The sequence below is a fragment of the Microtus pennsylvanicus genome, chromosome X, assembly GCF_037038515.1.
Source record: "Microtus pennsylvanicus isolate mMicPen1 chromosome X, mMicPen1.hap1, whole genome shotgun sequence".
Classification (NCBI taxonomy): Eukaryota; Metazoa; Chordata; class Mammalia; order Rodentia; family Cricetidae; genus Microtus; species Microtus pennsylvanicus.
The window spans coordinates 29814065-29886153 of record NC_134601.1 but is presented as its reverse complement, the minus strand read 5'-3'; the positions used below and the strand labels follow the sequence as shown (position 1 = coordinate 29886153).

At 39.8% G+C, this 72089-nt stretch overlaps 1 protein-coding gene across 1 annotated transcript; it reads right to left on the bottom strand.

The window, feature by feature from the left end:
* Positions 1 to 34074: 34074 nt before the first annotated feature.
* Positions 34075 to 36015, bottom strand: Tceal3 (transcription elongation factor A like 3). The gene is made up of 3 exons (XM_075958161.1): positions 35886 to 36015; positions 35257 to 35329; positions 34075 to 34945 (listed from the first exon to the last, which is right to left on the bottom strand). Exon 3 carries the CDS (start codon positions 34917 to 34919, stop codon positions 34314 to 34316), a length of 606 nt encoding a protein of 201 aa, XP_075814276.1. The 5' UTR covers positions 34920 to 34945; positions 35257 to 35329; positions 35886 to 36015; the 3' UTR covers positions 34075 to 34313.
* Between the last annotated feature and the right edge of the window lie 36074 nt (positions 36016 to 72089).

The window sequence follows — 72089 nt, the reverse complement described above, 5'->3', positions numbered from 1 at the left end:
AGGAAAATTTAGTTCTTTCCAATGGAGTCTTACTGGGTATATAAACCACACTTAAGGACAGGGTTCATGCCATATGTTGAATGACCAACACAAAATTAACTCAATGGACCAGGTGGTGGTACGTTAAATCCCAGCAGAGGCAGAGGCAGAGACAGAGGCAGGTGGATCTCCAAGTGGCAGATCTATGGGTTCCAGGAGAGCCTAATCTAATCCAGGACAGCTAGCTAGGACTGCTCAGAGAAACTCTGTCTCACAAAAACAAAAAACCCAAAAAACCAAAAAGCTCAACAACTACAACAATAACAACAACAACAACAAAAACCTAAAAAAAAAAAAGCTAATTCAATAGCATTTTTGAAGATTTTTTTTTTGGTCTCATGTTGCTTTATTTGGGCATTTAATAAAATAAATCCTGCTGGTATTTTGCTTGTAGACTATGGTTACCAATATAGTGATTTTATGGTTTTGTGGGGGAGTCTTTTTTAAAATTCTGGCTTGATTTTGTTTATTATCTGATGAGAAAGAGAAAGGAAGCCTGGAGTTGGTTGGGTGGGGAGGTGGGGAGGATCTGGGAAGAGTTGTAGGATGAAAAAAAGAAGATAGAATTGTCTTTGAAAGTTTCTGAAGTTGTATAAAATTTATTCTTGATTAGAACATGGTAAGTTGGAGGGTAAGATAGAGGAATTTTGAGGAAATAAAAGAGGGATTTATTTCTGAACATTTGGGGTCTGAGTGTGGAAGTGAAAAGATCCGACTTAATACTTGTAACTTATAACCTGTGATGAAGATATTGCTGGGTCCTACTTTCAAAGGAAGGTGTAAATCTACAGAACACACCTTAGGGCCCAGCTTTGCCTAGCGTGCATGAGGTACTGGGTTCAATTCTCACTATACAAAAAAGGAAAACATTTTAACAGTAAGTTCTAGAAAGGTACAAATTGTTCTCATAAAAATATTGGTGACAATAAATACACAAGGTGGAATATAACTGCTCTTAATGTTCTCTCTGCAGAACTGATTACATTAAATGTGAATTTGACTATGCCTTCTTTCTTTCATATTATTGAACTTTAACCATATTTCCAGGATCATGATCTGTGATTAAACAGCAGAAAATGGAAACTCTTTGATGGATCAAGAGATGAAGAATGGCTTTCTTCTAACAATAATTTTAGAAAGATTTTTCTCAGGGCTATGTCAGTGGTATTAAAGATATTTCTATTCTCCACTACTATGGAGATTGTGACTCTTTGGTTCTTCTAATGTTTGTTTCTCTTACTATTAAAATCTAAAAGCATTGGTAAAAGCAGGCAATGTAATCTTCAAAAATCTATGAAGGCAAGATGCATAGTTCATGTCTTCAGGAAATGATGGCTGTTAAGCAAATCATTGATAAACTCCTGCCTCAAATTGATATCACTATGATGCCTTGTGTAGACATACACTAGCATTATTGTAGTAGCGTATAAACCTTTCCCCATGCTTACTATGAAAATTTGTAAAGTTTACAGTGTTAAAATGTTTTGCAAATGCATACCAATGATACAGACTAAACGATGTCTATACATAGATTTGTATAATAGAATCCAGAATATACTAGTATCAAAGTAGGTGAAGCAGATAACTTCTTTCTTTCAAATGTAGTTCAGCAAAATAAAACACTGCAAACAGAATTTTTATAATGTGATTTGAAAATGAGAGTGTTTATTTAAAAAAATCATTTAGTGCTAAACAAGCAGTTATAATAAGTGACTTGTTACTTATGTGGTTTAGACTATGAATTTATTCCATCATTGCTTAGTCATCATTCAGTATCTATATTTTTAAAAAATGTATTCATGGTGGTTGTGATACATTAGATGATATACGAGGGCAAATGCTTTTAAATGCCAAAGGAGTATTGCTGCCTTAAATTAAAGATCTTTTTATTTGATCATGTTTTTCTTTCCTTTGACACTTCTATTTAATATTTTTCCCCTTTCAAGGAAAAAAATGTTCTTTCTTGATTTTTGCATAGCTTACCCAATATTGTCTCTCTGTTATAGAAATCTATCATCATACATTGTGATTTCCCATTGTGCGTCACAGGCATATAGCATTTCAAGTCAGGTAACTTCAAAAGAAGGAAGCATACTGCTTTAATACACTACATATTTCTAATAACTAGCCCTATTTCAAATAAATTAGCCCAGATTTTACCTGTATAGTTTTCAGAATCTTCGGTCCAGGTAGTATTTATTTCTCTGTAAAAACCTCAAAGTTTAATTCATTTTTTTTGTGTGTTCAGACATGTTGGCAACCGGTTTTAGAAACAAATTCCTAAAATTATTAGATCTTTTAACAGAATAGTTCTTGTCTACACATGTGTTATGTTTGAAAACCAGCTAATGTAAAAGATGGGCAATCAGAAACTTTTGTTTTATTTTTTATCTGACAGTGAACTAATTGGAATTTTTATTTTAGTCAAGTTATATTTTGAAATTTAGCCACCTTCATAAATATTAAAATAGCAATCATTTAATTTTAAATTGTCAAAATATCCAGAATAGAGGGAAAATATTAAAATGAAGTTAAGGGTACTAAATGTTAATTAGAATGTTTCTTTTATATATGATATATTTGCCACACAGTTGAAAATGGAGTAAAAACCAGAGTGATTTATGAATTGTTTACCTTTTGTGCTATATTCCAAATGACCAGATAATATTAAGACAGCATGACCACTGAATGAAAAATGGGTTAAAACAGAAATTAAGAAAGAAATTAGAAACTTTTTAGAACTGAATGTAAATGAAAACACAACACATACAAACTTAAGGAATACAATGAAAGCTGCTCTAAGAAGCAAGTTCATAGACTAAATGTGTACATAAAAGAGGAGAGATATTAGTAATTCAACAGCACACCTGAAAGCTCAGGAACAAAAAGAAGAAATAACATGCAAGAGGAGTAGATGGCAAGAACGCAGACTGTAATCAATAAAATAGAAATGAACACACAAAAATAAAAAAGATCAATGAGATGAGCTATTTCATTGAGAAAAATCAATAAGATTGACAAAACCTTAGCAAAATTAACTAAATGGTGGAGAGCAAAGATCCAAATTAACAAAATTAGGGATTAAAAGGGGGACATAACAATAGACACCAAGGAAATCCAGAGAATCGTAAGAATATAGCTTAAAAACCTAGACTACAGAAAATTGGGAAATTTAAATGAAAGGTATAGTTTTCTGAATGTATGCGATCTAGCAAAGTTAAATCAACATCAGATAAGCAATTTAAACAGTCCTATAATCCCTAGCGAATTAGAAGCCAACAATAAAAGTCTCCCAACCCAAAAAATCCAGGGCCAGAAAGTTTTAGTGCAGAATTCTACCAGACTTTCAAAGACGGGGATGTCAATATTCCTTAAATTGTTTTACAAAACAGGAACAAGAGGAACAATGCTCAAATGCTCACTTATTTTTACAAGGTCACAGTTACCCTGATACCTAAACTACATAAAGACCCAACAAAGAGAAAGAAGTACAGACCAATTTCCCTTATGTACATTGATACAAAAGTTCTCTATAAAATGCTTGGAAACTGAATCTGAGAATACATCAAAAAGACCAGCCACCATGATAAAGTAGGTCTCATCACAGACAGGCAAGGTTGTTTCAACATCCTTAAACTGATAAATATAACCCACCATATAAACAGACTGAAAAACAAGACCACACGATCATCTTATTAGCTACAGAAAGGCCTTTGACAAAATCTAACCCTTCATGATAAAAGTCCCAGAAAGATTAGGGATACAATGGATGTAGCTCAACATAATAAAGGAAATTTGTAGCAAGCCCATAACCAACATTAACCCATATGGAGATAAACTCAAAGCAATTCTACTTAAATCAGAAACAAGACAAAGTTGTTCACTGTCTCCATACATATTCAATGTAGTACTTAAAGTCTTAGCTAGAACAATAAGACAACTGAAGGAGATCAAAGGGATGCGAATAGGAAGAAAAGAAGTGAAAGTATCTTTATTTGTAGATGATATGCTTGTATGCATCAACAACTTAAAAAAATTCCACCAGGAAACTCCTAGAGCTGATAAACACTTTCAGCAAAGTAGCAGGATACAAAATTAATACACAAAAATCAGTAGTCTTCTTATATACAAATATATAACAAATATACCAAATAGACTGAGAAAGAAATCAGGAAAACACCTTTCACAGTAACCTCAAATAATGTAAAATATATTGGAGTTATTCTAACCTAGCAAATGAAAGACTTGTTGTAGGATAAAATGTGCAGCCAAAGAAACCCACTGGGACTCTGCATCCAGAGTTCGTGAAGAAACACACACAGGATCTAAAACCAGAGCCAACTCTGCCCCTGACCGACAGAAACACAAAACCAACCAATCCCTGAGCAGGAAATCAACCAATCCCTGACCTTGAACTCAGGGCTGAGCTATCCTATTGAGGCTCCAGTCTTCAGAACAGTCCTATTGCGACTCTACCCCTCCAGAGCTGTCCTACTGTGGCTCTAGTTATCCCCTGGCTTCCCCATAAGTCAGGACAGCTTTGCAGCTCCAGAGCTGTAACACTCACACTCACTTACACTTGTATGATAAAAACTTGAAGACTTTGAAGAAAGAAACTGAAGAAGATATAACTACCAAAGGAGAAAGGTAAACACCAATACCTTTGATCTACAGTGATGATCTACCTGAAAGATGTGCTAGTGCAATAGTGGCACAAAGCTTATACGGAAACCAACCAATATCTGAGATGATATAAGGAACACTCTATAAGATGGAAGCCATCCCCATGGCTTTGGTGGCCAAGAACCGGAGACCAGATAGGCCATCAATCTAGGGGAAAACAAAATACTACTGTTCTGCTAAACAATCATAGCAATAAAATGAATCATAACAACATTCTGCTATAGTCATAGATCAGCCATCATTGGAGAGGTTGCCTCCTGCATTAGATGGGAACAAACGCAGAGACCCACAGATTGACAATGTGCACAGAGAAAGTGGTAAATGGAGAGGAGAGAGAGGGAGGGAGGGAGGGAGAGAGAGAGAGAGAGAGAGAGAGAGAGAGAGAGAGAGAGAGAGAGAGAGAGAGAGATCTTGGAACATTCAGTCCTAAACTGGAAATCTCTAATCAGATCCTCGGGGCTCATGGAATTCTGCAGGAGAGGATGCAGAAAGATTGCAACAGAGGATATGGAGAACACCAAAGAAACAAAACCTAAACACCACAGGACTGGCTCACATATGAACTCACAGAAATTGTGGTGGCATGCTCAGGGCCTGCACAGTTCTGTGACAGATGAGGTCCCAGTACTGAGAGGAAGAGTGGACACAAGCTCCTGTCCCTAATTCAGAAGCTGTTTTTAATTGATAACCACTTGCAAATAAAAAATTAGTTTTCTTCAACAGAATCTCACGGGGGACAAAACCACATTTAAAGGCAGACCCATTCCCAGCAGTAGATGACCAACACAAAACAAACTCAATTACATTCTTAAAGAGATTATTTGTGATGGTTTTTTGTCTCATACTGTAAAGTCAGGACATTTTTTAAGTCCTTACAGGCCCTTTGTGTGTATATAAACATAATGGCTTCTGGATATGTGTTTATGTGGGTTTTCTGTGGGTGTGAACTGAGTATATGCGCCTTTATGTATTTCTTATGCTTTTTCTTTTCTTTGCTTCTTTTGTCCTATTCTGATTTGTTTACTTTGTTTTTATCTTATTTTATTTTTTATTACTCTTCAGATGCTTGCTTCTTTTTTCTAATAGGAGACAGAAAGGGTGTGGATCAAGATGGGAGGGGAGGTGGGGAGGATATTGGAAAAGTTGGGGGAGAGGCAACCATAATCATAATATATTGTCTGAAACAAATCTATTTTCAGTAATAGAAAAAGAATGCATCTATTATAAATGGGTGCTAACTAATAATGCAAGTGCAGTAATGGAGCAAATAGGATACTAATAATGCAGTCATATGTTTATGTCTGGATTTAAAAATTTAAAGCAGTCATTTACTATTTTGCTTTACCTTGAAAAGCATAAACTTATTTCAGTTATATACATCAGTAAGGTCTTATTTAGGCCAAGAAATAGTTCAGTAAATTGTGTTTTGATGTGGGAGAATGCAATATTGTTCACAATTTCTATAAATTTGAAATAAAATTTAATATTATCCCCCCAAATGGGTTATTAAACCTGAGTATGGGGGTTTGGGGGAGCTGGTCCAGCAGATAAAATGCTTGCTATTGCTATAGCTCTACACATACACGGGAGAGTACACTTATACAGACATGTGTACAACACACACACACATACGCGCGCACGCGCGCACACAGTGGACAGAGGCTGGGAGCATATCTGAACGGTCGAGCACATACCTAACATCGGTGAAGGGTTAGATACATAGCACTGAAATAAAACTATGCAAAACACAACACCTAAGCATTGCGTAGGAATAGTCTTGCATGTAAATACTTTTAAAAGCTGCTCCTGAATGTTTCCAGCCATGTTTACACACAGCCGAGGCAGGATAAAAAGCCTTTTTCTGGAAGCAGAAACTGAAGGTTTCAGAAGACAGACAGGGCATCCATGCAGAGAAAGGAGAAGCTGTTAACCCTGGATAACTGCTGCCATGGCAACAGTCACCAGGCCCCTGCTTTCTCTGGTGGAATCTGATGGAGTCCAGGGAGAATTTCTAGTCCGCAGCTTCCTTCTCCAATAGCAGGAACAGAGCCTGCCTTCCCTCTAATTGCCTCTATTTTCACACAGCAGGACTTGTCTGCCTGGGTTCCCTCAGCCCAGGGCGCTCTGTTGCTGCCTCCTCTGTATTCTTTCCCCAAAGCACATGATGGCAGTTCTTGCTATCAGGCAAGCATCTGTTCACTGCAGTGGGCCCTGCCCAGCCTTTAGCTCTCCTGTTCTCTTTCTGTTATGTAAAAAGGCCAGCCAAAGAAACACACCTTGATCCTGAAACCAGAACCAAAGAAACACACATTGGCCCTGAAATAGAGTCAGTGAAAGAAACACATCCTGGTCCTGCAAACAGTCAGAAAGTTAATAGGGCCAGTGAGAAACAGACTCTGGTCCTGAAACTAGAGCCAAAGAATGCACTCTGCCCTTGACCAACTCAGCACAAAACCCAACCAATCCCTGAGCACCAAATCCAGTCAGTCTCTGAGTTTGTCTAAATTCAGGGATTGAGATCCGAATAATTTCCACCCTGAAAATCTTCGCTCTGGAGAAAACACCCCTAAGAAGCCCTTATAGAAGCCCTGTGCCTGGTCATTGGGTTGCTGCCTTTTCCCACCCTGGCAGAGGCAACCATGGTCTTCCCTCCCAACAAATCTCCAGAATGAGGTTTGGGTGAGACTTTCTTTCGCCTGAGTAGAGATGGAACCTTGGCGGAGCAGAGCAGGACCGTAACACTTTCATTAGGAAGCCTTCCCCTAATGGAGCAGAGGTGTTACACCCCTGGGGACCTGAGCAAAACTGTAGCAACTTCTCTTAGAAACCCCTCCCCCCTGCTGGAGCAGAGCTGTTGCTTTGGGGAAACCTTTCCCTGGAGCAGGGCTGTAAACTGCTATGTTTACGATGACTTTGTGATATCCTTGGCTCAGGACTGCCAGGATCCCTTTTCATTCAAGCTGCAATGCTTACACCTTTGTATCTCAGCATTCCTGATCCCCTGACCCAGGCGTTAGGGGAGTGTCAAAATGGGAATGCATTGACATGAGCCTTTCCTTTTCTGCTTCTGGTCTCATCTTAACCAGAGCCTATATGTACACAAACACACACACACACTATGTAAGTGCCCTGCATGTTTCCAGAGAAAGAAAGGACTGTAAAGAACAGCAGGGCTGGGGGGGGGGAGGAGGGATAGACACCTTGAGCTTTTGAAAACATGGCAACAGAGAAGGTGGTCTACACACGGGCCGAAGGAAGCCAGCAGCAGGCTTGGGGCTGGGCAGAATTCATGGTATTATTCACTAATAATGGAAGTTCTGGAGATCTGTCTAGGATCCTCCAAACCCTCTCTTTGCTTCTATTTATGCTCTCCTCCCTGGAAGTCAGGTCAGCCTGTAGTAAAAGTAGTTCCAGACTGCTGTTACTTCACATTCCACCACACTAAACCAGGCTTCCCAGGAATAAAGTTTGGCCTACTGGAGACATTCCCAGACTGAAGCAGTTGAAGCACTATGTGGAATCCAGATAAATCGGGAATACAGCGCTTAAGCTTTTCTATCTTTCTGGGCAGGACAACAGCTAGTCTTCAACTTGGGGATTCCTAACCCCCCCAAAATATCCCTAACCATTATTGGAGATGGCATGAGAAGGACTGGACACACAATTTGTATCAATTTGAACTGACAGTGGAAAGCCTTTTATTTAGAAAAGAGTGAGAACTATTAATTGTAACACGACATAAAGTTTGTGCTGTGGCGTTTCTCTTTTGCCATGGCCTTTTCTTTCCTTTTAAAATAGACTTGGTTTTTGAGAATTGTTACAGATATGTAGAAAAATTGAAAAGAGAGTACAGAGAGTTCCCACCCATTGCAAACCACATTTCTCTCATTATTAATGCCTTGCTATTTTAACGAGTTTGTTCCAATGTCCTTTGTTTCATGAATATTCTTTTTCTGTTGTAAGTTTCCCTTTTATAACAATGTCTTACTCTTAGTTGGTCAGTTTAGGTTTTTCTTTGCTTTTGATGACCTTCACCATGGTACTGGTCTGATGTCTTGTAGACTGCTCCAGTACAGAAAATGTTCCGTTTTGCCCATTGTGAAACTAGATTTATGGGCTTTGAGAAATAGGTTACAGAGGAACAATGTTGTTTCAACACAACGTATAAAGGCTTTATATTATTAGTATGATTTATAAACCTTTTTGAGGCAGAGTTTTAATATGTATCTCTGGTTGGCCTGGAACTTACTATATAGACTGTCTGGTCCCAAAGAAACTCCCTTTCCCCAGATTTTGGTGGTTGCACAGAAGCCATCTTTCCTCAGGGACTTGTGAAGCTGGTTCTCTTCTACCAGAAGAAGCCATTTCCCTTATCACTGATGGAAGAGACAAGTGACTCTCTGTGGTGCCTATTAGCACACCACATCTCATGCTGGCCATAGGCTCCTTCAGTATCACAAACAAGTACCTGTCGCGCATTTCAGAGTCCATGCTGGCATCCTAACTTTTTTTCAGCTCTTCTAGACTGTTCCCCTACCCTAAGCTTCTCCAGCTCGTGGCCTTGCCTCGCCCTCACTCATTTTCTACATAACCTTCCTACTACAGCTAAGCCCACCTTTTTGCCCACTCTGTCTTTGTTTTCCTCTCAGGTCTCCCTCACTCCCTTCTGTTGTTCCTTTGCGAAACTACAGCTTCCAGCGTTCCGCTGATGCCAGCACACGCAAGCGCAGGCACATTTCCCAGAAGCCTTTGCATTCCTCGTTAAAAGGCGAGGGTCGCTACGACCCTCCCCCTTCCTTCTCTCTCTCCCCGCCTTTCCCATCGTGTTTGCACACCTTTTACCTGCCTGTTACCCCTCCCCCATTAAAAGTGCACCCACGTGGGACCGCCGCGTGTCTATGTCTTCTTCCTCGCTTAATGTCTTTACCCTCTAACCCGCAGACAAGAAAGCCAGGCAGAAATTAAGAACAATACCTTCCATCTCCCCTCAAGATGCTCCCTCATCTCTTTGCTCTGCTGTTGTTTCTTTTATGGTCAGGTCCAGTCTGCTGGCCATATTCAGTCTACTACTGTAGGCATAGTTAAGGAAGTCCATGAGAGCCTAGAACAAAGGAGAACAAATATTTATTTGTGGAAAAACTCACAACAAGGGTAGAGAGCTGCAGTTCTCTGCTCGGTGGGTGCTGGAAGCTACAAACAGAACTCTGGACCTCCTCCCAAGACAGCAGACACGCTTTCTGTCTACGCTTATCAGTCCACACATGTTGCTGGGTCCTAATGTTTTCCTTGGGGGAAGGAGTGAAAAGGCACAACGTCAAAGAACACTTGGAATCAGGCAGAAGGCTTATAGCAGACTTATGTATTTAACAACAGGAAAAAACTTATATACCTTCCTAGCACCCAGACTGGGTAATAGTTGACAGTTGACATCTCATGCTTGTCTCTTATTGACTAGGCTTGATCAGGACCTCTGACGACACCTGCTGCTAGGCACTTAGAAAACACCACTTGGTGGCTCCTTATTGGCTAGGCACAGACAGGACCTTTGACAGTTGCAAGCAGACTCCAGGTTGACTCCTTTTAGCCTGGTAGGTCTTAACTTCCTACATACCCACCCTTTTTTATTTATTACTTAGGGTGCTCAGTGGGAGCCAGAGTTCTTTGCTCAGGCCTTATTGACCCCACCTCAGGAGAGCTCAGCAACTGGACTGTGTTTGTCTTAGGTTGGCCTGCTGAACAAGCTCTTAGTCTTGACCACTCGCCCTTGAGGAGCATTCATTCCTGGAGAGCAGAGCCAGGGCTGGGGGGTACTAAGCAGTAGTCTTTTGAATTACAAATAACCAGGCACGCATAGCCTCCTGTGGAGGATGGCAAGAAGGATGCCCGGGAGCCATTAACACCTGAAGAGTCGCCTTAGTTGCTGTTTGCTGATGTTGGACTGCTGCAGGAGACATTTAAGGAGAAAAGGGGTAAACAATACCACTCCGTCAATTAATGCATATGTGAACATCCAGGAGGGATCTGGCAGCCTTTTTATATTATGCCAAACTTTTTTTTTTAAATGATGAGTCAAAGGCCATAACCTCTGCCCTTAATAAATCAATTTGTTAGGGGGCAATGAGAGCAAGGAAGGCGAGTATATACATGACCCTTCCTGGGTTATTCCCTCCTTGGTGGAAGCAGGCTGATCCGTGGCTGGACATATGTCTCTTACTGGGTCCCACACTGGTGTTGTGGCAGTCTGAGGAAAAAACAAGCATAGCCTCTCCCATAGGTTAGCAGGGTGGCTGGTGGCTGCCACTGGAAGGAGATAGGATCTCTCCATATCACCAGGGGCAGGGGTGTGTTTCTTGGAAGGGATTCCCAGTGCTTGTAAGCTGGGCTGAGTCCCTTGTCATCAAAACTGAGAAAGTTCTTATGAAAAAGGACCTTTGTCAAGGCCAGATGAAGATCTCTCCTAGCCTCTAGTGAGATAGTCCTGGCCAACACAGCTACTTAAGAGCTCTGTTGGTCCTCTCCATAATGGCTGGTCCCTGTGGGTTGTAGGGTATGCCAGTGGTATGGGAAATCTTTCAGGACCCCAGAAAGTCATTGAATTTAGTCTAGCTCATAAGTAATGGTTGAAAGGAAGTGGCTGATAAATATAAAGAAGTAGGCATGATATAATTAGGTCTTAGGGCCATTTGTTTATACTTTTTAAAGATTTGAAATTATGTTTTAACTTATACATATGTGTGTGCATGTATGTGTGCATGATGTATGCATGTGTGTATGTACCTCTGTGTGTGTGTGTGTACTATGCACACATGTGTCTGAGATGACCAGAAGGCATACCAACTGAAGCTGGAGTTATAGGCAGTTGTGAGCCCACCCGGCATCTATGTTGGAAGCAGTTCAGGTCCTCTGCAAAAAGCATTATGTGTTTGTAATGGCTAAGCCATCTCTCCAGCCTTGGTCATTTGTCTTTAGAATGTAATTCTGTGTTGGAAGTAGGTTACGAATGGAACTGAAAGAATGGCCTCATTTGATGATCAGAATCCAGTGCTGACCCCATGTATTTATGCACATTACTTGCTTACATTTTACATGAATCTTGCAGAGCTTTCGTAAATGAGAGGACCATTTCAGTCATATGCTTGAGACATCAGGAATAATATATTCAAAAATGGCAAACTGGAATGGTAGATACAATATTTGCAGTTCTATACATAAAGCTTAACATCACTTTGTTGAATTAGACACCTGAGGGACTCGTCGCTGAAATGAACCTGAATATGGCAGATCAACTGAGAAGAAATGACACTTAATACTATTGAATCTCCTGATTCATGAGAATGGTATGCCAATCCATTCATTTGGGTGTTTCATAGCTAATCTTGATCTACTATAGTTTCCCAGTGCAAATGTTCATACATTTCATAAAATCTAACCCTAACTACTATATATTCTTATGCAATTGCAAATGGCATTTAATTTTTTCAACTTTAAGCTGTTTATTTCTAGGATAAAATGTGTACTTGATTTTTGTGACCCTTTATCTTGACATCATGCTAAGTTCACTTAATAGTTTTAAAATCTTTCATTGTTTCTTGGACGATTTTCTGCAAATATATATAATTTTACTTCTTTTCCCTATCCACATACATACTGATTTTTCTTTGCCTGATTGTTAACGAGGATTCCTAGTACATTGTTGAATAGCAGCGGTAAGAGCATTATTCTGGAATGATGTCTGACCGTAGTCGGAAAGCACCAGTCGTACTGGTAAGTACTGGTACTGGTAAGTACCACGACAGCTGTAGTTTTCATAGATGTATTACTTTGACTAAAGAAGTTCCCTCTCTAGCCGTAGTTTCCTGACATAGGTTTTTAAAGCTTTTCCTGGTGAGGATCAAACCCAGGTCCTCATGTAAACAATTGATCTACTATTGAGCTATAGTGCAGGTGTTTTGAGACATTTGAACCCAAAATGAGTGTTGAATTTTATAAAATGTATCTGTTATCTTTTGAGAAGTTTACATTTTCTTTTTTTCTTCTGTTAATGTTTAGCTATATTGACTTTTAAATATTAAATCCTTTTTACAGTATTATACTCAAATTCAGCTGGTTAGGATAATTTGATGCATTTTTAAGGTATTGCAGGATATAATTCCCTAAATTTTTATTAAGACATTTGCATATGAACCAAGTAAGGTTGTAATCCCAGCAATAAGAAAGGAGGTTGGTGAATTTGCAGACAACCTGGGCTGCCTAGTAAGACACTATTTTAAACCAAAGCAAACAAACAAAAAACAGCAGCAAAAAGAATTCTTCCATCTTTACTTATGAAGTTGGTGCTTTTCTTGTAGAACTTTTATATTTGTATCAAGAGAATTCTCATTCCATTATAAACTAAGGCAGCTTCTCCCTCTTCTTTATGAAATGATTGTTTAAAATTTGTATTATTTCATACTTAAGTGTTTGCTATAATTTACCAGCGAGGATATTTGGACTTAGAATTTCCTTGGGGCTTCTTCTGGACGGAGAGATTAGTGAGACAGTCTATGTAGGAGTTGTCCTGAAACTCGCTACATTCACCGGGATGACGTTGAACTCACAGATATCTGCTTATTTCTGCCTCCTTAGTGCTGAGATTAAAGATGTACACTATCATGCCCCAGCTTGGAAGATTTTAAAATCATTTCATTTTAAAGATATAGAAGTGATGGCAGGGGCTGGTTTATACCAATGAGTGAGAATTAACGGCCATCATCTCTTACTAAATTCTTATTCAGTGATGCCACATTGGTAGCTTGGAATTGTCTGTAGTTTGCACAGTGGGAATCAGATACTGTATGACTCAGGAGTTTTATGTTTTTTATTTAGACCTGGTAGATAACAACACTCTTTAGCTTTTCTTTTCTTTTTTTTTGTTTTATTTTTTGTTTGTTTGTTTGTGAGCTTGACAGTTTGTGTCTTTCAATAAATTTTATAATGTTATCAACTTTTTTTGTTTTGTTTTGAGGCAGAGTCTTATATCATCTAAACTGACTTCAGACTCACTATGTAGTCAAGGGTGTTCTAAAATTACTGCTAGTCCTTTGCTTCACCTCTCAAGTGTGGGAATTATAGGTTTGTGGCACAATGGTTGGCCTTTTTCATCAAGTTTATTAGTACAAATCATTTTGTTATAGATCTACACTATCCTTTATATGTCACATAGTAGGGGATCAGAAATAATTTACCATTTTCATTCTTTTTATTTTTTTCTTAAATTTGTTTGCTGATAGGGATCATGGCTGCTAGGTAAACACATTAACAATAGGTTATACTCCCAGCCCGATCTATTTTTTTTTTTGTAAAAACCTCCTTTTTCATAGTGTCTATTAATTGGCATCAGTTTTCATTATGACATTTCCATATGTACATAGATGTACTATGGCATATTCACCTGCTTATTACTCTTTCTTATCCTTATTCTCTCTCTCCCTCTCTGCGCTGCTTTCTCTTCTATATTCCTAATAGTCCTGGTTTTATTTTCATGTTTTTCTATTCAGCTGGGAAACAGAATTTCTTCATCTAATCCAGGCTGATTTCAAACTCATGATTTGTCTCTGTCTCCTGAGCACTGAGATTAATGTGGTTGCACAACCACATCTATAGACAAGAGCATTCTTACTTTTTAAAATAGTTTTATTAAGACTATGAATGTAACACATTGTTCATAACTGAAGATACATAGTTCATGTTGTATATTCACAGATATCTGTAATTATCACCAATGCCAATTAAAAAAAATTTCCATCAACTCAAGAAATCTAATACCTTTCAGCCATGGCTTTACATCCACTATATTCTTCAACTATAACCAACCACTAACTTGCTTTGCAATTTGATGGAGTTGCCTATTCTTTCCATTTCATATGAATATAACCATATTATTTATGGTCTTTTGTGAATGGCTTCTTTCACTTAGCACAATATTTGCAAGACTCATTTGTCTTGTAGCCTATAAAATACTTCATATTTATGGCAGGTAATATTCCAATCATGTGGATACATCATATTTTGATTGTCCAGTCATCAGTTAACATGTGAATTATTTTCAGGTTTCAATTGTTATGAGTATTGGTGTTCTAAATTTTCATGTAAAGTTTTTAGGTGAATAGAATTTATTTCAAATACACACAAATATAAAATTAGAAGTACAATTGCTGGACCATTGATAAGGTTGTATTTAACATTTGGTGGAATTATCATTTTGCATTCTCACCAGAAGTATGAATGTTTTTATTTCTTTTAATCCTTATCAACATTATTATTTGAGCTGATAATTTTAAATATATGGAAATACTTGATTTTTTATATTAATATTATACATTACCAGATCACTGAGTATATATGGTAGTTTTAATATCTTTTGTAGTGGATTCCTTATGATTTTCTGTATAAAAGCATACCATCTGTGAATAAGGAACGCTTTATCTGAATGTTTATGTCCCATCAAAATTTATATATTGGAGCTTACCATTTGATAAATGTAAAAGCAATGTTCTGGGAGTTAATTATGCTTGAGAAAAGAACATTATTTATTATTAATATTATTAATTATTTTAGCATTAGGAATAAAATCTGGAAGCCTTGCACATGCTAAGCACATACAATGGCAGCCCCTAAGAAAGAGCAATGGAAAAGAACAGTCATGTTAGAAAGGCCTGAAAGGTCTTGTTTGTCCCTTCTACCATGAGAGTGCAGTTAGTAGGCATTACAAACCACAGATTGAACTATCACCAGATACAGAATCTGCCAGCACTTTCGCTTTTCTTTCCCCAGCCTCAGGAACTGTGAGAAAAACAAGCTGTTCATAAAGTGCCCACTATACAGTATTTGAGTATAGCAGTCTGAACAAACATGGGGTTATTTTATTTTCTTTTTCCAAAACAGGTGCTTTGTATTTCCTTTCATGGCTGTCATTGGGGTTGATCAAAGGGAACCATCTCTCCCAGGGGCATCGGGACAGAAGTAAGGCTTTTCAAAAATCAATCAAAGCCTTGCTAATGTTGATGACAGCCTTTGCTGTAACTGTCCCTTTTAATGGTTATCTTTCTTGAAATAAGCTGAAACGTTGGGTCCTAGGACGGTTTGACTCCTTAATTGCAATAGCGAGGCCCTCCCGTGGTGCTGACTCCTTCGAGTGGAGGAATGTTAGCTTACAATCCCCTCTTGAGCAGCTGGCTGGACTGGCCCCATGGAAGCTTAGCTGCTTTGAATGCTTCACAGATATTTTAAGAAAGCTATACTGTAACCGCAGCTGTTTGCTCAACTCAGGTTCCAGAAGGCATTCGTCTGACAACAACTCTTTTAAATAGCTAGTACAAGATTTTTTTTTTTGCCATCATAAATCACAGTGAACTCTCCCAACTGTTTTGACTTGGGTCTGATGAGGAACACCTCACCTAATACCCCAATAGAATGCCCGTAACTGTTGTAAACAGTCTTTGTATGAAGGACTTTGCTCTAAGCAATTCCAGCAATCTTTTCTTTTCATGAAAGGCTGTGACATGGTCAGTGCGAACACCCTTGCTGCAGCCTGGCATCACCACTTCTGACTATATAAGCAGACTGTTGGCGCATTTCATAAGCCAGCTGGGAGACAACCACCCAAGTTGCAGCGCTATACTCAATAAGGGCTTCTTCTGTAGTCTTTTGATCCTTGGTAGCATACCAGGCAGTGCTGGTAACATGAAGAGCACATTCTGGAAGCAGTGGTGAAGCCGCAGTAGCTGTGAAAGTAGTGGTGGAAGAGGGGCTGATGAAGAGTTCCACTGAGCGATCAGAAGTGGGGTAGGAGGGAGCCAAGATGAGGAAGGCTGTAAAGAATTGAAGATAAGATGGCATGGGCTTCTCTTGCCAGCAGAATTCTAGGGTGCTACCAAGTCTTAAATACCAAGGATCCTGAAAGCCTAGGTCTAAGAGATGTAGCATTAGTCTCCATCGGAGCTGAAGGTTTCAATGCCCAAGACTGTTAAGGAGCTATGTCTCTCTGAGATTCTGCACTTGACTGTATGTTGGATAAATGTGTTACTTCGACTCGTAACCACTTAAGTAAATCTAACTAAAGATAACATAGCTTTAGGTTCTCTCAATGGGAAAAGGTTGCTACTTATAAATTAGTTTCTTTTGCATACTTAGCTAGAAGTCCCAGGCAATAAAAAAATACATGACTAGGCAACTTGGTTGCTGTGGCTCACTACTACTACTGGAATCTGAGGCCTGAAATGAAGCTACAGGGTTGCTAATACTTAAAACCTACACACTGAACCTTCTACTTGAGTACTTAGAACCATAAACTCCTTGCTTCTGAAGCCCGGAGCAAAAGGTCATTAGCTCTAAGGCATGGAAGGATATGCCTACAAGACTGCCAATCCAATCTGTAAGATTTGGACTTCAAAGGCCCCGGGCTTGCCAGTGTTAGACTAGACTTTTCTCCCTTACCCACTGTTTCTATCCTGACTAAGTAGAAGAAGTATAGCCATTTAACTGGTAACAGAACTGAGAGTCATTTTTTTAGCCACTGTAGTGTCGAAGCTTCGCATGTTTTTCCTGAGTAGTTTTTGTTACCAATATTTTGAATAGCATAATCTCCACGAATTTATTTTCACTCATATTTGACTCAGAATAAACCATTTTATTTTTTTCCTTTAAAGAGAGGTGCTAGTCTATGTTGACAATATTTATAATCTATACCTTTCGGTTTTTGTTCAGTTTGTCATCTGGTACCTGTTGTTTTCATACCTTTCCATTTACTAACAAATTTCATAACTTATTGGAGTTGATGCTTTTTTCAGACAGAGTTTTGTTACGTAGCCCACACTGGCCTCAAACACTCAATTCTCCTGCCTCAGCTTCAGAGTATTGGGATTACAAGCCTGTGACACAATCCCTAGCTGGCAAATAAGACATTTTAAATATTTCACATCCATTGTGTCTCTCCTTCCACATGTATATCTTATTGTTATTTGTATATGACTAACTGGATTAATTCAGCCAAAAGCTGTGCCCAAACACACTGTAAAACCAGATATATAATCCCCCAGAAAGCAAAGCGTTGACTCAGCTCATAGCTACACTGAGATAAGGGTAGTTTTGCAGAGATCTGTTCGACCGTCTCTTTCCTTGACCAAGTTCAAGTATTAAACTGCACTAATTGCCTGCTAATTGTTTTATTGTTTCCTACAATACCCTGGAGCATAAAGTGCTCAGATTTGTTCTGATCTCAGGAGATATCCACCTAACCTTGTCTTTTGGTTGTCTCTGAGAAACTAAAAGGCATATGGTTTAGTCTGAATCTCCAGTGACTATCAGGGTTCTCCTAATTGTTTTTCCACGTAACTGGTGCTATGCTGACATCCAATATGCCATGTCACACCAACTGATTCTCCAACACAAACTAGATGACTGCTGAAATCACTCTGTGCCCTGCTTCAAATCAAGCGCCTTCTTGGCACTGTGGCATAACAGAAGCCCTTACAAAAAGGGTCTTCTTACCTGAGCATGGTGGGCTCTCCTTTAATCCCAGCACATAGGAGGCAGAGCACATGGATCTCTGTTTGAGGCCAGTTTAGCCTACAGAGTGAGTTCTAGGGTTCTAAAACTATGTATAGAGACCCTGTCTCGAAATAAATAGACTCTGTCTCAAAAGAAATGAATAAAGGGCCAACAGGCAGAGAACTCCAAATTGCCCCTGGTGCTTCAGCTTAACTTGGTTCCCTTGTTGATGAAGACTATTTAACTCTCATCAACTGGTCTTCCGTTCACTTATGCAGATCTGCCATTCATTCATCCGCCAGTTCCTTCAACTGAACCCTCCTGGATCTTCCCTGCTGCTTTTGCAATGGAGTGAACTCCGAAGCATTGCTTTCAAACCTGTGATACCCACAGTGGCCTGCTTCTCCACCTTTTCCCCTGCGTCTGGTTTGGGTTCCTTATCAAGACAGACTATACATTTCTACCAGCCTTCTTTCAGACTACTCTGAAAATCTCTGGCCTCCCTAACCCCTTGTAGTCAATTTGTAACAAAACCCTGGTATCAAAAAGTTGCTTGTTAGTAAGGACAGACCCTACAAGTTAAAAGCTTTATCTCAGAAGACTTACCTCGCTCTTCATAGACACACTGCAAATGAGGTTCTCAGGCTACTCCCCTTTCTTCCTGGGTTACTATCAGTTTGAATGGTCCCCTGACCTCTACTTCAAGATAATTTTTTCAAGTAACTCAGAACTCATTAAAGCACAAGGCGGGGAGAGGGAGGAAGGGAAAAAGAGAGAGAAAATGAGGGAAATACAGGATGGAAGAGGAGGCCATGGAGAGGGGGGCAGAAATATCAAACACGAGATGTGTTTGAAAAAGTCATATGGAAACATACTATTTTCTGTTTCATATATTTGACATGGAAGTGTTTAATTGAAGTCATGCTACATAGGAGATAGGAGATAATGCTCCTCTCAGAAGCCACAGGTTGCCAAAAAAAAAAAAAAAAGCCCAGTGCCAGGTGTGGTATACCTCCCCTCAAGTTGTTGGTAGGGCGTCTCCAATACACTTCCCCTAAAATATACAAGGTAGTTTGCCCTTGCTCTTGGTTGCCATTAGAACTTGATGGTAAGATCTGTTACTGAAGACAGCTACAGGATATGGAGAAATAAAATCGGTACTGAAGAGGAAGCTTCCTCTCTGTTGGCTAGCTTTTCATACAGTGAACGCTGCTGTGCGAGCTACCGTGGAGTGGGGTCATCAAATCTTACTCAGCTGTGAACCCAGTGAGTAACAGTCATTAAAGAATTTTAGCAGCCATTATCTGTTCATTAAAAAAATAGATTCTACAATAACCAAATGAAAGACATTGACATTCAGGGTAGACAGTGTGTTAGTGTTCAGGCACCTGTACTGACTTTCCCTTGGGGTCCTGACAGGACACATCCTCAGCTGCAGCCACTAAGAGCCCTTGTGCATACTCGCTACTTTCCTCTATAAAAGGTGGGCCTTGCCTGCCTCCTGTCTCTTTCTCTCTCTCCTTTTTTTCTCTCTTTCTCTTCCACCACTCTTGTCCCCAGGAACTGGTCTCTTCCCCCCTCTCTGACCCCTTCTATGTCCCTTTCAATGTCCTTTCTCTCCCCTCTTCCAATAAACCTCTTATGTAAGCCCTGTTATATGGCCTGATTCTTTCCATTTCTAAATTATAACACAAGGTACTAAAATGGAGCACAGAAGTTCTGTGCCAAAGATACTACATACCTTGTCCTATGTGTGATTTCACGTGTAATGGACAAACCTATAACTGTGTAATGCTCTCCTTTTTCTATCACTGTGCATTTTATTTCTATGTGTATTGTAAACAATACACTGTAATCTTATTATTTTGCCATATGTAATTATTTCTGTTTAGCAGCATCCTTGAGATATAACTTGTGTGCCATCTAATCCATCCACGTAAATTTCATAATTATATAGTTATGGTACATTCATAATAAAGTAGTCCAGGGATTTCTTCTCTACTGAACATGGTGGTGCATACCTTTGATCCCAGGACTCAAGACACAGAGTAAGTGTTCCAGGCCAGCCACAGCTTCATAGTCAAAACCTGTCTCAAATAACAAAAAATACAAAATAAAAATTAAAATATTGGGCATCTCCATTCGCTATTTTGCAGATTGCTAGAGAACAGCAAATAAATGGTAGAAGAAGCTCTATTCTGATACCTCCTTATATGCATAAGTATAGCCTTCCAAAGAGGAAGAAAACAAAAAACAATAAACCTTCTATTTGCTTTTCTGAGTTCTCACAAATAAACTCACATCATAGTAAAAGAACTTAAATTTGGTCAGTATACCCAGACAGAACTTCATTATATTCCAGTGACTTCTATTTGGTGCCAAAGGTCATTTACAAGTAACTGTCTAATAAGTAGGCAAGGCGGACTTTATCCTAGGTAACTTTATCTTTCCTAAACCCATCAAAGTTTCTCTTTGTCAGTTTAGTTCAATAAACTTGAAAGGATGGAGAGGAATTTTTCCTTCTTTCTACAACTCAGATGGGCAACCATAACCATTATCTAATTTTGGTGCATTTTCATCTAAAAGAAACCCCAACCCGATTATCTTCCATTTCTATACTTCTAGCTCCAAGCAATCACTAACATTTTCTGTCTCTATGGACTTGTGATCACTATTTGTTATGAACTGAACAATATGTGGTATTTTGTAGTTGTCCACTTTCACTAAGTATGATGGTTTTAAAGTTTGTCAACATAGAAGTATATATTTGTTTCGTCAAACAAATATATTATTTGTCTATTCATGAGTTGATGGACATCTCCCCTATTTTTGGCTATCAGCAATAATGTTTTTTATGGACATTTCTTTATACTTTTATATGTTTGTATATTTTCGATTCTTTTGTGTTTATACCTAGGAGTATAATTGTTTGGCAGTGTGATAACTCCATGCTTAACATTATGACAAGCTGTCAATATATTTTCCAAAGTGAATACAACATTTTAAATTTGTGACAGCAAGATATGAGGGACGCAGTTTTTCTCCATCCTTGTCAAAGTTTATTTTCCATCGCTTTCATTTTAGTTACGTTCTTTTGTATGATATTGTGCTATGTTTATGGTTCTGATTTGAATTTCCATAACTGCTAATAGTATTGAACTTCTTTTTGTGTGCTTATATTGCCAATAAGGACAAAGTACTACCATTTTAATGATGGTAGAAGAAAAGGGATCCTTTATAAGGATAAAATTATGATGATTGGATTGAGTAAGCAGGAGTTAATAACTATTCTGGACATGTTGGGAAGCGTGCACATATCAGAGGACAAGAAATAAAGCCAAACAAATTTCAAGGAACCTTCTACTTCAATAAAATTTCTAGGAGTCCAGGCTTTTTTCCTTCAAATAAATTTGGATTTTCCCAAGATGCAGCTTCTGATGGAAGGGATTTTGCCCTCAGGACACCTTTTGATGAGCATTTACTTGGAAAACAAGTATGTTTGCATCCTTTGTCCATTGGGAGAGACCTATCCACATTTCCATAAGAATGGGACATATTGAGATATCTCTTCTAAATTGAAAGGTAAGTTGTACCTGGTCCCTTCCATGACCAAAAAAGAATGATACTTAGTGGGCTGTATTAGTTACTTTTCCTGTCGCTGCGACAAAACAATACAATGAAAGCAATTCAAGGGAGAAATTGTTTATTTTGGCTCACAATTCGAGGGCTTGGTCCATTGTGGTGAAGAAGTTACAGAAGCAGGAGCCTGAGGAGGCCCATCCCATTGTGTTTGCAGTCGTCATATGTAAAGAGTGATGAAAGCTAGTACTCAGCTCCCTTTCTCCCTTGTAAATGATAGATGATCCCGGCCTATGCGATTGTGCTGCTCATATTCAGGGTGCTCCTCCTAACCCTGATTTACCAATCCAGATGATCATTATCAGACATACTTAGAGGGTGTAGAATCTAAGAAGTTCCTCACAGGCATGCTTAGAGGCTTGGGTTCTAGCTTATTCTAGATTCTGGTCAGCTAACAATATTACTCAACACATGGGCCTATTTGGTTCCCAAAGCAACAAACACATTCCATACTTGGATGTGTTACCCTATGCTGCTGTTATTCTTATGCTGCCCAGAAAGCTGTTAGTTTTGAGTGAGGTCTGGAACAGAAGAACACTCTTCAACAGGTCCAGGCTGCTGAGCAGAATGTTCTGCAACTTGGGTCATATGACGCAGTAAACCTAATGTTATTTGAGATGTCATTGGCAGATATGGGGCCTATTTGGAACCTTTGGCGGGTTCCCATCGGTGAATGACAGAGGAGGCCACTGTGATTTTGGAACAAGGCCTTGCTGCTATCTACAGATAACGGCTCTCCCTTTGAGAAGCATCTCTTGGCCTGGTATTGGACCTAAGTGTATACTAAATGTTTGGCAATGAGTAATCACCTTACCGTGTAAACTGAGCTGCCCATAGTGTGCTGGATATTTTCTCACCCACCAAGCTATAAAGCTGGACAAGTACAACAGTAGTCTATCATTAAATGGAAGTGGTATATATGTGAACAGGCCCAAGTACATCCTGAAGGCACAAACAAATTGCATAAAGATGTTGTCAAAACACTTTTTTTGAGCTCATGATTCTTATTTTTGTAGTAATGCTTTCTATCCTGAAGCATATACTTATGACTTCATGGGGTGTGCTCTATGATTAGTTGACTGAAAAAGAGAAAAAACTTAGGCCTTGTTTATATATAGTTCTGCCTAATATGAATGAACTGCCCAGAAATGAACAGGTGTGACATTAAAATCCATTTCTGGGAAGATCCTGAAAGATCCTGGTGAAGGAAAATCTTCACAATAGGCAGAATTTCAGATCATTCACTTGGTTATGCATTTTTTCTTGGAAGGAGAAATAAATGGTCAAATGTGTGATTGATATTGATTTATAAGGTTTAAGTGGATGGTAGTATGATATAGAATAATTGTAAAGTTGCTGAGAATGACATTTGGGGAAGAAGTATGAGGACAGAGCTCTCCAAAAGATGTGATGAAACTCATGTTCTTTATAAATGTTCATCAAAAAGTGTCCTAAGGGCAAAAGCTACATCTTGTGAAGATCTAAATTCATTGAAGGAAGACAGCCTAATTGTTCTTCAGAGGCAATTGTTTAGGGAACTGCTTTTGTGGGGTCAGCATACCGAAGACACCAAAACTGCGATGCAAGGAGACCAGGGTATACCTCAAGTTGTCATCAGAAGTTGGTAACATTGTCCATATGGTACTGGCTTCATAGGCATGACAGATACAAGTATCATAGGATCCTGCTCCACCATTTCAGAGAACAAGTGAGACCAAAGGATGGATGGCAGAGTCTGAGTCCTTATAGTGAGGGCTTTGAGCCATCACTGTCTGACACAGTGAGGGTGAAATCTAAATTGTACTAGAAATCCAGGACTGGAGATGTAATCATGGGCTATGCAATAAACTGCAGATGTGGAGAGGAACATGCCCAAGAGAGAGGCTTTACTTAAACCCTTTGGACTGGAGCTTTCAGATATGGTATTTTCCCTAATGGATTATGAACTTGATTTGCTTTGATAATTCTTTGTTATGCTTCAATTTTATATTTTGGAAAGGAAATTATTTATTCTGTACCATTATACATTAGTATGTAGCTGTGTGGTTTTTTAAAATTTTATAGAAGCTCACAGTAAAGAGATTGTCCTGAGTCTAAAATGTGGATTTTGGACTTTCTAACTGTTGTTAAAGACTACATGGACTTTTGAAGTTAGATATATGCTACATTATAACATGAACATAAGAAGTATAATTTTATGATATAAAGATAAGTCTTTGGGTGTCAAGCTGACAAGAGGTTGGTTTAATTACCAATAATGAAATTTTCAGCTTGATAAGACTTAGAAACATCAAAAGATGGGTCTTTGGGAACACCTATGGAGGATTATTTAGATTAGATTAATTGAGATGGAAGGTCTGCTCACATTCCCTGGACTAAAATCCTTGACTGTATAAAAAGGTGAAAATGAGCCGAGCATAGACATACATTGTTATCTGCTCCTTACACTATGATTTCCCTGTCAAAATGGACTGCACTCTGGAAGTGGGAGCCTCGAAAGCCCCTGTCTCCTTAAATTATTTTGCCAGGGAAATTTATCACTGCAACAGGAAAACCAACTAAAACTCTACATAACTAGAATTTTTGAGAGCAAGCCCAGGAGTCCTAACAGGCTAGGTGTGCCGAACTGCCTTGTTATAATAATTAAACAGACAAGAAAGGGTTAAAATATGTAGCATGAAGTTTCTGACCTGCCCAGTCCCACAGCTGTTCAGTCCCCAAAAGGCTTATGTATTTTTTGTTTGTTTTTTTGAGACAGGGTTTCTCTGTAGCTTTGGAGCCTGTCCTAGAACTAGTTCTGTAGACAGGCTGACCTTGAACTCACAGAGATCTGCCTGCCTCTGCCTCCCGAGTGCTGGGATTAAAGGCGTGTGCCACCATTGCCCAGTGAGGCTTATGTATTTTTAAATTCATTTTATTGAGCTATACATTTTTCTCTGCTCCCTTTCTTTCCTTTTACCTCTCCTTCAACCCTCTCCCATGGTCCCCATGCTCCCAATTTACCCAGGAGACGTTGTCTTTTTCTACTTCTCATGTAGATTAGATCCATGTGTAAAGAGGCTTATATTAATTATAAACTGTTTGGTCTATTAGGTTTATTATTAACTAGCTCTTAAAACTTAAATTAACCCATAGTTCTTATCTATATTTAGCTGTGTGGCTTGGTACCTTTTCTCAGTAAGGCATTCTCATCTTGCTTCCTCTACATCTGTGTGGTGATTGCATCTCTGTCTTTCCTCTTCCCAGAATTCGCTTAGTCTGATCACCCTGTCTATATTTCCTGCCTGGCTATTGGTCAATCATTGTTTTAATAAGCTAATATGAGTGACAAATCTTTACAGTGTACAAGTGCATTGTCCCACAGCAAAAGTAAGAAAGTAGATTTAGGACCAGATTTAGGACAGATAAAAAGACTCTAGTAACTTCAAGGTCACTTTCAAAGTACTGACATGAGATTTAGGATTTAAACAGAGAAGGAGACGGAAAAAGAGCTAAGTAGACTTCAATAATCTTGGTCAATGTATGGTACAGTTGATCATGGTCTCCATTCTGGACTAATAATCATATTAGTATCTCCATTAAAGGACTAATAATCATATTAATCCTGACATTGCTTGAGGAAACCAATCATGCCTATACAAAGATTATTTGGGGCTGTGGCCTCCCCAACATGCATGAATGTCTTCATATGAGGTTGGTCTGTCCTCCAGTGTTTTCTCATCCTGGAATCTAAAGTGATTTCAGGGCTAAAACAATGACATCTTTGTCCCTTTAGTCTTAAATGGGAGTGAGACAGAATTAGGTAGAAAGACATTCTTGAAGATTGTGTTTATGCAGTCAAGCAGATGTTTGAACCAAAGTAAAGGAGACAGATACAAAGTGAAGACAGAGATGTCAGACATTCTATTTGGAGTCATTTTCTGGGTCCAAGTAATGAGTCAATGTTTTTGTTGTTGTTTGCAAAAGCAGTCTCTTGGTGCCTGTAATACCTATACGTTATTTCTGTATCTTTGGGAGTAAAATATCTACTTACACATCTGCACATTTTCTTCTTGTTGTTACTGTTCTATTACTGTGAAAAGACACCATGACCAAGGCACTTTTTTTTTAAAAAAAAAAGTGTAACTGGGGCTTCTTTACAGTTTTAGAGGGTTGGTTCATTATCATCCTGGCATGGAGCATGATAACATGTAGGAAGGCGTGGTGCTGGAAAAGTAGCTGGGAGCCGACATCTGATTTGTAGGCAGAAGACAGGTACTGATGTGTGTTTTTGAAACCGCAAAGCCCACTCCCAGTGACACACTTACTCCATCAACTGGGGAGCAAGCATTCAAACATATGAGCCTGTTGGGGCCATTCTCATTCAAAACACCACACTCCCCAATACACATACTTTTTAAAACTTGGTGGTGCTTGGATTGAACCCAGGCCTTTGCATATATTAAGCAGGGACTCCTTGACTGAGCTACATACATAGAAATTCCCTGTCCATCTTTAAAGTTGAGTTATTTGTATTTTTATGATTCATCAGAGTTCTTCATGTGTTCTGGAAATTGGTTTTAAATTTGGCAGCATTCTATTCCGTATTGCAGCTTGTCTTCTCACTTTTTGAAAATTTTGTTTTGAAGCAGTCTTGTTATGAAGCTCGGGCTGTCCTCAAATCTGCTATTTTCCTGTCCCAGTTTCTGAGTGCTGATATTACAGGCATGTGCAACCACACCCAGATTATTTTCACTCTCCTGTTTCATTTTGATGAGGTAGAGTATATTTTGTTTTGTCATATATGTTTTATTTGTCATGGCAAAGGAAATTTGTATGAATTAATGTCATATATATTTATACCTATGTCAAGGTTTTAGCTGTTACCTTTGTATTTCACATTCATGCTGAGTTCTCTCTCTCTCTCTCTCTCTCTCTCTCTCTCTCTCTCTCTCTCTCTCTCTCTTGGATTTTCGAGACAGGGTTTCTCCGTAGCTTTTGGTTGCTGTCCTGGAACTAGCTCTTGTAGACCAGGCTGGCCTCAAACTCACAGAGATCCTTCTGCCTCTGCCTCCCGAGTGCTGGGATTAAAGGCATGTGCCACCACCGCCCGGCTGAGTTCTCTTTGATGGATAATGTGATTTAGTGAGTAATGTCTTTCTATGGTTTTCTGAAACCTATAGAAGAGATAAAACCTGTCTACCTCATGCGTCCAACACTGTATTTGAAAACTGCCTTGATTAATGACTATCTTTTGTTCTGTAACTATAAAAGCTCATCTAGCCATTGAAACATGTTATTCAGGCCTAACTGAATCTGTGTTCTGAGGACATGGTAATTCATATTTGCTTTGGAATAAATTCCCTTGTTCATTTTGAGTTAAGAGTTGTGTTTTTTTTAACCAACAGTTTTAGAACCTGAACATGTGACTCTAAGGACAATCTACTTGCACTGTAGAAGTTACCTGAATTGGTGTCAAGTACCAGCATGGTCCTTTTGTGCCCCACTGTCCATATTGTCTGATTGGGTGTGTATGGATGAGTTCTTTCAGGACCTGACACTCCGTTTAATTTGGTTGATATGTTATTGATTTATTCTGAGTTTGTTGTTGAATATTTGAATATTATTTCACTTGTGTCAGAGCATTCAGTTAGGACAATTGTTTATTTTTGTTTTCATGGCATTTGTCTCCTAGTATTGTCTGGTCAGTTTTTAATATATAATACTGTGTTTTTCCTGGTCCCCTTCTGCAGATTACAGCCTTGCCTATTTAGTTTAGAAAATCTATAAGCACCTGATAAACAAGGGCATTAAAGAGGCATTTGTTCCTCTCAGCCCAACAGAATGAATATCTCAGGGGGAATCTACTAGGACATGAAGCAATCTTGCAGGTAAACCCAAGCAATTTACTCCACTCCTAGATCAGAAGGAACCTTGTTATTTCAACCAGGAAAACACACATGAGGCATTATTGCTCAGTGTCTTCAATCCCCTCAAGTTCCCATATGCACGAGGTGGGAAGAATCAATATTGGGAGGACTGGGATTTTCCTGATCTAAAACATTGTTTGATAATTACGGTAGTTCAATTTTCAAGTCTTTGGAAAAATGTGAATATCTAACACAAAATAACATTGCTTTGTGTTTCTCTAATTAGGGAACATTGAATATTCTCATTTTTCCCCATGCTAAAGTAAAAGTTCTAGACAGTAGAAAAAGATGTATGTGTGTATATATGTATGTATATATAATATAAGCAACTTATTTAGATAGAATTTGATATTATCTAAAAAGATGGTGAAATTGTTAATTTATATAAAAACTAAAATATTTTTGAAAATATCAAAAGATGTGTTAAAGAATAATTAAATTAAAAAATCTTATAAGCTGTGTCAGAACTCAAGATGAATTCTGAAGAATTGAATTTTCCAACTCCCTGTTGTCTCTTAGCCTTCTCTGATCTTTCTCTTTCCTTATCAACCTCCCTTCTATTCTCTTCTCTATTTATTCCCAAGCAGAACGAAATTCTGTATCAAATGTAAAGATAATGCTATGGCTTTTTACAAGAAAGAGCCTACAGGGAGGAGAGATCCTGATACTATCTATGCTCTCTGGACTGGTCTGAAAACTGTGATTGTGGGGTTTCTGGAGTCATATCAGGGCACACAGGAATTTGCTAAGGAATATCAGATGACTGTAATGAGTTACAAACCAGAATTCCTGAATGTTTGTTTGTGAATTTGAAATTTTCTTTTCTAAGAATGCCCCACTCTCTACAGCTTAGCTTTTAAAAAATAAGGAAGGTTTGCTTCCCTGGATATCCTATATAATAAGCTTCTTCTCATATTTTGTTTTTATTTACATGTAAAAGATGTAGTTTTCTAACCTTATTTCTCTTAAGAGGAGTTTTACCTTTGAAAATGCAGATTTAGGATTAACAATTATTTAGTACTATGGAGGAAAAAATGATCAATAACCTGACTTTTTAAAACTGTAAAACGTTAATCTACATAAAAGCTACAAAAGTCTTCATTGTTTTAATTTTTGTATATCACTACCTGTACATATCATCTACATATGTGCTTATTATATAAATTGCTTATGTGATACAAAACTGCCTGTAACTAACTGCATGTCCACACAATTGAAATCACTAAATCAGTGCAATTTCCTTTTAGTTCATAATGTAAGAGGTTAGGCTTGGCCACCAGACCAATATACCAAGTAAAGGGATGAATACTGGCGAGGGGTACTAGAGGAAATTTGATCATTGTGACAGCACTAAGGGAACAGATAGAGAGGTCCAGTAACCCCAAGTGTGTCTTCAGAGTAATAACATGAGCTTTGAAGTTAAAGAAAAGAAATGTCACAGGGCACAGTGATTTCCATAATTAAACAATCCAAGTGAAAATACAGTCTCCTTAATTGTTCTTAGAATTTCTTTCAGAGATGATTACTTTGTTGTTCTTGAAATACAACGTGACTGCAGGTTTAGGATACCTGAATTCACTTTTTTGCGGCTTTGAGGGATGAAAGAAGTTAAACAGTCACCTCAATGGTCAGCGTGCCCAAACAGAGGACTAAGCAGGAAACCCCAAAGACAGGAAGCAAACACAAATGAAGGCAGAGACACAAGACTTTTATCCTACTTTTGCTTGTCTTTCAGCTGTGTAGTGGCATTTCATTTATATTTTAATAAATAATGCTTGCCCAGGGATCAGAAAAGTATAACAGCCCCACTGGTCAGTCTCCCAGACCAGGCAGCAATAAAACACGCCTTTAATCCCAGTAGCAACACTAGCTTGCCATAGAAACCAGGTGGTAGTGGTGCACGGCTTTAATCCCAAAACTAGAGAGGAGTATAAAATGGGAGGAGATAGCTCTCAGTCTCAGTCTCATTCTGAGGTTTCCTGGAGGGAGGCAGAATCACCATTTTCGGACTGAGCTCGAGGTAAGAGCTAGTAGCTGGCTGTTTTGCTTTTCTGTTTTTCAGAGTAAACCCCAATATCTGTCTCTGAGTTTTTATTAGTTGTGCTTCAAGGCTGGAAGGAGAAGTTGATGTTTTTGTAGCGAGGTTGATCTCTAAGTCCCTGTTATAAAATGATTTAAATCCTAGACAAATGGTTAATTTAAATTAATTAACAAAAGAGACATATCTCTAAGACTGTTAAACATATTTTGTCTGTGTTTCATATATAGTTTTTCTTTTTACTAAAACATGGTCACTTTGTCAAGAAAATTTTTTTTTCTAAACGTCACAAAAAATAAGACTAATGAACCATTAGGGGTACAAAATAAACAAAGTTATAGATATTAAACACATTTTTGGGTAAAGACGGTTAAAGGAAAAAGGAGATGCTTTTAGATGAGAAAGGGTTCCCCATGGTAGCATCAAATTTTGTGTTAAAATGGCAAAGAAATTGGGAGTGTAAGAATGTGTGTCAGGATCGAGCCGGTGCCATGCGGCAGCTGTCAGCTCATCACAGACACTGACAGGCACCCTACCCAGACATCGTCCTGGAAAGGGAGTTTGTACTAAAAAGGGGCCACGTCCGCTTCCCCACCCCCTTCTCTGGATTCAACCTAGGGATAAGAGAGTCTGCCTGCAGGCTTTTGCTGTGAGCCTTCCCACTTTCAGAGAATAAGAACAGACTTCTACATCTGTCGCTTGGGCTCTGAGTCTCTTTAGAGATCCGTCCTCCATGCTGTCTGCCTCATGAATATTCAGAATAGCACCATTCATAGGAGCTAACTGTGAAAAGAATATAGATATACATAAAATGATTAATGGATTTATCAAATGTATCCATTGTAATGAATGCACAAATGTAATGTTCTTAGACAGTGAAAAAGGAATGAAAGACCATACATGTTACTAGCACAGACGAACCTTTAAAATATTATGAGTAAAATAAGCTAATTACAAAAACTCCACATGCTTATGATTTCGTCAACAACAATATTCAAGTCCACAGAGACAGAGGGTAAATTAGTGGTTGCCATTAGCTAGCGGTGAGGGTTATCAGGAGTGGAGGATGGGGATGCTAGCGACTGTGAATGGGTAGAGTTTCTTTTTTTGGGCGCTGATGATGTTCTAAAATAAGCTGTTGGGGGAACAACTTTGTGAAAGTGTTACACACTAGTGAACTATGCACTTCCTCTGTTTGCAGTGCTGAGGGATTTAACCTCCTTTCGTAGGCAAGTTTTAAAGAATATAGATAAAACTTGTATTTAAATGTACAATAAATTATTTCCATTTAAGAATAAAATATTGCCTTTCTATGGTGGGAAAGTTGAACTGTGTCAAAGCAAAAAAAATCACTGCTCATATCTTAAAGGGAATAAGTGGTAGTTTATTTTGGAGCCATTAAAAGTAACTGTGGTATGGCAAATTTAGGTTACCAGAAATTCCATGTTCCAATGTGGAAGCAGCTTCATGAAGTTTTCTAGATTAACAGAACAAAGAAAGTCATAAATCAAGGCAAGTTAAAAATACACTAGGGAGTACATCAGAGAGGTAGTTACAGTAGTTACAGCAAAATGGGGAAAGCATTTCTTTGTTTTTTCTCTTTTGCACTTTTTTTAATTGATTTTTATTGAACTCTACATTTTTCTCTGCTCCCCTCCGTGCCTCTCCCCTCTCTTTCAACCCTCTTCCATGGTCCCCATGCTCCCAGTTTACTCAGGAGACCTTGTCTTTTTCAGCTTGGGGGAAGCATTTCTACAGGCCCAAGATGCTATCTGATGACAGTCTTAGCTTTTCGGTTGTTGGAAGTTAGTGGTCTGTCAATATATTTCAAAATACTTTTTATCTTTTTTTTTTGGTCATGGGATATTATTTCTGATAAGGAATGAGTCTTGAGCAGTGGTGGAGGCTAAAGCTAGCCCAAGATAAGGTATTTAGGCTCTGGAGTTGCAGCATTCCAACCTGTCCATATCGCTGCACTTCTAATCAGCCAATCGGTCTCTGCAGACACAGCTTCTTTCCAGGAGGTCTCAGTCACAACTGTAATCAGTTTTCCCTTTAGAAATGGTACCGTATTTGGGACCCATCATTGACCCCAGCGTTTGGCATAATCCAGACTCAATTATAACAGTAGTCTGATCAGGCTGGCAAAGGATGTTAATATTTTTTATCTTGTTTTAATACTATTCATGTCTCCACAGACACTTTATGCTTGGGCCTATTGAGCAAAGGCTCACACTGAAGGCTAAGAAGAGGATCTGAATAATACCTGCAGAAGGAAATAATTTCTTCCTGCCAACTACTGAGTTTTGTGGATGTGCCTAGTGGCTTTCATTAACTGAGTACAGACCTGGATTGTCTAGATGGGAATGTGCCCCGTGTGTACATTTCAATCTCAAGACCCACTGAAGCCGGGTGGTGGTGGCACACGTCTTTAATCCCAGCACTCAGGAGGCAGAGGCAGGCGGATCTCTGTGAGTTCGAGGGTGGCCTGGTCTACAAGAGCTAGTTCCAGGACAGGCTCCAAAGCTACAGAGAAATCCTGTCTCAAAACAACAACAAAAACAAAAAAAAAACATCCAAATGAGTAAAACCTGACAGAACTTTAGTCAGGATATCCACCATGAGAGAGCCCCGTGGCTGTTTCTTTGCTGCTATTCCTGCTTTCTTTGAGCTGCTGCTTTAGAGCAGAGGCAATGAATCTGGTCTCCTCAACACTGCCTCTCCAGAAAAGCTTTCACTGATAAAGACTGCTTTCTGGAAAGTTGCTTAGCACAGGGCTCTCTCCTGAAATGTGAACTCGAAAACTTGGCTAAGGTTATAGACACAAGTCCTTACTTGAAAAAGTAATAGAGGTATTCTTTAAAAGATTACAGCCCATGTTTTGGCTTTTTGGAACCCTAGTCTATCTGGATGCACAGCTCCCTAGGCCTGGATGTAGGGGGGAGGGCCTTGGACTTCCCACCGGGCAGGGTTCCCTGCCCTCTCTCAAGCAGGGTGGGAGAGGGAGGAGGGGGTGTGGGGGAGCGGGAGGGGATTGGGAGGAGGGAAGGAAGTGTAAATAGTTGAATGGAAAAAGAAAAAAAAAGATTACATCCCAAAGCTGGCTCAGCTATTTTGTGAGTAGAGCACAGAAAATAACTTCCAATTTATATATAATGTTTAGTAACATGTAACAAAAATGACACAAGGCATTATTGCATGGTATTCTATGAAGGAAAACACACCACTGCAGGTTAACTATTCCTTGCCCGAAATGCCTGGGCCCAGAAAGGCTTTAGGCTGCAGAGGGCTTTGTTCATTTGCCTTGTGTTTGGAACCCTTGCCTAGGGTTCCTTTTGAGAATCCCTAATCTGAAATCCAAGTTACCTAAAAATGTACCGCTGTAAGGTTTTATGCATACCCTTTCAGAGGTCAGATGGGAGTTAGACAGAGCCCTCTAGGGAAAAAAGGGAACCATAAGAGCCTTAGGCACCATATGTACAGCATTAAAAATGGGCTATTTAGAGGGAGTAAATATATTTAGGGCACCATGGTACGGCAAGGTTGATAGAATAGTATTCAAAGATTCACACCCCATCCCAGCTGCCTGGAGTTGCTCCTGGGGAACAGGTGGCAGCTATTCTCAGCCCTACTCTCGGGTGACAAGGTTCAGGGGTCCTGCTATTCCACACACCCATACTTAGCACGCCGTCTAATGTACTGTGCCATCCTATGAGGCACGTACCATCCCCATTTCATAGATGACAAGACTGACTCTCACAGAAAAGGATACATGATAAATGCTAAGTTCATTCCTTTAGCCCCAAGGTCCAGAGGTAGTACGAGCTTTGCTTATTTTACTTTCATTCTAGGCATGTTAAATGTATTCATTGCCATTCCAAACTTGTTTAATACTTCACTTGCTTGCTTTTGCTTTTTTAAAAAAATATTATTATGGCAATCGTAATCCATATTCTTTAACATAAAAAGAGCAATAGGATATGACAGGGCCCAGGAAAAGAAACCACAATTTGAACTGATCTGGTTACAACCAGGAAAGTTTGGAAGTGGGAAATCAGCAGGGGAAGGTTAGGAAGTCTCCAACCACCTGATGGTTGAGTGCAGGTGGGATCTATTCAGGTTTGTCCTGTAGTGATTAACATTGTTAGCATTTTAATGTACATTTTCATAGTTTTCTTTGTACTCAGAAGCATTCTGCAAACATATTTACTTTTCATATAAACAGGCTGATACAGTATATATAGTTCTGGAAACTCTTTATTGTTATTTTACAATGTACATGCACATGGGTGGAAATCCTGTACTAAAAGACAGAAAGCACTGTAGTTGGGTCAAAAGGCTGCTGGTAAGGACATTGATACCTAAAGCAGAGTTTCGGCTGAAGGTTGAAGCACAGAGCCTGGCGAGGATCTACCAGGGAAAGCAGAGCCAGCTGTGGTCTTTTTTATCTGAGCAATCAGAATCAAAGGCCAAAGGCATTAAAGGTACGGGATGTCATGTAGGCCCCTCTGGCCCCTGCCTCCTCCGCCCCTCACTCCCCTGACTCCCCGTTGTCCCCGGGGGACTAGAGCATCCTGCGCAGCATCTCTTGGCAACCAGGGAAAACCTCCCATTTTCTGCCTCTTCCTCAGCTCTTCCTGCGCCCTTGCCACATCTGCACACTCTCTCATCATCTCCTCACTGCTGACATGCCTGCCCTGGAAGTCCTCCTGGGAGTTCTTGGGAGAATCCTCTGTGCTCCTATCTGTTTTTCGCTTGGCTTTCCGCGGCACGTAATCTTCAGCAGGGCGCTTTTCTGCGGCCCGCGCCTCGCTGGCTGGCTTTGCCTGGGAATCATGCTTGCCCTCCCCTTGGCGCTTGTCCTCCCCTTCAGACTTCCCCTGCTTTTCTGACTTCCCCTCATCCTGTGCTTGTCCCTGCTCATCTGGCTTTGCCTCCTCTAGCTTGCCCTCGCGTGCTGGCTTTGCTTTCTTGTCGGGCTTCTCTTCCCCATCCGACTTTTCTTCATCGTCAGACTCTACTTCAACTTCTGGCTTTCCCTCCTTTTCCAGCTTCCCTTCGTTTTCATCGCGGAGTTTTTCCATGTCAAGATTTCCCTCCTTTTCTTGTCCTGAGGGTAAAGGTGGGGAAACAGGAAGAAAGGAGAGATGTGTGTGTGTGAGAGACGGAGATATCGGCAGAATACAGGCTCATTAACATCTGTCTTTGCATCTGGCCCTTTCATGGGGTCCCCATGTCCTAGCCCTCCAACGGTTTCTGCCTGCACCCCTCCTCCACCCTTGAGACAGCCATGCCATGACAGGTCCTGCCACCTTCTCGGTGTTCCTTCAGTGACAGCTCTGTGTGTGTTACATGGGACAGCTTGAGAAGGCACTGGCAGTGGGGTCCCAAATGGTGCCCATGTTTCCATTATCCACTGACCTGCAGGGATCCTGGGCAGGTCGATCCTCCTTTTCAGATGTCACGTTGCGCTGGGAACAACAGAGGGTCAGACCTGCAGACACAGCACAGGGGCAGGGGTTCTGTGGTCAGTAGATGCGCAGAGACTGGGAACCTGTCCTGCAGCCCATACTCATCACATCACCCAACCTTTTCCTCCGTCACCCCCCCGCCCCCGCATACCCCAGCCGCCATTTCTTCTCAGGCCTTGGGCACCAAATCGGGATGCTATCCCAACTCCGGTTTACTCTGCGCTCCCCCCTCGGCCTCTGGAGGCAGCCTGCCCCACCCCCATCCTCCCTTTGGTCCGGGTCAGTTTGTCTTCCTAACCTGGAGTGTGAGTGGATCATTTCAGAGCACATCTGCGTCTCACCGTCGCACTGCGGGCCCCCTCATCCCCCTCCTGCTCTAAAACGGCTCAGGATAGGGTGAGGGAAGAAAGCCGGCTGCGGGGTCTTCCTTGCTCTCCGTTCCCGCCCCGCCCGCATGTCCCCTCCTCACCAATCTATCTGATTCCTTACCCCTCCCCTCCCGCTGCTGCTGGTTCTAGCTGCCACCCCCCACCACCCCCTGTCAGGCATTGCTGGCAGAGCCAGCCTTTCTGTACTGACCTGAGAAAACCCTGGACAGGCCTGGGCGCCTTCTCCGGCTTGCAGAAACCCACTCGCAGCTGGTCTGCTGCTTAGGGCAGCTCAGGGAGCTGGTTCTGCGCTGGTGCCAGGACCAGACCGCAGGGCGGGCAAGCGGACGCGGGGGCTGGTGCCCACGTCTGCGCCTGGCCGGTCACGTGAACACCGCGTCACCCAAGCTCGCCCCCCCAACATGCCTGACCCATCTCACCCTCCACCTCCCTAGGGGACTGAGATGAGGATTGTAGGAGGTGTGTATGTCAAAGCCAAGAGGTGCCTGGGAGGTTACGGGATGTTTTACCTGGTGCATCTTTGATATACATGCATCTCTCTCATATACGCAGGTTACAGGTGGGACAGCCTATCAGAAATGGTATTTGACTTTGTCTATGGTATTCAGCTCTTGAGCCACAATAGCCTGCTTTCAAACCAAGTTAGGGTACAGTAGCACGCACCTGTAATCCTAGCACTCACAAAATTGAAACAAGAGTTCAAGGCAAGCCTTGGCTACAGTGAATTCAACGGCAAGCCTTGGCTACAGTGAGTTCAACGGCAATCCAACCTACCACTAAGACTCTAAAGTAATCCACCCAGCCAGCCTGAATATAGTGGCTTGTGGAGGTGCGTGCTGGGAAAATGAGCTGCGACCTTAAGTGTTCCCTAAGGTTCTGTTTTAGGAGTCTTCTAATTGACATGCTCTCAGTTTCTGTCTGGGCTCATTCATTTGCCTCAAAATACTGATGATTCCCAAGCACACGCCTCCAGGTTGTTTCTCCCCAAGTATCAAACCCCTGTTTTGCTTTCTCTTCAGTAATAATAGGAGGCTGTTCACCTATACCCCTGGACACATAACATGTTATTTTTAATTTCACGGACACAATGGTTGCTTGATGAAATTTCATGCTGTTCCATTTCATCTCATCTCCAGCATATTCTCGCAGTATAAATTCTCTACTTAATAGCCAGCCAGTTATCATCTCAATTATCAAATCCGCTGTTGTGGTACCACAGTGCCAGTGTTCAAGTAATCATTGACTTGCATAATTGTGGTCCCAAAACATAGAGTTTGTAATGATCACAATTCACTTCTGTTAAATAAAAGCCATAACAGTGTTTATTTAAATGAAAAAAAATGAGCTTACTAACGTACTAACTAAAGAAAACCTTCCTATGCCTCGGTTTCTAAGACCATTTGACTGTGGGGGTGTGCTGAGTATGTGCGAGAATCTGAGTCTGATCTTTAACACCAAAAATAAAATAATAAAAATTCATCTTTTATTCATGAAATTGTGAGGAAACGAAGCAAGGTTCGTGATAGTTTTAGCATTGCATCTCAAACTAACAACCCCAATGGCCACAGAGCCTGGCAAGGGGGTTAGTAACTTATAAAAAAAGACATTACATTATAGTGCTTGGGACTAATCCAGTTTCAAATATCTGTTGTAGGTCTCGAATCTAATCTTCTGCGTATAAAGGGGAGCTGATGTGTTATGCGTTATTTACCAGAAAAGACTGCTCAGACATGGGTTTAAGCCAATAGAAAGTTTTTATTAGGTGGCCAGAGACTACACTATGTGTTCAGGATCCCAGTGTAGCTCTGAGCCTTTTTCAAGGTGAGCCTTTAACCACACAAAAGTTATACATTCAGGATGGATTACTTCATTTAACAAGAACACTTAACAAGAAGCAGAACTACAGAAGTCAAACCACTTGTTTGGTTAGAGTTACTCTAAGATATTTTATGTTATTTGTGGCTATTGTGAAGGGTGATATTTCTCTGACTTTCTCAGCCCATTTATCATCTGTGTACAAGAGGGCTAATGATTTTTTGAGTTTATCTTGTATCCTGCTACATTACTGAAAGTGTTTATGAGTTGTAGAAGTTCCTTGGTAGAATTTTTGGGGTTGCTTATGTAAACTATCATGTCATCTGCAAATGGTAAGAGTTTGACTTCTTTATTTCCAATTTGTATCCCCTTGATCTCCTTTTGTTGTCTTATTGATCTAACTAGGACCTCAAGAACTATATTGAATAGATATGGAGAGAGTGGAAAATCATGTCTTGTTCCTGATTTCAGTGGAATTGCTGGGAGTTTCTCTCCATTTAGTTTGATGTTGGCTGTTGACTTGCTGTACATTGCCTTTATTATGTTTAGGTATGTTCCTTGTATCCCTGCTCTCTCTAAGACCTTTATCATGAAGGGATGTTGCATCTTGTGCAAAGCATTTCAAAATGAGATGATCATGTGGTTTTTATTTTTCAGTTTGTTTATATGGTGGATTGCGTTGACAGATTTTTGTATGTTCAACCATCCCTGCATCTCTAGGATGAAGCCACCTTGATCATGGTGGATGGTGTTTCTGATGTGTTCTTGGATTTGATTTGCCAGTATTTTATTTAGTATTTTTGCATCAATGTTCATGAGTGAGATTGGTCTGTAATTCTTTTTCTTAGTAATGTCTTTATGTGGTTTGGGTATCAGGATAAGCTTCTGTAAAGCAAAGGACACAGTCAACAAGACAAAACGGCAGCCTACAGAATGGGGAAAGATCTTCACCAACCCCACATCAGACAGAAGACTAATCTCCAAAATATACAAAGAACTCAAGAAATTTGTTATCAAAGAACAAATAATACAATAAAAATCTTAGTACAGACATAAACAGAGAACTCTCAACAAAGGGATCTAAAATGGCTGAAAGACACTTAAGGAAATGCTCAACATCCTTAGTCATCAGAGAAATGCAAATCAATAGAACTCTGAGATTCCATCTTACACCTGTAAGAATGGCCAAGATCAAAAACACTGATGACAACTTGTGCTGGAGAGGTTGTGGGGTAAAGGGAACGCTTCTGCATTGCTGGTGGGAATGCAAGCTGGTACAGCATCTTTGGATAACACTATGGTAATTTCTCAGAAAATTAGGAAACAACCTTTCTCAAGACCCAGCAATACCACTTTTGGGTATATATCCAAAGGATGCTCAATCATTCCTCAAGGACATGTGCTCCCCTATGTTCATAGCAGCATTGTTTGTCATAGCCAGAACCTGAAAATAACCTAAATCTCCCTCAACTGAAGAATAGATAAGAAAAATGTGGTACATTTTTACAATGGAGTACTACACAGCATAAAAAATGACATCTTGAAATTTGCAGGCAAGTGGATGGATCTAGAAAACATTTTTATTGAGTGAGGCAACCCAGACACAGAAAGACAATTATTATATGCACTGACTTATAAGTGGCTTTTAAACATGAAGCAAAGAAAACCAGCCTACAAATCACAATCCCAGAGAACCTAGACAACAATGAGGACCCTAAGAGAGGCATACCTGGATTTAATCTACATGGGAAGTAGAAAAAGACAAGATCTCCTGAGTAAATTGGGAGCGTGGGGACCATTGGAGATGGTTGAAGGGGAGGGGAGAAGAGGGGAGAGGAGCAGAGAAAAATGTATAGGTCAGTAAAATTTTAAAAAACGAATCAATGTAACCAAAACTAAAGTTATGTTTTCAAAGAAACAAGCTAGTTTGTTTTAGCTTCTCAGAAGCAAAAAATAGAAATATGAAAGCAATGGAATATTGTTTGTGCCTTTTTTTGTTTTTTGTTTTTTTTTTTTTGAGACAGAGTTTCTCTGTGTAGCTTTGGAACCTGTCCTGGAACTTGCTCTGTAGACCAGGTTGGCCTCAAACTCATAGAAATCTGCCCACCTCTGCCTCCTGAGTGCTGGGATTAGAGGCATGTGCCTTCACTTCCCAGCTATTGTTTTGTCTTGAGAGAAAATTTAAACTTGGACATTGGCAGCCTACAAATAAATGGACTTCAAAGCAAAGGTGCTATAGAAATAAACCAAAATGGATTCCAGACAGCAGGGATAAAATACAGAAAACGGTTCTCAGGTAACAAAATTATCTTAGATTGGAAGAGTAGAGATAGAAGGATAAACAAAAATTAAAAGGATAACTATCCATAGGGATTTAAGGCAATCTTCTTACAGTAATTTTTTCAGCTTGATAGACTCTAGGATGATCTGTGACAGAGAGCCACAGTAAGTCCTTCTCCATTCTCTTGCTTTTGTCAGTTTATTTCATCAGAACAGCAGGAAAAGAAGCTAAGATTAGCCATTATGAATTATAAACCAAAATGCATAAAATTATTTATTGATGTTAATATGAAACACAACAGAAACCATATAGAAAGAATCTTCTTGAGGACTGGAGAGATGGCTCAACTGTTAAAAGCTCTTACTGTCTTTTCAGAAGACCCAGATTCAATTTCCAACATCCACATGGCAGCTCACAACTGTTTGCAAATCCAGTTCCAGGAGATCCAACTCCCTTACACAGACATGCATAAAGGCAAAACACCCATGCACATAAAATAAATAAACTATTTTTAAAAAAGAAAGGGCTTTCTTTTATTTATTAAAATATATTTGCAGAACTTGTTTTTGAACATGAACTAAAATATCCAGGACCAAAAGCTTTGCTTTTGAAATTGGGAGTAAAACAAGAGTCATGGTTTCATTTCTCTGGCACTGATAAAAACATGCTGAGAAGAAGCAACCTACTTGAGAAAGGATTTATTGGTTTACAATTCCAGGCTACCGTCCATCACTGAGGGAAGTCAAGGCAGCAGGAATCAGAAGCAACTAGTCACATCCACAGTAAAGAACCCAGAAAGAATAACCATTCATTTCCTTTGCTCTACTCAGCTCATTTTCTCTACTCTTTATTAACACAATCAAGACAGTCCCCCACAGACATGCCCATAGACCAACTCCATCTAGACAACTTCTCATCGAGACTCTTTTCCTAGGAGCTTCTACATTGGGTCAACTTGACAAAACTAGCCATCACAGCCAGGAATACTCAGGTCATTGTAAAATTTCACCACAGGTCTTAGCCACTAGGAGGAAAGCAGAAGATGGAGAGACAAAGGAAAAGGTAAGGAAAGGTAAAGAGGGACGATTCTAAAAGGAAGAAAGCAAACTGCGGGGCATGAAATAATAGTGTTATGTAATTTAGGAAATCTAAGAGTTTATGTATAAATTTTTTCTTTTTTTAAATTTTCTTTTTATTTATTTATTTATTTTATGTATAAATTTTATAACAATGAGTAATTTTAGCTGATTTGGACATCACAATATTAAAAATTATATTTCAATTTTTTTTAAAAAAATAATCCTTATTGATATGAATTTTATCCTTTTGTGACAAGGTTTTTCTTTATAGCCAGGGCTAACTTCAAACTTGTGATCTTTCTGCCCTTATCCTCAGAAATGTGAAGACAATAGGTATGAGCCATGGTGCCTGGTTGGAATTCTTTCTTTTAAAATGTGCGATTCAATAGGGATTAGTGTACCTGCAAACTTGTGCACCCATCCCCACTATTTCATTTTAGACAATACCTTTCTCATTCCTCCCAAAACAAATGCTGCCCGTTCCACCACCGGAAAAGGGAAAACACTATTCTCCCCTCTCTCAGGCCCTGGAAACTACTAATATGGTATTTTAAGAAGCAGAAAGTATCACAAATATAAGGCCAGCCTCTACTATATATCAAAGCCTGGTCTACACAACAAGAACAACAAACGCTGAATTTGAGGCCAAAGGGATGCCTCAATAAATGTGCAAAGTTGAAAATTTTAGATACGATATTATGTTATTACATCATACATATGTCAATAATTAATAGTAAGGAAAAACTGAAAAACCTCAACTTTTTGAAAAGTTTTTGCCGTTTTCTTGCGTCATTCTTTTACTTCATCTTAGAGGAGCCAGGCTGTACCAAGAGCATGATTCTTGTGCCAATATAGCTAACAGAGGAAACTGTGATAGGAAAGTAAAGCGTCCAGCACTACACAGTGAGTAACTCCATTTGAAAGAATAAATTGGTTCCAATATTCTTTTTAAAAGCCGATGGCAAGTGGAAGGGATGGGATTGGAACTCACAATGACTCAAAGTTCATGATCTTCAATGCTCTCTTACCTCTTTTTTGTGTCTGAATCTCTATCCTGTGCACTGTACATGCAGTAGTGGTAAGCAGAGATTAGGGCAATTATTTTCGGTTTTTATTTTGAAGACAAAAAGGGAGTGTTGGTTATGAAATTCTTTTCTGTGGTCTCCAAGCTATTTTCTGGTAAACTTGACTATACAATTCAAGAAAGCTTTGTTGCCCGTATCTTTTTCTTTGCACAAAAAGAAAAAAAAAACGTACTTTCTAGGGGAATGATTTTCATCAGAGGCTTGTGTAAGAATTGTGATGGAATGGCAATTACCCAACTCCACCATCCTCTAAACTCTCTATGTTACGTAAACAGTGTAAAATGCTTTTGAAGTTCAGAGGTAGAAGATGTGGGCCCACTAAAAGATTTAGCTGGAAGATTACTGAAGTTTCCCCTTCTCCCACATCTTAGTATACACTATGAAGGCTCTCAGTATTGCAATAAATCACCATGGCAACAGCAGAAGAACACCCAGAGTCTCTGCGATGAGTGCTTAGGGAAGCCTAAAATCAGGATAGGAAGCAAGAATACTGAAACAACTGAATACTACGAGCAGCAGTAATCAGTCAAAACTCAACTATTACTCAGTGTAAATATACTAGAGACTTTTTTGCCTCATTTATTACTATCGGGTACAGCATATCTGTCTTTTAACAAAAGAAACTTACAGAACACATAAAAAGGAAAGGGAACATATCTGAAGACACAAAACATCCATCAGAACCATTCTCAGAGATGACAAAGCTCTTAAAACTGTCAGACAATGAAGAGCTGATCAGTTTTCTTTTTGTTTATTTGTTTTGTTTTTGGTTTTCCGAGACAGGGCTTCTCTGTAGCTTTGGAGCCTGTCCTGGCACTAGCTCTTGTAGACCAGGCTGGCCTTGAACTCACAGAGATCTGCCTGCCTCTGCCTCCTGAGTACTGTGATTAAAGGTGTGTACCACCACCATCCAGCCAACTGATCAGTTCTTAAGGATACTACTGGGAAAAACAGACAACATAAATGAATAGGTAATATATTTACAGTGATGGAAACTCCAGTGAGGTTTGAAAGGGAGACACTAGAAAAGAAAAAAAGCAGAAGGGCGGGAGAGATGACTAACCAGTTAAGACCACTTGCTACTCTCCTAAAAGACCTGAGTTTGGTTACCATCATTCACATCCAGAGCTCACAACTGCCTGCCACTCCAGCTCCAGGGGATATGACACTTTTTCTTCTCCAGGCACTTGCAAGTCTCTCTCTCTCTCTCTCTCTCTCTCTCTCTCTCTCTCTCTCTCTCTCTCTCTCTCTCTCTCTCTCGTAGCGCGCGCGCGCGCGCACACACACACACACACACACACACACACACACACGGGAAGGGGGAGAGAGGGAGGGAGAGAGGGAGATTAGATAAGAAATTTAAATGCTGAAACAGAATTGAATAATATCTTTGATGGTCTGGTAACAGACCGGGCACAGCTGAGACAAAAGTTCTTGAGTGTAACAATCTACAGTAGTTAAGTTTTGAACCTAAATGTCCAAAACAGAGGACTGGATAAAGAAAATGTGGTGAATATACACAAAGGACTCTGTTTCATCTTTCAAGAACAACAGTTATGTCATTTCCAGGTCATAATAATATTATATGAATCAAAGTAGTCTCAGAATGACAAATTGCATATGTTTTCTATTGTTTAGAGTTTCTCAATTTTATGGAGACACACAAAATTATATATATCTTGGGAAGCAGTTTCCAAAACATTTCAAAAGTTAGATGGTATTTGTGGGATGACACACAAGGATGACCTCTGGCTGGCACGTGCACGCATGTGTGTGCGCGCACACACACACACACACACACACACACACACACAGAGAGAGAGAGAGAGAGAGAGAGAGAGAGAGAGAGAGAGAGAGAGAGAGAGAGAGACTTGCAACCCTGTCTGGGTGTCCTTTCCTTTTACTATAATAAACCACCTTGACAAAAGAAATTGATGTGAGCAAGGGTTTATTTCGCTCACAAGTCCAGAAAAATCAGGCTTCAGGAACCTGAAGCAAGTGCTCACCTTACATCTACAGTCAAGAGCAGAGGGTAGTGAGTCCATGTATGCACACTATTGCTCCATTTGCTCTTTCCACTCTCTGGTAGCTCAAACGTCCTTTCCTAGGGAACACTGCCACCCACAATGAGTGATTCTTCCCGCTCAAACAAATATGATCAAAGTATCCCAACAGACTTGCATGAAAGCCAGCACAATCTAGACAAACATTTATTTTAGAAGAACATTTAACCTCTCTTAGGTTCAATTAGTTGGGATATCTGTGAATATGTGAGGATGGAGATCAGTCAAAAAGCTGAAAAATCACAAGATTTTTAAAATAAGGATAGTCTCTCTGTCCCTGTCTCACACACGCATACACACACACTAGGTAGAAGTCTAATTGGATATGATCACTTTGGAAAACTGTCACTATCTACTACAGCTAAAGAGCAATGCATGTCATCACTCAGCAGCTGTACTCCTGGTATACAATCAATAGAGGGGTGTCCTCATGCCCACTGATAGATATGGACAAGAATAACCATTAACACTATATAAATTTTCAGCAATAGAATAACGGTGTCATAGTTCTAGAAAGCATCACAACACAGATGTAAACACTGAATACTTTGCAGCTTTGCACAGAGATATGAGCTGAGTGCCATAGACACCATGTTCACCCTTTCATTATGAGCTCTCTACTCCGCTGCTTACAAAACCACACACTGCTGGAGTTAACGCTCTGAGGCAGAGGATTCAGGCAGAAAGAAGAACATAAGCAGCCCCTGCAATATCAGACAAAGTGGTAAAGATTTGATGCGCAATTTTGGTATCTGCACTTATAATTGTGACCATTCAGTTTTCTTTTTAGTACAATTTCTTCACTTTATTTTCTTAAATAAAAGAAGACATTTTTCTCTTCCCAATTGAAGTTCAGCACATCTCTATAGAATTTGAGGACAATGTCAAGAAACCAATTTAAACTTGTTCAGTGTTTACGTTTTAATAAGACGTTTTGGTGTGTGCTTTGTATTTGGAAACTGTGATCGTGCTATGCTTCTTTTTCTGATTCACAAAGGTTTTTTGTTTGTGATAGTTTGTTTATATAAGACTTGAAAGCAGCTTTCCAGCTAAGTTTCTTGTTTTCTGGAAGCTTATACTCCAGGTTACAGAGCTCCTGCTTGAGGCCGACTGGATTTGGACTGGATAATATTTTGCCCTGAGTTGTTGGGCCAATGGTTGTAACGTGGCCAGCAGTAGCTATCTGACCCTTTGGACCTGGACTAGGTAGGTCCAGTCTTTCAAGGAGATGACACTGAAGTATCTCCAATTTAGGTGCTATAGATGGTGTCCACAAAGTGCTCTAGACTACAGAAAGTTTTCAGTTATCCAGAATATTCCATGCCTACTAAGTCATGCCTATATAGTCCATTTCATTCAATCCAATGGATATTCAAGACTTCACTTGAATATAAAGCTTGTAAGAGGAACCACCTTGTCACAAACAAAGGCAATCACAATTGTCTTCCATTTCAAGGTATTGAATAGCTATGACTATCTGGGCTGAGCTTTCTTCTAAGTTTGTCTTTATCAAGAAGTGTTTTCAGATAACTCTTTTCAGGCTGATTGTGGTGACATGCATCTGTAATCCTAGTACAAGGCAAAGGCAGAATTGCTGCAAGTTCAAGGCCAGCCTGGTCTACATAGAGCATTCCAGGCCAGCCAAGGCAGCATAGACTCTACCTCAACTTCCTTCCAATATCCATTTCCATATCATTAAATGGCACATAAGATAGAATTTTTTTCTTCCTGACATCTTTGATTTCATTATCACTGAGGTTAGCAGTTTGACGAAGAACTTACCTACAACAGATTCAGAGAGGCCAAGAAAGTCATATGCTTCCTGCTGCCAAGGGATATCTGATTTGATATAACTTGGGATTATATAAAAAAATTTTTCAGAGACATACAGAATGGTGTGGAAAATTGTATTGCAGTAAAATGAAATTTACTTATAGTTACCAAAAGTGTGATGTCCTATTATTTTTAAAATCTTTTCTTTACCATGAGCAAGTAACAATATTATCATTCTTTATTATTAAATATTATCAGTTTGAATTTAGCTATGGTCCAGTTAAAAATAAATATACTACATTTTTCTCAACATTGATGCATTATACCACATTATTATCGAATTCGTTCTTTTTAACATTTAAACTTAAATATTTCATTGCTTATATTTTGAAATGAAATTCACACGAGCATTCTTTCATGTAGAGGAAAGTGAGTGTTCTGTAACAGGACATTTTCTTAGTCACTTGCATCTGTGGATACCTTCTCCATTCCTTAATGCTTGGGAACTAGCTCATACACAGACTTGTATATTGAGGAAATCTTACAGAGCTTATAATCAAAAGTCATTGAAATCGACGGGGAAAGAATGGCTTTGGAGTCACTCATGAGGGCTGCAGTCTGCATCCTGACATCGGATTTGCATCTGGGCATTTGTTCCTCATGATCTGTCTCAAGAGGAGTTGGTGCCCTCTTCTGACCTACTTGCTAGGGTCATAGCAGTCTTTGTGGAAATCAATCAATTCTTTTCATTATTTCCCTTTCATGGGGTCGATAAGATACGCTTTTTGCCTTTTCTGCTCATTCTCATATATGTATTCAAGAGCACTCTTTGGCATAGCAAAAGGCTAAGTGCAGAAGCAGATGGAGCAATTCATCCATGTCTATGAGAATAGATCGGGAAGAGATTTTGATATACTTATTTTATTTTTTGTTTATGCATATATTTGTGACACGTGTCTTTGTACACCTGACTGTGGGTGACTGCAGAGGCCAGAATAAGGCATGGAATCCCCTGGAACTGAAGTTATAGTTGGTTGTGAGCTACCCGAGGTGGGTGCTGGAAACTGACCTCAGGTTTTCTGAAAGATCAGTGAAGGTTATTAACCACTGAGCCATCCATCCAGCTCCAAAGAGGCAATACATGCTAATGAAAATTTAACTGAAGAAAGAGTAAACAAGAAAGAATGAAATTGATTGATCATATACTTGAAAATTGATTTTTAAACTGCCTAATTCTATCCCATTGACATATGTCTGTCTTTTTGTCAGCGCTGCCTAAAGACTTATAATGAACATTGACATAGAACAGGGAGAAACTTGAGAAAGTTTCTTTTTTTATCTATTATTTTAATTGATTGTGATTTTCTATAATGGTCTCTGTCTATTGCAAAGACAAGTTTCCTAGATGACAGGTGAAGACTCCACTCACACAGGACACATGTTTAGAGTGCAGACAGGAATTGTGCTGGTTTAGGAGAGCAGTTGTTGTGGCTTCTCTAGGATCCGTGACTTCACTAAATCTGGGTAGTTTGCTACGTTTCCAGTATCAGACATAATTTCCTGCTTGCTGAGCAATGGAGACCATTACAGAAAACCAAGACCAGTCAAAACGCAGAGTTGTGGAGCCTGGTCCCAACTCAGACAGTTATAAAACACTCATGAACCTGAGGCCCAGGGAACATTGCAAAAGAGGAGGTGGAGGGATTGTGAGAGTCAAAGGAACAGGGAGGGTTTTTTTTGTGACATAGTGTCTCCTAGTAATGTCAGAAGCAACAGCCACAGAGTCTCACCACCATGCCTGTCCAAATGTGACCTCAACAAGGACACCAATAGACATGCCATAGTGGATGAGGTGAAGCCTAAGAGACCTCAGCCAAACACAAAGAACTACTGGCAACTAAGTATTGTGTGATGTTTTACTCTTTTGACTTTTGGTGGAGGGGGGCTCGCCACCCAGCTTCCAAATAAATCACACATGGAGACTTATTCTCAGTTATGAATGCCTGACCTTAGCTTGGCTAATTTTTTGTCAGCTTCCCTTATCTTAAATTATTCCAACTCCCCTTTGCCTCTGGGCTTCTATCATTCCCTATTCTGTACACCTTTCTTTACTCCTTTCTCTGTAGCTTGCTGTGTAGCTGGTTGGCTGGCCGGATGTTCTCTCCTTGTTCTCTTGCTCCTTGCTCTCTTCCCAGAGTTCTCCTTCTATTTATACCCTCTGCCTTCTAGCCCTGCCTATCCTTGCTCCTGCCTCTCTATTGGCCATTTATCTTTTTATTAGGATCATCAGGTGTTTCATACAGGCATAGTTAAGATGACTTCACAGAGTTAGACAAGTGCAGTGGAAACAAAAGTCACACACCAGAAAATAATATTCCCCAGCAATTAATTCTTTAGGGAGGAGCACACCATTGGCTATCCAATACCAAATGGACAGCCCTAAAAACCTATACATAGAAGTAACATTATACAGACTGAACAGCTTGTAGTTACATATTTAGGAATATATATCTCTATATCTACAGATATGTATGTAACAAAAATGAGCAAGAAAGAGGTCATGAGTTGGAAAAAGGAGGGGTATATGCGAGGATTTGGAGTAAAGAAATAGAAGGGGAAACAATATAATTCTGTTGTACTCTAAGAAACTGGAATAAGTAATTTTTATAATTATTGTATTATTTTATACGTGGGTGTTTTCTCTGTACACTACATGTGTGCCTGTTTTCCACCAAAGCTGGAAGAGAGCTTTGGATGCCCTAGAACTGGAGCTACAGATGGTGGTGAGCTATCATGTAGGATCTGGGAAGCAAACCTGGCTCCTCTGCTGAGCCACCTTTTCAGCCCCTTCTTCATTTTCAATGTTATTTTGTGTTTGGAGAATCCACTGTAATTGAATATAAACTTTTAGATAGTTTTTTAGTTTTACATTTATTTATTTTATTAACTTCCTCACTTAAATATTTATTTGTGAGTGTGTGTATGTGTGTGTGTGTGTGCGCATGTGTACACATGCATGCCATGACACATGAAAATCAGAGAAAAACTTTCAAGAATAAGGTAAGTCTTGTTCTTGTACAATGTGGACTCCAGGAATTGAACTCAGGTCATCAAGTTTGGTGACAAGTGTCCATATCCACTGAGTCATCTTGATGGCCTGTAACTTTAGGATTGTTCTTTCTTGGATGAGATTGATATTGATAGATATTGCATTGAGTCTATCAAACACTTTGGTTAGTAATATTATATAAGACTTAATATCATAGTAATAGTAAGTCTTATAATCCAGAAGCATGGAATGTTTTCCATTGTATCTTTTTCAGTTTAGCAGTATTTTGTAGATATTTTGGTACATGTCAACATGTCATTGGTCTCCTTGGTTAAGTTCATTTATATTTTCTTTGTGATTCAGTGTAAATGAAATTACTTATTTTTGAGATTTATTTTTAGTATTTTAAAAAGTACACGCCTTTGTATGAGTGTCTTACAGCAGTTCCTTCTGATTTGAAAACCTTCCATCTTCCAGGGAAGCTCCTTGAGTTCAGAAATCAGAAAGTCCCTGAAACTGATTAGGTACAGTAAACGCCTTGCTGTCCAAGCCTATATAAACAATAAGGACTGCTGAGAGACGTGTTCAAACAATCTGGGCTGCCTAGAAGAGCCTCAATCCAGCAGAGTGCCCCTAGTCAGAAGAAATAGAAGCAGAACTGCTGGGAAGAGGCTCAGACCAGCTGAGTTACTTGGAAAGGAGAATCTCCAACCTGTTGAGCCATTTGAAAGTTATGTAGTGTACTCCAAGTCTAGATTGTGTGAGCTGCACCCAAGTTGGGGTGGGCTTTTGGTGATGCAGCTATCTGTTGGAGAAGGGAGCTGGTTATTCGTCCTGGCCCAAACCCAAAATAATCACACAGAAACTGTATTAATTAAATCACTGCTTGGCCCCTTAGTTCTAGCTTTTTATTGGCTAATCTCTTACATATTAATTTAACCCATCTCTTTTAATCTGTGCATCACCACAAGGCCATGGCCTGCCAGCAAAGTTTTAGCACGTCTATCTCTGGTGGTGGATCGATGGCTTCTCACTGATTGCCTTCTTCCTCCCAGCATTCAGTTCCATCTTCCCTGCCTACCTAAGGTCTGCCCTAGCAACAGGCCAAGGCAGATTTTTATTCATTAACCAATAAAAGCAACACACAGCCACACAGAAGTACCTCCCACACCAGCTGTCTTTGAATCATCTCTGCTCCTAAAGCAACCCCTCAACTGTGTATACTGTAATCCCAATAAAAACTCACTGATGGGCACAGGAGACCACTTCCTAGGTATAACCCCAGCAGCACAGACATTAAGGGCAACATTGAATAAATGGGACCCCCTGAAACTGAGAAGCTTCTGTAAAGCAAAGGACACTGTCACTAAGACAGAAAGGCAACCCACTGACTGGGAGAAGATCTTCACCAACCCCGCAACTGACAAAGGTCTGATCTCCAAAATATATAAAGAACTCAAGAAACTAGACTGTAAAAATCTAATCAACCCAATTATAAAATGGGGCACTGAGCTAAACAGAGAATTCTCGACAGAAGAAGTTCAAATGGCCAAAAGACACTTAAGGTCACGCTCAATTTCCTTAGCGATCAGGGAAATGCAAATCAAAACAACTTTAAGATACCATCTTACACCTGTCAGAATGGCTAAAATAAAAAACACCAATGATAGCCTTTGTTGGAGAGGTTGTGGAGAAAGGGACACACTCATCCATTGCTAGTGGGAATGCAAACTTGGGCAACCACTTTGGAAAACAGTGTGGCGGTTTCTCAGGAAATTCGGGATCAACCTACTCCTGGACCCAGCAATACCACTCTTGGGAATATACCCAAGAGAGGCCTTATCATACAACAAAAGTATATGCTCTACGATGTTCATAGCAGCATTGTTTGTAATAGCCAGAACCTGGAAACAACCTAGATGCCCTTCAATGGAAGAATGGATGAAGAAAGTATGGAATGTATACATATTAGAGTACTACTCAGCAGTAAAAAACAAGGACTTCTTGAATTTTGCATACAAATGGATGGAAATAGAAAACACTATCCTGAGTGAGGTAAGCCAGACCCAAAAAGAGGAACATGGGATGTACTCACTCATATTTGGTTTCTAGCCATAATCAAAGGACATTGAGCCTATAATTAGTGATCCTAGAGAAGCTAAATAAGGAGAACCCAAAGAAAAACATATAGGCATCCTCCTGAATATTAACCTTCATCAGGCGATGAAAGGAGACAGAGACAGAGACCCACATTGGAGCACCGGACTGAAATCTCAAGGTCCAAATCAGGAGCAGAAGGAGAGAGAGCACGAGCAAGGAACTCAGGACCGTGAGGGGTGCACCCATACACTGAGACAATGGGGATGTTAATGGGGACCCACTAAGACCAGCTGGCCTGGGTCTGAAAAAGCCTGGGATAAAACTGGACTCGCTGAACATAGCGGACAATGAGGACTACTGAGAACTCAAGAACAATGGCAAGGGGGTTTTGATGCTACTGCACGTACTGGCTTTGTGGGAGCCTAGGCAGTTTGGATGCTCATCTTTCTAGACTTGAATGGAGGTGGGGGTTCCTTGGACTTCCCACAGGGCAGGGAACCCTGATTGCTCTTTGGGCTGATGAGGGAGGGGGATTTGATTGGGGTAGGGGGAGGGAAATGGGAGGCGGTGGTGGGGAAGGGACAGAAATCTTTAATAAATAAATAAATTAAAATAAACAAACAAACAAACAAACCCCCCCAAAATATAAAATAAAACAAATATTATTAAAAATTAAAAAAAAAGAAATCTCAAGGTCCAAATCAGGAGCAGATGGAGAGAGAGCACGAGCATGGAACTCAGGACCGCGAGGGGTGCACCCACACACTGAGACAATGGGGATGTTCTATCGGGAACTCACCAAGGCCAGCTGGCCTGGGTCTGAAAAAACCTGGGATAAAACCAGACTCGCTGAACATAGCGAACAATGAGGACTACTGAGAACTCAAGAACAATGGCAGTGGGTTTTTGATCCTACTGCACGTACTGGCTTTGTGGGAGCCTAGGCAGTTTGGATGCTCACCTTACTAGACCTGGATGGAGGTGGGTGGTCCTTGGACTTCCCACAGGGCTGGGAACCCTGATTGCTCTTTGGGCTGACAAGGGAGGAGAACTTGATTGGGGGAGGGGTAGGGAAATGGGAGGAGGTGGCGGGGAAGAGACAGAAATCTTTAATAAATAAATAAACGGAAAAAAATAAGAAAAAAAAACTCACTGATTTACCAAGTTGAACCTTGGTGGTATTTATACTTTTTTGGTGTTTCTAGATAAGGTTTCTCTGTGTAACAGCCCTAGATGTCCTGGAACTAGCTCTTGTAGACCAGGCTGCCCTCAAATTCACAGAGATCGGCTTGCCTCTGCCTCCCAAGTGTTGGGATTAAAAGCGTGCACCACCACCGCCCGGCTGGTATTTATACTTTTGTTTGTAATTGGTACCCTATCTTGGGTATGTAGACATTTGTTCATTTCTCCCCAGAAAGAGTGTCACACAACTGTGACTTTGTGTACATGAATACAGTTTCCAAGGCGGCCAGAGGCTTCAGACTTCCCTGCAGTTGGAATTAGAGGTGGTTGTGAGCTATCCAGTACGGGTGCTGGGTATCCTCTGGTCCTCTGTGAGAGCAGGATTCTCTCTTAACTATTGAGCAATCTCCCTTGCCTAGAAATTTTGTTAAGATTTTTTGGTGCATTGTCAATGTATTGAAGTCCAATCAATATGAGTATGGAGAGATGACTCTGTTGAAGAGCACTTGTTGCTATTGCAGAAGACCTGAGTTTGATTCCCAGCATTCACACAGCAGCTCAAGCCACCTGAAAACCCAACTTCAGGGAATCTGATGCCTTCTGACCCCCGCAGGCACCAGATATGCATGTTGTATGCACATATACTTGCAGGCAAAACACATAAAATAAATCAATTTTGAAGAATGAAACATGATCCATGTTTAGTGTTGAATTTCTACTTTCATTTATTAGTGCTAATATTTCCTTTATGGAATATGGACTCTGGTTTTCGTGTGTGTGTGTGTGTGTGTGTGTGTGTGTGTGTGTGTGTGTGTATGTGTGCACTGAGTATTAAACTTGAAGCCCTGCTCAGGTTAAGAACTTGTTTTTATTTAAGGAGTCTGTGGTTTTTCTAAAGGTTAGATTAGACCATGTCACCTGAAAATTGAAATAGCTTTAATTCCTTTACTTTGTGGATGCTTTTATTTCTTATTCTTGCCAGACAATTCTAAATGCTGGTATCTTATTTCTGATTATGACACTTTGGTTGTGAGTCTAACCTTTAATGGCTGAACCATCTCTCCAGTCCTATGTCTGCTCTGGAAGAAAAATCTTTCAGACTTCCCCCAGCAATTATGGCATTAGCTGTGTATTTTTCATAGTGGTCTTTGGAAAGTTTTTTCTATTTGTTGATCCTAATAGTATGAAATAAAGCCAAGAAGCTATTCAACAAGAATTGGCCTGTAGTCTGTAAAATTTTGACCAGTCCTTTCTTCTTAGGGCTTACAAACTATCTCAGAGTTCTTGACCTGTCAGTAATGATCTTCCTTTTTCACCCACATGCTGGAGTCCTATAAGCTAGGTACTAATACTAAGCTTATAAACCATGCTAGGTTCCTAAATGTCAAACTTAATTTACTAACCATAATTGCTCATACCTGATTAAAGAAGCATCATTCTCAAATATGGTGCTTTTGGGAAACCCAATTTGCCAATAATATACTAGTGAAAAGGAAGACAACTTAAGAGAAACTGTATAGACCATCTTAGAGGCGTGAAACAACACACTATTCACATGTATACATTTTACAGAGGGTGGAAAAATATCAGTTGCAAAACTTTATTTTACAATGGTAAATCTCCTAAGTTTCTGTGCTTTCAGACATGATAAGAAAGATGGAAACGGAAGATAAACTGATCGCCACAGCTGCGACAAGCCTGGAATGAGGGCCTTAGTCATTATGCTGCTACTGGGCCTGGCTTTGGAAGAAGCAGAACAGTGGTTTAAACATATGCTCACAACAAATGAAAATAAAAACTGGGAAAATTCACGTTTAAGGTTTAGACTCAATTGAAGCCAACAAAGCAAACAAGGCTAGAGATAGTTTCCCAATCATACGGGATCTGGTTCTCTTTCACATTATGCACAGCCAATATTTCTATGGATTTCAACTGCATGCTGACCATTACATCAAACACACAATGCTAAGTTGGTAGGTCATTATAATGATATAAAACATTACTCACTTTGCTCTTACTTTTAATACTAACCCGCAGCACATGTCATTTTGGGAACAGCTGCTCTCTCGCACGTAAACAGCTCCCTGCACATCCAGACGGGCCCTAGAGGCAATCACTAAAGCACTGCTCATCCACATCTCTGGAGAATGCCTCCTGGTTCTCCCAGACTATGAGGCCACAGTGCTCTTCTGGGCAGCTGTTATCAGACCACGCCCCCTTCCTGTTCCTAAGACTCTGGAGCTGCTTCCTGGCTCCTGTTGACTTTGTGCTTTTGTCTCACTCCTTTGGGGCAGAGACGTGGGGTAGAGAACTGTTCTGCTGCGCGACAGCCTTGACCCATGGTGAAGAAATTGACCTCGTGTTTTTCCCAAAGAGAAGAGCAAAGGGAACTCTTGCGTTCTGCCTATTTACCCCCGTTAATGCCTTTGTAAGTCTTAAAATGTCAGGATGTGAGCCTCTTTCCTTCTTTCTTGACATAGTCTACCTCCCCTTCTGTCTTAGATGCTGCGATGAAACACTATGACCAGGGGAGAAAAGGATTTATTCGGCTTTTACTCCGTACTGCTGTTCATTACTGAAGGCAAACAGGACAGGAACTCAGGTAGGGCAGAATCCTGGAGGCAGGAACTGACTGATGCAGATGCCATGGAAGGGCTGTGCTTACTGACTTCTCATGGCTTACTCAGTCTGCTTTCTTATAAACAAAAGGACTGCCAGCTCAGGGCTGGCACTACACAATGGGATGGTTCCTCCCCCATCAATCACTGATTAAGAAGATGCTTTACAGGCCTGCCTACAACCTGATCTCACAGAGAAATTGTCTCAATCGAGTTCCCCTCCTGCTAGATGTCTTCAGTTTGTATCAAGTTGACATAAAATCACCCAGCATATCATATTTGTCCTGAAATACATTTCTACAGGGCTCTCAGTCTTCCCTCCTTGGAGACATACGATCCGGTCTTTGGCCAAGTGTGGAAACATCACCAAAGTTTAAGAGTAAAGCAAGAATTGCTTGCAGGAAAGAGATGTTCAAAGGAGCTGTACTTCAAGTCAGGCAGTGGTGGCACACACCTTTAATCCCAGCACTCAGAGGAAGAGACGGGCAGTTCTCTGTGACATCCAGATCAGCCTGGTCTGCAGAGCGAGTTCCAGAATAGCCAGGGCTAGGCAGAGAAACTCTGTCTCAAAAAAGGGCTGTGGGTAATTTAAATTTAACAATTGTAATTTTCTAAAGTAAAATTAGAGCGGCATCTGTAATCAAAATAGCGCAGCTGATGAGATTTGCTTGTTTTTATGGCAACAAGTGTAACAATGTCAATCCCTAAAATTATAGAATAAACATGCATATTGCTAATTTTCATACCTTCATTTGTAACAGTGAATGTTACATCTAATTCACCAAAACTGATGGATCTAATACTTGTAAAGAAAACATCTTGAGATTAAACATGTGATTATTCCCCAGGACATAACATATCACCAGTGTATAAAGCAGCAATCATATATACTAAAAGAACATCAAATTAAGAGACTCAGTATGTCTGGGGTAGGCTCCAAACATCCACATTTAGCAAAACTGTACAGAAAACTTTTGAACCGGTACAGGGTCACAGGTTTAACTGAGTGCTATTATGTAAGGAGCAGTTTTCACCATGCACTGTTTCTGAATTCCATCCACACCCTATCTACCCCAGTTCCCTCATTATTACTGTATATTGCATGGCACTCTGTGTCTGTACAATGAAGTTTAGTGCTGTTTTAAAACGTGGCCCCAACGCTTTACTTGTGTAGGACTCATGGTGGTCATTTGTTTGATATCTTGGATATTTACTTGAGGATCCATTTGACGTGGCTTCAGATAGGAACAATCTGTCAAATAAAAGCAAAATTGTCTGCACTGTTTATGTATCTGGTCACAGCCCAATCCTTTGTGTTTTAGAACTCACATTGCTCTATGATGAAGTTTTGGTCCACACACAGGCCTTTGTGTCAAGCTTGGGAAGATTATGATAGCAGCTCCTTTTTTTTTTATCATTTGAGAACTTCTCTACTAAATTAATAAAATCCAGCATCTTCTTTTTACTCTCTGTAAAACCAACATTTTCAGGAAAGTAAATGGAACTGGAAATCATATGTTTACTGCTTATAAAGTTTTCTCAGAAAGCCAGGCAGTGGTGGTGGCACATGTCTTTAATCCCAGCACTCAAGAGGCAGAGACAGGCAGATCTCTGTGAGTTCGAGGCCAGCCCGGTCAACAAGAGCTAGTTCCAGGACAGGTTCCAAAGCTACAGAGAAACCCTGTCTCAAAAAATCAAAAACCAAAACCAAAAACAAAAAACAAATTGTCTCAGAAAAAAAAATTCGGAATTTTTTCTCTCATATGGTAAACACTGGTGTAAGAAAAGAGAGAGAGAGGAGAGAGGGAGAGCATCTCACCACCATGGGAACCATAGTGCCGGAAGAGATCTCATAAGAAAAAGATTTGATGGGACCTGTGAAGACAGGCACAGGAGTAAACAGGTTATACCCTTTATTATGGAAACCTGCCATTGAGCTGGTGATAAGATAAGGGCTTGTGCGGAGGTTGCTAAGGCTGATAGGACTCTCCAGATCCTTCTACCAAGTGAGTTTATTGCCTGGGGTAAAGGGGACAAAAAGATAGATTGTCCACCTGGAATTCAGGTTAGACTGTCAAGATAGGATAAAGGCCACAGAGACACCTGGCCCCACTCTCCTTGGATGGGGCTGAAAGGAACTGAAATGGTAAGAGATTCTCTTACTGTTTCTAAAAAACTCCATATTTCCATCACCATCTTGCCTGTATGTGTTAAAAGAGGGCATCAGAGGAGCTGGAGAGATGGCTCAGAGGTTAAGAGCACTGACTGCTCTTCCAGAGGTCCTGAGTTCAATTCCCAGCAACCACATGGTGGTTTACAGCCATCTATAATGAGATCTGGTGCCCTTTTCTGGTGTGCGGGCATACATGGAAGGAATGTTGTATACATAATAAATAAATAAATCTTTAAAAAAAAAAAGAGGGCATCGGATCCCCTTGAACAGAAGTTGCCTGTGGTTATGAGCCACCTGATATGGGTGCTGGGGACTGAATCTAGGTTCTTTGTCATAGCAACCAGTGCTTTTAACTGTTGTTCAGCCCTAGACTTTTCTTTAGGAGACTGAATGAGTCAAAATATCCAAGGAACATAAATTTTATCTATTTAAATTTGTAGTTACCTACAGAAGTTAATTTTATTTATTTTTGCATTTTATATCAGAAACCAGGAGTAACTATTTTTCCTAAGTCAATTTTGATAGAGCAAAGAAAGAACAAAACAAAAAACATTAAGTGTGCGTTGACTATTATCTTTATCTTCCTCAGTATCCTGTTGCTCATCAGAATATCATCCATACACATACTGCCTTCTAATGGATTGTGAAGGCAATTTTATACATACCTAAAAATGCCCTATACATAGTTCCATCCTCATCATTGCACGCAATGATGGGGGGAGCAAACAAAACCCCTCACTGTTAAGGTGAAAGATTTTTGACTGCTATTCCGCTGTCTTGCTCCCTAAGAATGAAGTTCAGTTCAATGTTCATTTAGTCTATACTGTCATATTTTTCCCTACGGTTGTAGAAATACACGTACATGCAAACATCCATTTGACTACACATTGGTTGATTTTACATTTAGCTTTATGTTACCAAATTGGAACAACAAAATGAAACTGATCTTCTAATTAATATTCTTCACAAGAAAGTAGATTTTCAATAAAGTATTATGTAAGGAAAAATTCATTTTGGAGGATACAATTCTGCTATGCTATTCAAGGTCACATGGTCCTAGTTTTGATTCAGAAACAATCAAGAAATACAATAGCCTTGTCATAATAAGCCTTCTCTACTGTCTGTATTTATTCATAGTTATTTTGAGGCAGGGTTTTTTGCATAGTCCTGGTTGTCCTGGAGCTTACTCTGTAGACCAGGCTGACCTCAAACTCTCGGAGATCTGCTTGCCTCTCTCTCCCGAGTGCTGGGAATTAAGGCGTGCAGAGTCATGCCTGACTTATCCTCTGTCTCAAAAAGTACGTCTGTACTCTTACCACAAACATGGTTATAACTTAAATTCTGATCCTCCCAAATTTGGTACATGGGAGTTTTCCCTTTAAAACTTTTGCATGTATTCTTACTTATATTGACATATGTTCTCTAAGGTCTGTTATAGATACTTGCTTAATTTCTGTTTTGTATACTTTTATTTATAATTAGTCATTATTGCCAAATAACCCAATTTTTGTTACCTCAGCTTCTTCAACTTCTTGTATTTGTGCATGTGTGTGACCCAAGATGATTTTTAACGAATGACACACACCTGTTTGAAGAGTGGAATTCATTGTTTGTAGACAGAATGCACTGTGCACACCCAATAGATCCACTGGGCAAGGGCGTTCAGCTCATCTGAACCTTGTTACTTTTTGTTCTCCCAATTCCGTGTGTTACTGAACAAGGAATGGTGAAGACTCCAGTTTAGCTGTGGGTTTGTCTGTTTTCCCGTCAGTCTTCTTGGCTCTGCTCCACAGCTTGTGATGTGCCCTGGCTTTATGGGCATCTGTTTTCAGAACTTTTATATCTTCTTGCTTAACGAACACAAAGATTCTTCTCCTGAGTTGTCGGGTTTAACAAATCTGAATGCATGTAGGTCATGCACTTTCACTAGCATTTCAGATAAAGAAATTATATTGCACATTTGTGTAAGTATTCCCTCTGACCTGAAATTCAAATTTAGCTGGATTAAATTCAATCTGGCAACTCTGCACCTGGAATATTCTGTGGAGTTGAGCCCAAGTGCTCTGAGCAAAGTCTCAGTGAGGTTTACTCAGTATCTGCCACGCCAGGGGTCACCCATGTGAGGGAGGTTTCCTGATGTCCCAGGGGAGTGGAACCTCCGGGTGACGACAACACGAGTGACACACAATGCGGGGACACAAAACACCCAGGTGAGCCCTTTCAACACACAATTAATTGATGGCTTTTAATTTGTATGTATGTGTGCATAGTGTATTAAGAAATAGAAATGTAAGCCATGCAATTCTGATGCACCTCCCTCTTTGTAGGCTCTAATCACTGGGAAGGAATGGGACAATCTTATCCTTTAAGGGTTGAAGAAGGGGCTTTGTTGTAATTTTGACTATGATTGCTGTGGGTTTATGAGAATGTCCAGTATGTGTATGTACACTTTTTTTCACAATGCTTAGAATTTGGAGATTAGTTACAAACCCCCTCCATAAAGGGATTATCCACTGGAACAATGTTTTTAAGAGGCGCTATGAGCTACAGGGAGAATGAATAAGGTCAGATGTTTGATTGGTGAATACACTCAGAATAAGGGATGTTTGTTTTCACTGAGAAGTAGTCCTCAAAGAAGCTGTTCAGAATTACTTGCTTCTGCCACAGTGATATTCTTTGTCCAGGAAGTTGCTTTCTCTGAGCACATGCACACAGGAAGCCTTCAGCATGGCAGATCTTTGCCTCCTGTTCCTAAGCAATATTGTTGGGTGATAATTCTGTCCTCCTACCAGCTCGTCTTAGCTTGCATTCCCATATGTGTGATATTTTCCTATGTTTATGTTGAAAATGTTCTCATTTGTTTTCACTGCTAATTTTTAAAGCATTTGTTTTTATTGATTTGTTTGTTTATTTACTGGGTATGCCTGTATGGAGCTTGTGTGTCAGAATGCCTGTATGAAGGCCAGAGGTCACGTTTTCAGAAGTTAGTTTTCTTCTATCGTATGTCTTCTGGAGTTTGAACTCAGGTCATCAGACTTGGTGACAAGTGTCACTACTGCCTGAGCTGTCATGCCAGTTCCTTTATTTTCATACATAAAAGACAAAATTGAGCCAGGCAGTGGTGGCGCACGCCTTTAATCCCAGCATCTGGGAGGTAGAGGCTGGCAAATCTCTGTGAGCTTGAGACCAGCCTGGTCTACAGAGTGAGTTCCAGGACAGCCAGGTTTATAGAAACCCTGTTTCTATAAACATCAACGACAAACCCAAAAGAACAAAAAACAAAAAGAGACAAAATATAAAATTGATATATTATCCTTGAATTTTGTTGCAGTTTTTGGTTAATTTATTGTTAACTATATACAATTATATAATTTATATTTGGAGAAGGGCGTGCTTAGAGTCCTGAGGACTCTAGAATTTGAGAGGGAGACCATAGTATAGCTGTCTATTCAGGGAGACACTAAGAGAGAAAATGAGCTGTGTGCCGATTAGAACATCCCAAACCAGAGGGCACAGCAACATGCAAGTTGTCTCAGTAAAGAATATAACCAAGAATTTTGAAGGGAGAGGGCCTGGACTATGTTATTCATGTTTTCATGCCCAAAATATGTTCAGCCAAGTGATTCATACGATAGAGGATCGAGTCTGCAGAAAACTCGCATGTTCTTTCGTCATGAATGATTCTGAGAAAAATATCTGAAGTGAAGGAGCTTGCTAGCATAACCCAATATGGTTCCATTGAATTGTTAAGTTTAGGCTTACTAAATAAATGTATCAACCCTGCATCCTTGAAATGATTTTGAGATTCATTAAATGGCAACATTTTAAATTTTTCTGGGGTATTTTGTCAAGGTTTTAGAGAGAAATTTTAGTTTTCTTGCAAAGACGTAATGTACCGAGTATTGAACATGTTCCTATTAGAGGGCTAGCTCATCAACAAGACTTCCTGGAAACGTATTCAAGTCTGCAGACTAATAATACTGCGTAAAGGTCAATTTTATAGAAAAAATTTCCGACTAGAGATTCTGCAGGCTGAGAGGCACTCAGCTAATTGTCTACATCCTGTCCTAGACCCTCGAATTAGGCTTTTAAGGCAGCAGCCTGCGTACTGAAGGCTTTTTGTTTGCAGAGAAAGGTAAGTGAGGGAGCGAAGAGTGCCTCAGAGGCACTTCCTGTATTTATCAAGAGCCTGCTTATTTCGGTTTCCATGGTAACCTGACGTCATCGAGACAGCGGAGGTGGGTGAAGTGATTTTTTTTTTTTTTTTTTTTTTTTGATGGAGACTAACGTTATCTGGTTAGAACAACATCCTTCCTCCACGTGCCTGGCTCTGGAGGAGACAGACTTCAAGATCCCAGACCCAAGTTGGTTTGTTCCTGTTTCTGATTTGGGTACTGGATTAGTTCTCTAAATACCTCTGAGGGAGAAGAGTGCGACCCTCTTAGTCCCATAGATTGTGCTGTCCTGGGTTCGCTTTGCACATCACAGGTTGGCCGTTCGTGAGAGAAAGGCATGTTCTGGCTCCCTCTGAGTTTCCCTGCCTATGAAATGAGGGTCAGGATGCTCGACCATAGGAAGTCTGTCACCTTCAATAATAACACACACGCAAAACAAAGACCCTGCCTGTGCTTATTGTGGGACCACCAATCCCTGTATGATTTCAGCCCGCTTTGTTTCATTGGCTTTAAAAGCTAGCATACAAAATAATGAGCTTCTTTCTTCCTTCCTTTTTTCTTTTTGTTTTGTTTTGCACTTTCGTGATCATTTTTGATGGGCCTCCTTCCCAGTTCGCCCCCCTGGATCTTTTCCCTCCGTCATGCTGGTTCTATTCCTCCCTCCCTCCGAGTACTAGCCTTCTCTGATTTCATGTTCCATGAATTTTTATCCTCTTTTTATTCCCATATCCTACCTCAAGATCTCTTTTCCCTCTCATGACTCCTTCTCTACTTTCATCTCTCTTTCGCTCACATACACACTCTCTCTCTGTCTCTTTGTCTCTGTCTCTCCCTTTCACACACACACACACGAATCTGCATGTGAGATGAAACTCTCATTTTTATTATTTTTATTGATGATGATGATAATTATCACCTTCCCAGTGGTCTTTGTCTTCAGGAGTCTAGCTTATTTCTCTTAACCTAATGATCTTCAGTTTTATTTTTCAGCAAATTATTTTAATTTCATTTTCCTTTATTGTATATGTGGCCTACGTTTATTTTATCTATTAATCTATTGATAAACATCTAGGTGGGTATATACTCAAAGGACTCAAATCCTACTGCAGAGATATTTGCATATCCATGTTTATTACCATACTGTTTACTTCCTTTTTCTTTTCAGATTCGTTGCTAGGGGACAGATGAGCCCAGGAGAAGAAAAAGACCCTGGAGAGGAGCCCATTGTTATGATCAATACTCCATTGTGTCAGTGCCTTTGGATGCTCACTAGTGCATCCAAAGTATGCAGGGCACATCCTTATTCCTCAAAGCCCAGTGACTGCTGGATTCAGCTTCCTTCTGGGCAGCTGTTCTTCCACTGACTGACCTCCATACCAGGTGTCTTAAAGAAGCAGTGTGTAGTGATGCAGCTGTGTCCAATATACCCTGACACTTCTATCTGTGGTAGATACTGACCTCCAGTGACATCATAGAGCTGAATGTGTGCTAGAATGGCTTACATGGGGTTCAGAAAACAGCGTGAAAGTGAAAAGCCTACTTTGATCTCATCTCTGAGGAGGTGCAGCAGCCTAGTTTTCTTCTGTCTTCAGCTATGTGGTTTGTAGTATGTCTTGAAGCCTGACTTAGAGAGGACTTCTTTGTCCCAGAGCACTATTGATGCTTAAAATTTCTTTCTTTCTTTCTTTCTTTCTTTCTTTCTTTCTTTCTTTCTTTCTTTCTTTCTTTCTTTCTTTTTCGAGACAGGGTTTCTCTGTTAACTTTGGAGCCTGTCCTGGAACTAGCTCTCGTTGACCAGGCTGGCCTTGAACTCACAGAGATCCGCCTGCCTCTGCCTCCCGAGTGCTGGGATTAAAGGTGTGCACCGTCACCGCCCAGCATTTAAAATTCATTTGCAATGTTACTATATATTACTATTTACTTTATTTTCTGAAATCATATATGATAATAACAGTAATAAGGATAATAACAATAACAATTGCTTCTTGTTTTATTATGACATACAACGTACATATGTATATAGTTTTATCTGTAGTTCCTGGCTCATAATTACCTCCCTCATGCATGCTACAGATTCTACAGTTTCTCCTTCACAAGGTGAGTCATAGGATTTCTTATCATATTTTTGCTATGTACTGACATAAAGAAACTCTCTGCCCTGCCTTATCATAAGATCCCAGTTTCAGTAAGAGCTCTGCCCCACATCAGAGAGGAAGGAACATTGTATCGAATGGTCAAGAAAAATCAGATATTGTTGTTTTTTTTTTTCAACCAGTCTGTTAGCATAGATCATATTATTTGTCCAGTCATGTTTCTCCATTATTGTCTATCCTTCAATTATGTCTACATAAGTAAGCATTTGTTAAAATCCGAAAGGGATGGATTTGGAGATCCACTGTATAGCTCAATCCATGGAAATTCCTAGAATTTCCACCTAGAGGGTGGCACCTAGAGAAGGCACTGATACACTGGATCCCTTCCCCCTGGCTTGCTATATATCTCTTTGCCTGTGTCCTTCACATTCTCATTTTATATAAACTAATTAAAAATGTTTCCTTGAATTTTGGGAGCTGCCCAAGCAAGCTAGGCAAACCTGAAGAGTGGATCGTGATGGAAGCACAAACAAAATGGTCCAGGGCTCATGAGTGGAATTTAAAATGGGCACAGGCTTCTCGGAGACTGAGAGTTTATTCTGTGGTAGTGTGAACATTAAATGGAATTAGAGGGCACTCAGCCAGTGCCCTTTATTGCAAGTTTGTAATGAATCTTGAAATTTAAGAAGGTTTTTATCGCACAGGTCCTTTTTTATTTCCATATGCTCTTTGGAATAGACCTGTTAATTTCTTCTTTAAAAGTATATTCTGAGACCTGGCATCGTGGCACCTCCTTTAAACTCAGCACTCAGGAGGTAGAGGCAGATGGATCTCTTGAGTTTGAGGCCCCAGCTTTGTTTATACAGTGAGTTCCAGGACCCCAGAACGACATAGTGAGACCGTGTTTCACAAAGAAAAAAAAAAGAAAGAAATCATTTTCTGGAACTTTTTAAAAATCAAAAGTTGCTCTGACTCTATAGATCAATTTGAGAATAATAGAGAATAATATTGAATGTTCTAACTCCTGATGACAGGGTATCTTTTTCAAGTTCTCTCTGCAGTATTTTAGTGTTCAGTGTACAAACAAGCTCTGCACATATGCGGACAGCTTCTTTCCATACATTTCCTGTTCTGATGCTCTTATGAATGATAGGACTTTTGTGCATGTACAAAAAGTATTGTATATGCTATCTTACTACACTGAGAGACATGTATGACAATCATTTCTTTATAACTGCTAAAATATGCACTTGACCAAACAAAAGCCCTCTGCATCTAAGACAAGCATTTGTATATACCGCAGAACACTGAGTGCTAAGACTTTAACAGTTCTCTTCTTAATTCCTTTAAAAAAATATGGGCTGAATTGAGGAAATATGGTATGAATTGAGACACAAACGTTTTACATTTAAATTGTGATGGTAGACTGCCACCTAAGTGTATAGTGCTTTGAAAAGAACAAGCTATTCTTTTAAAAAGTACAGAGCAAATCAAACTATGAACACCTGTTGCATATTCATATCAGCACCATGAAGAGTTTGAAATGTAGGAAGCATTCTCCACGTTCATCTTCAAATTGAAATTGAATACTATTTCTATTTACTCAAAGCATCAAAAATTATTTTCTATACATATAAACAATTTAGTTCTCTATAGCACTTCAAGCACACATTACCTAGGGATTATCCAGTAAACCATGAATGCTGTATTAATTGCCCGAAATACAGCTAACATATAGTTGTGGTTCACAGCAAGCGGATTTCACTTAAAGTATACAATGGGAAGGTGCTGGCAAGATACTCTGGGCAAAAGTAGATGAATAAGCCTTCCAATATGATGTACTCCAACCACACATGAGAAAAATCAAGAACGTACTTTATTTGGAGTAAACATTAAAGGTCCCCATTATCTACCACTTCACAAATTTTGAATGTGGAATATTCAAAGCCTAGCCATATTACTTGGCTCCAAAGGCAGCAAAAGCTCCAGCTGGCTAATGACAAATGTCTGGGCATAATTTTGTTTTACGTTTAAGTTGCTGAATACCTGCGGGAAAATTTTGTTTGTTAAATGCTAAAAATAAAATATAACTTCTGTACTGAAAGAGTTTTGTTTAACAAGTGGGATTAATTTTCCAGTAAGTCAGAATAGACTGGGACAGCAAGCAGACTTAATTTCATAGGCATGCAGAACAAGTGCTCAGACTGCTAGCACAAATCACAGCCCGGAACATATGACTAAATCCCTATTAAACTTTTCATCTCCACTGGACTGTATACTTTCCCCATGTGACTAAGGCAAAGAATCAAAACTCCGAACGTAAATCTCTCTATGAGACAATAATTTAATTAGGGTCAAACTAGACAGAAGAAAAGTAAAAATACCATTAAAATAGCTGCTGGACATACCTACAAAATTTAGGACACTAACAATGCATGGCTTGAATCCCTTTAACTGCGAGCTATCGAACACCAGTGTTTCAAGATACTACTTTTATAAACGTGTATTATTTGTTTTGTTTATAGCATTAGTGCTGAAGCTATTGTCTGTCATTTTCCTAAAACAGAAAATCAATCTAAAACACATGCTGGTGTTTTTGAAAAGACAGCTATGTAAAAGGGAGGTTGCAGCAGGAATATGATATTTCTTTCTTTTAAGAAATTTCAGGCTGCAAGCAAAACATGTGACCAAAGGTATAAATGATTATCCCATTAGAGATGTGGATAGCTTCTTCCCATACATTTTGCTTTCTGATGGTCTTATGAATAATAGGATTTTTAATATCCATTAATTTATGTTACATTTTCACTGAACTGCCAGAAGCCAAATGTGTGGCATTAATTACTGAGATATCTTTTTTTGTTTGTTTGTTTAAAAGCATAGGCTGCTGGGTGGTGGTGGTGTGCTCCTTTACTCCCAGCACTTGGGAGGCAGATGCTCTATGAGTTTCAGGCCAGCCTGGTCTACAGAATGAGTTCCAGGACAGGCTCCAAAGCTCCAGAGAAACCCTGTCTGGAAAAGAAAGAAAGAAAGAAAAATAAAAAGCATAGGCTACTGTAGGATAGAAAGATTTCTGAATATCAATACTAATAGCTTTCCTTGGCTATCATGGTTACCATGGTAACTCAGTGAATGCTGTGGCATTTGGTACTTTAGAGAAATAGAACCAATAACAAATATCTATCTATCTATCTATCTATCTATCTATCTATCTATCTATCTATCTATCATCTATGTATCTTCCTCTGTGCATTTATCTCTCTAGAGATACAAAAGAATTAACTCATATGATTTTGGATGCTCAGTGAGTTCAAATTTTGATGGAAGAAGACAGCAATTTTCAGACTGAACAAACAATTGAAACGTGAATCAACAGCCAGTCTCTTGGTGACTCCCTCGAGCCAATATCGTACATGAATTCCAAAGTGAGCTACAGAATAACCTCTTTAGGAGGAAGCGTCAGCTTTCTGTTTTCTTTAGGCCGCCGAGTAACGGATAAGGCCTACTCACACTATGGAGAGCAATCTGCTTTACTCAGTGTCCTGGTTCAAATGTAAATCTCATCCACAGTACACTCCCGGGAACATCCAGAATAATGCCTGGGCACTGCAGCAGAGTTGGCACATATAACTAATCATCGCATCATCTACTTGCGCGAACTTCTGTTATCAGCTTTTAGAAGTCACTAGGTAATTTTTAGAAAAATAAGTCAGCAAAATGAAGTCGTTTAGGAGCTCTGGATTTCTGCAATTGCATTATGGAATTTTCATCTTTTATCCCCAAACAAATCCATCTTGGAGAATCCTAGGTTCTTGGGTTTTGAGAAAAAGAAATGTATGGATATGGATATGTATGCATATTTGCATGTATTGATTAAGCCATGAGAGTATTTATCATAAGAAATATTTGAGGTTAATTATTGTGTATTATGTCAGTTGCATTCAGTTCCTCGTACATATTAGGAAGCAAATGGAGGACTGTGGTGCTTGATTTTTCTCAGCTTTCCTTGGCTATCACGGTTACCATGGTAACTCAGTGAATGCTGTGGGATTTGGTACAGACTGAGCATCCATTTTATGAAGCTTTTCTGAATCACTTTTTATGATGCTAGTTGTCAAGCACGGTTTTCTTTTATAATTCTGCCTTTCCTTCTGCATATATTGACATTTGACTGCTGAATAGAGCTATCTTTATGCTAATATGGCTTATAGGTTATTATTTTGCTCAAAGAATTATCATGTATTATTGCAATTATATGTTTTATTTCTCAATTTTTTTATGAGCACTGTATATCAAGAGTCCCCTAATGTTGGTCTTAGTGTCCTTGTGACTTTTTTTTTATTGATAAAAAGACAATAAAGAAAGAAAAAAACAAATTTCCACCTCCTCCCAGCCTCCCATTTCCCTCCCCCTCCTCCCACTCTTCTCCCCCTCCTCCCACTCTTCTCCCCCTCCTCCCACCCCTCTCCCCTTTCCCCCACTCCTCTCCCCCTCCCTCTCCAGTCCAAAGAGCAGTCAGGGTTCCCTGTCCTGTGGTAAGTCCTAGGTCCTCCCCGCTTCGTCCATATCTAGGAAGGTGAACATCCAAACTGGCTAGGCTCCCACCAAGCCAGCAGATTGCGTAGGATCAAAACCACGTGCCATTGTCTTTGGCATCTCATAAGCCCTCATTGTTCGCCATGTTCAGAGAGTCCAGTTTTATCCCATGCTTTTTTGGTAGCAGTCCAGCTGGCCTTGGTGAGCTCCCAATAGATCAGCTCCACTGTCTCCATGGGTGGGTGCACCCCTAGTGGTCCCGACTTCTTTGCTCATGTTCTCCCTCCTTCTGCTCCTCATTGGGACCTTGGGAGCTCAGTCCAGTGCTCCAGTGTGGGTCTCTGTCTCTATCTCCATCCGTCACCAGATGAAAGTTCTAGGATGATATGCAAGATATTCATCAGTATTGCTCTAGGATAGGGTCATTTCAGGTTCCCTATCCTCAGCTGCCCAAGGAACTAACTGGGGACCTCAGCTTGGGCACCTGGGAGCCCCTCTAATGTCAATTCTCCTGCCCACCCTAAAGTGGGTCCCTTAACTAAGAATTGTGGTTCCGTGCTCCCCTATCCAACCTTCCTTTATCCCTATCCTCCTGTTTCCCCAAGTCCCCCCTCCTTCCCTTCTACCTTTTCTCTCCCCATCTCCCCTTACCCCCATCCCACCCCACCCCCAAGATCGCACTTTTCTCCCCGGCAATTTTGTCTACTTCCCTTGTGACTTTTTTTGAGATAAGTTCTTGCCATGCAGACTGACCTGAAACTCTGAGTAGCTCAGGTTGGCAGGTTGACTTTGGACTCCTGCCTCTGCTGAGATTATAAGTATTCTTTTTTTCCTAGCTCCTTGAAATATAGTGTTACTTTTTAAAAATCATTTGAGACTTTTGTATTCTTTGACAGCAGCATTAATTGCTATGACTTTCCTTTATAGAATGACTTCCTCTGCACTGCATAAATTTATCATTCCATTTTTGTGTCTATATATATATATTTATTTTGCTTTAAAAATGTTTCTTTGTCTCTTTGGTTGAATACAAACATGGTCAATTTCCACATCTATGTGAATTTTCTGAAATTCCTTCTGTTCCTGGTTTTTAGTTTTGCACTGTTCCATTTGCTCATAAAATACACTGACACTGGGTGTCATGGCACATGCCTATAGTGCCAGAGCTCAGATGACTGAGGTAGAGGGATTGGGAATTCAAGGCCAGGCTCGGCTACATAGCGAAATCCTGTTTCCAAAAAGAAAGAAAGAAAGAGGACTAAGGAGAGGGGAAGGAGAGAGAAATTTTATATGATTTCTGTCTTCCTAAATATTTTTAAGACTTATGGACTAAGATATGGTTTGGCATAGAGAATGTTGTGTGCATGGTGGGTAGGAAGGTGTGTGTTCATCCTTCCTGTAGTCATGTGCAGTGTCAGTGAATTTTGTCCATGAAGCAAACCTGAAGAACTTTCATCTCTGGGATTCAAAGTGATACCTAGGGTGCATTGCTGACATTGGTGGCAGTACAGGGGATACATGTACTTGTGATGTATCCGGGCATCATAGGACGGGAGCATAGATATGAATAGAGATAGAATGGCTCTGACATCATGGTGGTGATCTCCTTAGCTGTGACTGAGCTACTGCTAAAAGCATAGTCCTGCATAATGAGGGCCCAGTGCTCCGGCTCAGAGTATGGAGTAAATCAATTTTCTAATTTTTTTTGTGTGTGTGTGTCAGAGGTGTGGGTGGTCATAGTGCTTTCATAGAACTTGAGTTTAGAGTGCAGATACCCATGGAAATGCTGTAACCCTGAACCTGGGAATGTTAGAGCTGGGAGATCTGCCAGTATCTTTCCCAATTCAGCTTAATTCTTCCTGGATTTCCCAAGTGAGAATGGCCTTGGCTGAAAGCAAAAGATGCTCAGATTCCCCTGTGGAGCTGGCCTCTGGGGATCATGGTGCTTCTACCATGTGATTGATGATGATGACTTTGCATTTTGTTACTCCTAGCTAGTTCCAGGGACCTCTCAGGTTTGCTAATCTAAATGGGGGATATTACCTGGATTTTGCTCCATTGTGTGACAGTGGAATTTTTGTGGTCCTCTGAGATCTCTCTGGACATGTCTGCTTTATGAATGGGTGCCTCTGTGTTTTTGTTGTCGTTGTTGATAATGGAGATTGGTATCTCCTACTCTGCTATCTTTTAGTGGACATTTTACTCATGAGATCTTTTAAGTAGTTCCTCTTTAAGTGAAATACTGTGTTACTCTGTTGCATGGTTTTGCCTGTAGATCCCAGATTGCCTCATGGAAAGAAGTAATTCTTTCCAAGGCTGGCTTAACCCTACATCTCCCCCTTTTGTCTAAATAAGACAGAACTAAAACAAATATAACTATAAACAATAATAACAAATGCTAAATATAACAAACAATATTGAGAACAAAAGTTTTGCTAGACATTCTGTCTCAAGGAGTCTAAATAATGTAGAGAATAACTACAATTAAATAATCTTCAACTCCATCAAAGATCTGAGAAGGGAATAAATATTACTTAACAAATGAGAGATATTCAAAATGTGCAACAAATGACAGAGACAACTGACTACCTGGGCAATCACCCAAAGTCTCGTTTGCAATGTTGAGTCAACCAACTTTGGCTAAGGCCTAACATAACTGACATAACATTATCAAATGCAAGGAACTTTCTTAGAATTATCCTACCCTGTCTTGGGGTAGGATTATCCTGTTTCATATCTTAGTCAGTAGTTGAGGTATGGGCTTTTCTTAACCCAAAAGCCAGTTCTGCCAAGAAGACAAGCTCCCAGTGGAGTGTCTTTGGTGCTCAACGTTCTCTCGGGAGTAGAGTGGTATTGCCAGGAGCAATTGTGTCTCGTTGGCACAGAATTCTAGGTTAGATTAAAGGCCATTTCTACAGCTCTTCAAAGAGGCTGAAGATTATACTATCTATACTAAAAATAATCTCTATGTATCTAAAAGACCTGATTAACCTAAAAATAAATATGACAAACATATAATTCTCAATACCTATCTAATTTGAAAACTAAGAGAATAAACAACTGTGCAATATATGAAGACAATGATCTTCACCTGTAAACAATGTCATTACATATCAAAATGTAAACAATGTTATTACATAAATAGTACCAGAGGTAGAAATGTACATTATGATATGATAGATGTATCCATACAATATAAGCATACTCTTATACAAAAATAGAGGTAGGAACACTCACATTCAATATTCAATATATCAATATACAAGAAACAGTACCAATATAATTTTCTAAAAACAGTAAATCACAAATACCAATCATCCCATCAAACCAGTTAATCCTTTTTTTTTGAATATACCCCTAATTCCATACAATATCTCCCCATCCCCTCAACCCTAAGCCAACCACTAAAAGATGTCCCTAACCCTGTGGGCAAACTCTGTTTGGAGAGGGGACGTCGTCCTCTTAGATTGCTTCTAGCTGACATGGGGGCGACGTTCTTCTTAGGGGCCCCTGTGAAAGCAAATGATGGTAAAATTCCCAAATTAACCTTTGACCTAAGAAAATTATAAATAGTCTCTGAGCGTTTTGAGAAGGTCCGGCCAGAGTGTTGTCAAAAATGTGCATCATTCGAAATTGTCTCCTGCAGTTGGTACCAAAAAACAGGTCTAATATTAGCGCTTAAAAAAAATTCATGATGTCATAAAAACCAGATTGAGTTGATGTTGTGGGGCCCCATCTTCATCCTGGAAACTTCAAAGATTACTGTAGGAAAATATGTTGCTTGTTATGGGAAATTAAAACATTAACAACAAGGACATATACTGGCATATAAAGAAAGACACAGATATGAGGAAAGGCAAAGAAAGTTTATCAAGTATAAAATTATTCTTATTCTGTCCCATTTCATGGCTCCTGACCTGAGACAGAAACTCTGAAATATCTCTTATCAACAGGCTTGGAATTGAAGAGGGACTGAGCCATAGTCCAACTCCAAAACCAGCTTACACATTTATAAAGAAGTGTTCAATAAAACATATAAATATATATAAAAAAATCAATACTTACAGTATGTATAGAATTTTATTGTTGATACTTAGTGGGTCGTAACTATTTTCCATCCATCAGTAATTAATATTCAGGGTCCCTTAAATTCTTTGAAGATGAGTATTTTCCTGTGGAGATAAGAAAAGAACCCTGCCCCCAACCGATCTGTAAACCTTACCCTCAGTATGCTCGCCATCCTTGTGAATGAATTGTTATTTATCTTTTCCAAGTGACTTCTCTTCTTCAAACCGAACCTTTATTAATTTTGACGGTATCCATAATTTTTCCTCACCTGTGGAGATAAGAGCAAAACACCTTAGTTGGTCTT

Bases quoted from the DNA above. Each gene is read 5' to 3' on its own strand.
- Tceal3 (XM_075958161.1), bottom strand. From the start codon at position 34,919: ATGGAAAAACTCCGCGATGAAAACGAAGGGAAGCTGGAAAAGGAGGGA.